Source organism: Trichomycterus rosablanca, chromosome 5 (assembly GCF_030014385.1).
Source record: "Trichomycterus rosablanca isolate fTriRos1 chromosome 5, fTriRos1.hap1, whole genome shotgun sequence".
Classification (NCBI taxonomy): domain Eukaryota; kingdom Metazoa; phylum Chordata; class Actinopteri; order Siluriformes; family Trichomycteridae; genus Trichomycterus; species Trichomycterus rosablanca.
The window spans coordinates 47148194-47220282 of record NC_085992.1 but is presented as its reverse complement, the minus strand read 5'-3'; the positions used below and the strand labels follow the sequence as shown (position 1 = coordinate 47220282).

Genomic DNA, 72089 nt, shown 5'->3' with positions numbered 1-72089 from the left:
CAAACTACCTTTGCGGAGTCACTTTTTCCACCAGCTTTACTGTAAATCACTCAGCTCAGGTGACAACGTTAACCCCTTTTACCACAGAACAAAACAACTCTCAATCTTCCCAGCTTCCAAACATTTATCATTTCTTTCTTTAACTTCTTAACATTACCATAATGAGACTGTGACAAAATGTAGGGTTATTCATGAGGCACATGCTTGTAGGTTACTGTAAACCAGTATAAATACTCAAAAAGAAGTCATGAAGTGGGTCATGTTTTTTTCACTACAGTAGTTTTCTGGTCTATAAGTGATGCAGGCGCATCAAGAATCCCCACCACAAAGCCGCAGCACCAAAACTAAGTACAGACATGAGTGTGAATTCAAAGCTAGCTACTTTGGGAAACATAGCTCATGGTTAGCTTTACTGGGGAAGCACCATGTTGACTTAAATATCATTGGTTAGTTAAATGGGAAAGCACCACTATGGCTTTAGTCTGTACCAATACACGTAATAACATCTCACCACCTTCTACTACATAGCAGTTACTTAATTTAGAGCCCACTATTCCCACTTCTTGACATTAGGATGTGACCCATCATTTTTAACTTAAGATATTCAATATGCACAATTTATTGCACAAGTAGCCTTAGGATTGAATACGGTCATACATAAATTACAATGATAAGTAAGTTTACCAATGAATTTGGTTTTGCATTTTAGACATTTGCAAACTAATCTGTAAATCTGTTACCCTGTAAAAGAGAAAAAATACGAGGTACAGATGAGTGCACACGACCTGGCCGTGGAGACGAGGTGACACACCCGGTCCTGGCTGCCCGGAGAGGAGAGGTTGTGCCAGCACTGCACTCTCAGTAAAGTAGAGACGGAGCTGCACTTCCTCACCCAGTGCACCAAGTAGCACCTCATCCGGGCCCAATTCTTCCCCAAATTCAATAACATCATCCCCAACTTCAACTCCCTCCCAGACCCTGAAAATCTGCCCCACCTACTGGGGGAGCACAGAGAGAGCTGCACACTAGCAGCACTCTATACTCACACCTGCCACCAGGTAAGGGACAGTGGGTGACCATGTCTCACACACACACACACACATACACACACACACACACACACACACATGCACACACACTTTTGTTATTTTACTGCCTAAATTTAGTTCATGCCACTGTTAATTCTGTTTTTTTTCTTATATTGTTATTACCATTTGCACTGTTTTTCTTACATTTTACATGTATATCTGTAATTTTATATATTGTATATTTTCTATTACTACTATTATTATTGTTTTTTTATTTGTTTATTTTATTTTTATTTTATTTTTATTTTACTTTATTGTTTAATTATATTTCCTAAATATGTTACCAAGCTTTGGTAATACTAAAGTCCATATTTTGTCATGCCAATAAAGCTACATTTGAGTTTGAGATTAAGTTAAAAAAAAAATACTAAATGTCATCATTTATCATGTACAGTGTGTATAGATCATTATCTAGCTCTTCTTCTGAGTCACTGTCTGACCGCGGGATGCTATTTTTGGTTGGTGCTGGACCGGCAGTACATGTAATCATACCAGTAAACAAAATCATATCAGTTACTTTTCCCCCTAAGAATGGTTCACCACCCAAAACATTTGCTCAGTGTTAACTCTTCTTTTTCTTTTTTCATTTAGCAGACTCTTTTATCCAAAGCAACTTACAATTATGACTGAACACGATTTTGAGCAGTTGAGGGTTAAGGGCCTTGCTAAGGGGCCCAACAATGGCAACTTGGCAGTGGTGGGGCTTGAACTGGAAACCTTCTGATTACTAGTCTAGTACCTTAACCACTGAGCTAGCACTGCCCTTCTTCTGGCTGTTCTTATTGTGGGGTCACCACAGTGGATTGTTGTTCTCCATCTTGCTCTGTCCTGAACATCCTCCCTCACCGTATCCATAAACCTTTTCTTTGGCCTTCCTCTCCTCCTCCTGCCTGGGGGCCTCATCCTCAGCACCCTTTTTGCCACAGAACTCTTTTCTTCTTTGCACATGGGCAAAGGCCAGCTGTAGCCTAGTGGTTAAGGTTCTAGACTAGTAATCCAAAGGTTGCTGGTTCAAGCCCCGCCACTGCCAGGTTGCCACTGTTGGGTCCCTAAGCAAGGCCTTTAACCCTCAATTGCTTAGACAATATACTGTCACAGTCCTGTAAGTCGCTTTGGATAAAAGCGTCTTCTAAATGCCGAAAATGTAAATGTAATGTAAATGCACATCCGCAAACCATCAACCCTTCTCTTCTCTATTAAATTAGCTCTTTCTCTCTCTTTACCAGTCGTGATGCCCATGTTCAACATTCCAATTCTCACCTCCACCTCTCTACCCTTCCTACTCTCTCTCTCTTCCTTCTTCTCCTACTTGGCCCAGCAGTAGCTTAGTTTCCACCATTATCCTAGTGATCAACAGTACTGGTGGAGAACTCTGTGAACCCGGGCCTTGATAATCCGGTATGTAAATCTGACCACATATTTGATTTTGTACTGTTTTTATGTCGGATGCCCTTCCTGATGGAAGGCTACTGATTTGGGGACAGCGGTAGCCTAGTGGGTAGTGCTTTGTGCTTACCAGTTGGGATATTGCTGGTTCAAATCCAGCCTCTGCTATGCAGCCACTGTTGGGTACTTGAGCAAGGCCCTTAAACCTGTCTGCTCCAGGGGCGCCGTACAATGGCTGAACCTGCGCTCTGACCCCAGCTCCCAAACAAGCTGGAATATGTGGAAAAATAATTTAGTTGCACTGTACATGTGTACTGTATGTGTATATATGATAACTGTACCTATTTTATACATTCACCTGATAACAGATAAACAGCCTTACAAACAATGTGCAGCATGATTTTCTAAATAACAAAAGTACATCACATAGACCTTCAGTACTGAATAAACCAACTGTGTCTGACAGAACATTATGTTCTATAGAGCTTGACACTGAAAACGAACCCACACACATTATCTGTTACCATCTGATTTGGTTTAGAAAGCGTCAGCTGAATTATCAAGTTGTTGTGAAGGTCAGTAGACGTCACCTTCCAGCCACTAACAGCTTATCCAGAATCCAGAATATATAAATCCAGAATATAAAAGCAAATTCCATACATGTAAAAACACAGTAAAATTTACTTGATTTACAGTTGTCGTGTGGCTTTCCACAAAAACCTGCAGAAGGTGGATTGATTAGTAGGTAAGTCAGTACACTGGTTCAAGCCCCCTACTGTCAGGTTGTCACTTGAGCAAGGCCCTTAACCGTCAACTGCTTAGAAAATAAATAAAAAATAGGGGCAGCACGGTAGCTTAGCGGGTAGCACTGTCACCTCACAGCAAGAAGGTCCTGGGTTTGATCCCCAGGTTGGGCGGTCCGGGTCCTTTCTGTGTGGAGTTTCCCCCGTGTCTGCGTGGGTTTCCTCCGGGTGCTCCGGTTTCCTCCCACAGTCCAAAGATGTGCAAGTGAGGTGAATTGGAGGCACTAAATTGTCCATGACTGTGTTCGATATAACCTTGTGAACTGATGAATCTTGTAATGAGTATCTACTGTTCCTGTCATGAATGTAACCAAACCTTGTAAAACACGATGTTAAAATCCTAATAAACAAACAAACAATTAAAAAATAGATAAGGACAATAATAACTACATGTTAGTTCTCGGCTTTTGTGCTTAGTTACAGAGGTGGGTTTTTAATCATGTTTTGAAGACAGTGAGAGACTCAGATGTTTGGACAAACAAGGGAAGTTCGCTCCACCGCTTGGGTGCAAGTTCATGGTAGTGAGTAAATGTAGAGTTAAATAATATGCTACATATTCTGATATACAGCATAAACAGCAGTGTATGGTTTGTGTAGGGATGTGTTAGGGACTGGATGTTGTTTTAATGAAAGTAAACCATCAGTCAGAATGAAACTGGGAACCACACTTTCCTACGTCCTCAGTAATGATTCATCTCTCGTCCACATTCTGGTTAAAGATTTGAAACTCACTGGGTGAGGGTTTGTTTATTAGGTGTTTTTCATCAGGCTTGTTGGAAATGTCAGATTTTTTAATAGTGACAAACTTGTTAATTCAATCAACATTTCTGCTTTATTGAGGGAAGTGATGTAATAAACTGTAGGCTTATAGAGGGTTATTAAGAAACTGGGACATTTTGCATCTTGACCTCATGGCTTATTTTATGAGCAATGAGTCAATTGGAGTTTTAATACGGAATGTACATTCTGATTTACTGAAGGTTTACGATTAAGAGGCTTTATTGTTCATTTGTAAAATTGTCATTTTACAAGTACATACTGAAACGAAACAACGTTCCTCCAGGAACAGGGTGCAACACAGAACACGAGTGCTAACTACAGTATACACATTGCAGGTAAAACATTAAAATAAGTACAAGGACCTACAATAAATACAAGGGGTATTTTAAGAGGACGGGACCAACAGAGTGTGGTGATTGGCCAGTACATAGTAGTGAGTAAATGTAAAGTAAAAGAATATGCTACATATTCTGATATACAGTATAAACAACAGTGCATGGTTTGTGTAGGGTAGGGATGTAACGATGCACCACAAGACAGTAAAAAATCGGTGCACATGTGCCATGATTCGAATTGGTTATTCATTTAGGATTAATCGATATTCACTTAAACAGCAGAGGGCACTGGCACTAATCGCCTCACCTGATTGACAGCACTTCACAAAGTTGCCAGGTAGGGGATTTTCCAGGCAAATTTATTTATGTGAGGATACTTTATTTATTTGTATTATTCATTTATTTATATAATGTTGGATTGTTTTAAAATTTAATTTAAGTTGTTTTTACACTATAAGCATTATTTGGCATAGTTTGTACCTACCTCAGAAATAAAAGGACATTCATTATTTAGATAAATAAAAGATAATCACAAATACAGTATTTGATTTTATTTTTTTAAAGAGAAATAATAAAAGGAAACTTTGTCATAAACTGTCTTGAATTTCATTTTGTTTTAAAAAATCAGGAAAAAATCTGAGACCAAAAAATCGTATCATGAACCCAGTATCGTGAATCGTATTGCGTTGTGGGTAGAATGTATCATTACATCCCTAGTGTAGGGACGTGTTAGGGACCGGATGTTGTTTTAAAGAAAGTAAAGCCAGACTGAACCATCAGTCAGAATGAAACTGGGAACCACACTTTCCTACGTCCTCAGTACTGATTCATCTCTCGTCCACATTCTGGTTACAGATTTGAAACTCACTGGTGGGGGGATGTTTTTCATCAGACTTGTTGGAAATGTCAGATTTTTTTATAGTGACAGACAAACAAGAAAGTGAAAGAGAAATCTCGAATTCAATCAACATTTCTGCTTTATTGAGGGAAGTGATGTAATAAACTGTAGGCTGTGGACGGTGATTGAGAACTCCATGGGAGAGAAAAATTTTGGGTTATTAAGAAAATGGGAAATTTGCATCGTGACATCATGACCCATTTATGTGCAATGAGTTAATTGTAGTTTTATCACATAATGTAAAATATATGAACTGTAAATATTCAGGCCAATTTACTTATCACGCGGTACATGCTAGAGGCATTTGTTAAATTAAAATGCTTGTGGTAAGACCTAGGATGGACTCTGTATATTAGGACACAGTAAAAGGATTTTAAATTAACATAGAATCACATCCTTCAAGAGGACGTCACATCAAAAAGTTTTTAATCATTTATTTAAACCTATTGGTATCATTATGGTGCTGGTCTTTCTTGGACTCCACTTTTCTAAAGTTTTCCAGAAGATTCTGGATCATAATAGAGAATTTCTATTTCTGGTCCATTGATAAAATTCTACTGACTCCATTTAGTAGCTTAATAAGTTGCTTGTCTGATGAGGCTGGTAGATGAAAAAATTATTAAACCACATAGTCTCCACTATTCACTGCAGGTCCAAATGCTTTTGAGAAGGTACAATCAGACCTCAGATGCCCAACAGTGGCAATGTAATAATGATGGGACTTGAACCAGAGATCTTGTGACCAGTTAGCTGCTACCAACCTGACTAGCAAAGGAAATGTAAACAAGCTAGCCTGTTGAAAGACATACTGCCATAGCAGTGTTTGAATTTCAATCATTTATACAACCGACTGAATGATTAAACTACATTTGCATTTGGAAGAGGGAATTGAGATTAAAATCCCACTGATGCTCTCGGATATACAGAATACATAAACGTGTGTATGTTGTGGGAAGAAGATGCTCGGTGATGAACTGCAGCATGAATCAGGCCAGTCTTCACACAAGGAAAGAGGCAGCGCTGCAGTCAGATTAAATATGAAAGCTTCTTCCTCTTCTCCTTCCTCCCTCAGCTATTTATAGCTCACCTGTTTTCTCTTGCTCAGGCCGTAGAGATATCACATGAGAAACTGGGCTGGGTTTTCATGCTGATGCAGGCTGAGAAATCCCTCCTCTTATCTCACACCATCATGATGAAGAACCAATAAGAGAATGAGAAACGCTACGTAAAGATAAAGGACCGGTACGGAGAGCCATGTGATGACTCATTCATGTTTTCCCAGCCGTGTCCCCAACCTGGTTAGTAAAATAGAACTGGTTTACAAAAAAAATCAACTGGGAACTTAGATTTTTGAATTAGACACTGATTTTTCTCATTTGTTTATTTGATTACTGTTTAATCCTGGTCAGGATCACAGTGGATCAGATGCCACCCTGAAACACAGGGCGAAGGACAGGAATGTAGAAGGACAGTACACACTCACACATTCACTCACTTATTTAGAGGCATGTTTTGGGGAAAACATATAATTATCTGTGTGTGAGAAGTGTCAGTTCAAGAGTTAGTTCTCAACATTTCTCAAGGCAAGATTGCAAATCATTTAGATCTTTCTCTATCTACCATAAAAATATTGTATCTCGTCCACATACACACATCCATTTACCTATAGGGCAATTCAGTGTCTCCAATTAACCTGACTGCAGGTCTTTGGACTGTGGGAGGAAACCGGAACTCCCAGAGGAAACCCACACAGACACGGGGAGAACATGCAAACTCCACACAGAAAGAACCCAGACTGCCCCGCCTGGGGATCAAACCCAGGACCTTCTTGCTGTGAGGCGACAGTGCTACCCACCGATCTATCTTTCCATCTATAAATAAATAAAGTATCTATCTGTCTGTCTTTCTATCTATCAATCTATCCATCTATCTAGAATGTAAATAATATAAATACATGACAAATGATGCTTTAACAATCTCATCTGAATTATAATCTGTATGTAACTACAACAGGGGAAAATGTGGCATGGTGACACAAAGGCCAAAAGCCAAACACTCACTGAAACTGGAGTACCCAGAGGAAAACGAAGGTGGCACTGGGGAAATGTGAATCTCATTTGAGACAGGTGACCAGAGACGAGGACTAAACCCAAGCTTCATGTTGCATCTTTATCTATGTGTGATAAAAGTGTCAGTTCAGTTCATTCTTTTGACTGAACTGACAATTTGCTCAGTTTTTTGAATCAAGGCAAGATTGCAAATAATTTAGATCTTTATCTACCATAAAAATATTGTATCTCAGTAATAGTATCTCAGTATCTCAGACAATGTTTGAAACCACAGTTGAATGTGTGTGACATTCAAGTTCCCAGATAAATAAATAAAGCCACATGGACTCAGGAGTACTTATCAGTTATCATGTCCTGCTGTTGCATAAACAAATGCAACCTGAAACACCCTTGCACTCTCTGAGGCCCTGCTTATCTCAGATGCACCAAAAGTGAAAGCCAACATCTATCACTGCATGGGTGTGCATTAGTGCCCACAGCTTGTGTGCCTTGCACATTTGTGAAGGTACAATTGACATGAAGGCATATACTAGAATTCTGCTATTGAGATTATGTCAGTAAAAACAGCGTAGCTTCATAGACACAGAGTGAATGTTCCCTTAATTTTTGGAGCAGTGTATAACAGATGTTATGGAGCCCTACACTACTCATAATGGTATGTAGCCCAAATGTGCACATTAATTAAAAATCACTGCATTAATATTTACATTATTAATATCTATCTATAAATAAGCAGTGTCTGTCTGTCTGTCTGTCTGTCTGTCTGTCTGTCTGTCTGTCTGTCTGTCTGTCTGTCTGTCTGTCTGTCTGTCTGTCTGTCTGTCTGTCTGTCTGTCTGTCTGTCTACCTACCTACCTGCCTGCCTGCCTGCCTGTCTGTCTATCTATCTATAAATAAGCAGTGTCTATCTATCTATCTATCTATCTATCTATCTATCTATCTATCTATCTATCTATCTATAAATAAGCAGTCTATCTATCTACCTATCTATCTTTCTTTCTGTCTGTCTGTCTGTCTGTCTGTCTGTAAATAAGCAGTGTCTATCTATCTATCTATCTATCTATCTATCTATAAATAAGCAGTGTCTATCTATCTACCTATCTATCTTTCTTTCTGTCTGTCTGTCTGTCTGTCTGTAAATAAGCAGTGTCTATCTGTCTATCTATCTATCTATCTATCTATCTATCTATCTATCTATCTATCTATCTATCTATCTGCAGTGTCTATCTATCTAGTATGTAAATAACATAAATACATGACAATGCTTATGATGCTTTTAAACACTCACTATAACGACTGATTGCGACTCTTGTTGTACATTAATGTGGAGCATTAGCGCCCTAGTGTGGATAAAATAAACTCACACAAGAATATAAATAAACAGTCCAGAAAGATGGAGGACTGGAGGTAAATCTCATAATCTGATCCTCATCTGCAACTGAAGCCTAAATCTGTTAAGGAACTGGACTATTTAAAGGAGGCTAAAGGATTTAAGCCCCTGTGCTGCCAAGCTGCCACTGGTGGGTCTTTGGGTTTACCTTTAGGTTTGCTTGAATTGAATCCTGTCTCAGTAAGAAGACACTTTAATGTAAACCATACATGCACCATAAATGTACAGTAACATCAATGTTTTTTTATATATTGCAGTACTTGAAATGTCGTTCCTGGAGCAGCTTAAGTTAAGGGCTCGAAATAGCACTGATATCATCCTAATAAGTGGTCTGTAGCTAACCAAAAATACCCTGGTTAATGAGGAATGGAATGAAACCCAGTGATAAAAGGAAGCATGTCAGCGATGTGCTGTATGGACGGAAAAACTCACCATCATGCCAACCGTTACCAGGAAACAACACAAAACTCCGGGGGGTTCAGAGAGGGTCGATGAGAAGCAGATACGCGATTAAAGTGGTTGAATGTATGAAGCAGATTCCAGTCTGATCCATATCACGCTATGTCATCTTATATACAAACCCAATACAAAACTAATACAAAGACAAGATATTTATTTTGCTCAATCAGCTGCATTGTTTGTAACCATACATTCCTTGCCACTGTCACCCTTGGCTGCTCAACAGGGGTTTTTGTTTTGTGTTGCTTTGAGACAATGTCTATTGTGAAAAGCGCTATACAAATGAATTTGACTTGACACACACAACAAATTTTATTTTACTACTACTTACACATAGTACTATTGTTGTTGTTTTTTTTCCTTATGCATTTTCTCCCCTTTTTCTCCCTTTTAGCGCGTCCAATTGCCTGATTGCATCATGCTTCCTCTTCACCAAAGCCGATCCCTGCTCTGATTGAGGAGAACGAAGCTAACCCATGGCCCCTCCGACACGTGGGCATCAGCCGTATGCATCTTATCACCTACACTTTGACGAGTGCAGTGCAGCTCAGCGTTGTGTACGGAGAGACACACCCTGACAGCACTCTTTTCTCATCTCCAGTGCAGACGCCACTAATCAGCCAGCAGAGGTCGTAATTGCATCAGTCATGAGAGAGGGACCGCATCCGGTTTAGTCCCACCCATCTGAACAACAGGCCAATCGTTGTTCATGTGGCCACTCGGCCTCAGCCGGCAGGCAGAGCTGAATTTTGATACGATGTATTCAAGATCCCAGCTCTGGTTGCAGCGTGTGTTTTTACCGCTGCGCCACCTGAGCGGCTACTATTGTTGTTTTTGAATATCTTAACTTTTGTTCAATATTTTTATAGTTATTATATTATTTATTATTCAGATGTAAAGATGTATCCAAGTCCCTGTCCCAACTTTTCTGAAATGTATAAACTTTTTAAGCTACCTAATAGTCATGCCATGCTGTTTCTGTATGAAACAAGCTAGAATGGGGCTACAATTTGGAATTTTATATACAGTAGTTTCCAATATGGGGTCTGTAAGATTATGTGCTCTGGGAATTATTTATTTATCTTTCATATTTAAACTTCATGTTTTACACTTTGGTTACACATGATTCATCAGTTGAAGTCAGGCGCAATTTTGTATCTCCGTCTTTGGTCTGTGGGAGAAAAACAGAACTCCTGGAGGAAACCCACACAGACATGGGGAGAACATGCAAACTCCATGCAGAAAGGACCTGGACCGCTTCAACTGGGAAATCAAACCCAGGACCTTTTTGTTGTAAGGTGACAGTGCTACCCACCGAGCTACCGTGTCACCCCTCTGGTAACTGGTAAAACACAGCTCAAACACAGATATTTTGGTCATAGTTTCATACAATAAAGAGCCAAGAAACAAAGTTATAGCAACAAACTTAAAACACAGAGTTCCACAGAATTCTTCTTGAAATCTTCATAATGAGGCCAAATACTTTATTCACTAACAAAAACACACAGATCAAGCATAACATTATGACCACTAACTAACTTTCCTAACTAACTGGTCTACGGCTATGCAGCCCCATAAGCAACAAACTGTGCTGCACTGTGTATTCTGACACCTTTCTTTCAGAACCAGCATTAACTTCTTCAGCAATTTGAGCTACAGTAGTACAGCCTTCGCTCCCCACGTGCATCATGACCCTGTCGTCGATTTACCACTGTTCCTTCCTTGGACCACTTTTGATAGATACTGACCACTGCAGACCGGGAACACCCCACAAGAGCTGCAGTTTTGGAGATGCTCTGACCCAGTCATCTAGCCATCACGATTTGGCCCTTGTCAAACTCGCTCAGATCCTCACGCTCGCCCATTTTTCCCGCTTCTAACATCAACTTTGAGGATAAAATGTTCACTTGGTGCCTAATATATCCCCCCCACTAACAGGTACCGCGATGAAGAGATAATCAGTGTTATTCACTTCACCTGTCAGTGGTCATAATGTTATGCCCGGTCAGTGTAAATGCTACATGAATGCTGTTTTTATTTCTGTAACAAAGATGCATTGTACTGTGATGCAAAACAACAGCTGATATTTTAAAACAATAAGGTTTAGTCATCCTGGTTAGCGGAACACATTTTTAATATGCTGATTAAGCGGTTTGGTCATTTCACAAAGCTTGAACAGAACACTTCCTCCAACAGTTTCAAGTCCAAGTAAAGCACTGAGTGTGGAGCAATAAAGACGTTTTCTGGAACTTTGGCTCAGGCATTGAAAGCAGAACTGGTTCATCCAGAAAAAACATACTGTAACTTTATTTACTGAAACGGTTTCTGCATGAAAATCCACCTCATACATAGTTTTTGATTTTCCTTTATAAGCACAGATAACTTTTGTCCATATACATTCGTACATGTATCTGTTTTTTAACATTGGATGCAAAAATACCTCTGTGTACCAGTAGAAAAAAGCAGACACAGCTGTGACCAAATCACTGCAGCTTATGCCAAGTTCCCACTACACAACTTTCCAAGTCGTCAGGTCGCTGTACAGTTCACACTACACCATCTATCACCAAATGGAATCGTAGGCGAGCTTCTCTGGTCCCCCAAACTACATTTTGTCAAGAACACAAACGCGAAAAGTGATGAAGGTTTTAATGATACCATGTCCAATACACGTCAACAAGTAGCGAGTGATCAAAGTTTGTGGGCTGATGTGCAGCGTAAAATCAAAAAGGAAAAATAAATGAATCTGAGTGGATTGGGCTACGTGACCAGCAGGGATTGTAGAGAGTTGGAGGTTATTAAATATTTTTTGCAATGCAGCATTGATGTTATGTTTTAGAGAGAACGATAAGGTCAGAAATACTGTAAAACTTGAGTGTATGCCCATGCCCTGTCCCACTTTAATACAACTCTTCCCCTGCGTTTTCCCTCACCCCGTATCTTGCGTTCTCATTGGCTGTTCGACATAGCACTCATTGCCAGTTGGGCAACTCAGATCCAGATATTTAACAAGCTAGATACTTAACTTCAGTTGCCGAGCGCTCGGCGAGCCGCTCGGATCGAGATGTTGAGCAGTTCACACATAGCAATTGAGAGCTGAGTTTCGATCGCCGAGCGAACGCCGGGTTGCTCCCAAGGCGGCAAATCTAGCACCGACCAGTCAGCAAGCGAAAATCAGGGCAAAAATCGTGTAGTGTAAACTAGGCATTAGGCAAGACAAATACACACAAGAGAGAAAAACAAAAACAGTACCAAATACATTATAGTGTATCAGCAAAAATGCTGAACATAACAGTACCTGCAAACCCAAAATATGAAGCTTGGTGAACACAAGTACAGAATACAAAAGGAAAAAAAGGAAGTAAATTCACAATAATCTACATTTTGCATGTGTAGATGTTACAATCTCAGGTCATTTCTCTTAGATAAATCCCTAATTGGCCCCACAACATACACACAGAGACACACAGAGACACACACACACACACACACACACACACACACACACACACACACACACACCTCATCACAGCCTTAAGAGAATGTTACTGCTGAACCCCTAGCGATTACATAACTTAATCTAAGCCATTGTGTACGTCTGACTCCAAGAACAAATCCGCCAAGCTGCACCCCACCACCTAAATTACATTTACATTTTTAGCATTTAGCAGACGCCTTTATCCAAAGCGACTTACATTACAGTTACAGTATACAGTCTGAGCAATTGAGGGTTAAGGGCCTTGCTCAAGGGCCCAACAGCAGCAACCTGGCAGTGGTGGGGCTTGAATTACTAGTCCAGTACCTTAACCACTAGGCTACAGCTTGCCCTATAAATTACAATACACTGTGAAAATACACTGTGTACATGCATCTGAACTACTGTGCTGTGAATGAAAATAAACACAAAATTACAATATTTGCACCAAAAATAAATCATATAATCATATCGTACCACAATTAAGATGCATTGGAAATAGGATTCATATTAAGATCAAATATGAACACACTAAAGCTGTGTTCACTCTTCAAATTCAAGTTCTCAGTTGTGATTATTTTCTTATGCTGTTCACATTTTATGTAACCTCTATGAGACTCAGACATTAAGTCAGATGAAGTCCATTCACACCAGATATCTGGTATATGAGGATACACTCAAGTTGCTTAGTTGTACCTGCAGTGTGAAGGTAGCCATTGGACTACTGAGCAACATGAAACAGTTTGTACAGCATACAGACTACTTACTTTAGCTACAATTCTGAAAAGTGCATTCATCGGCTATTTTAATATTCAATTTGATCACAAGTATTACTCTGTTTACATTTACAAAGTATGATAACTCTGATCACTGTAATAATTTAATCAACATACACTCAAGTGATTAAAAACCCAGTCTACATGAGTCTGTGATAGGACTGACAGGAGTGAATTTAAATCAAGACCAGGGGTTTAGACACACAGATTTTCTGTCCGGGCTGTTTTTATTTGTTTTGTGCCCTGTATAAAAGTAACGTTGTAGGCTGTGGATTAGTGTTTTAGCTCCCATCAATCCATTTAAAAACATTCTCCATGCTGTCTTTTCTCAGTCTTATTTATTCAATATGCATGTTAAAGGTCATTGAGTCCAATTTAATCATATATCTTTTGGTTTCACAGTGAGTTTCACAAGTAAGCAACTTCCAGACTTTACCAGGGGTTTGATCATGCAGTGTGTGTAGCTCTGCTGTAATACTTTCACACCCGGGTTCCCTTAAGGTCCGCGCTCATATAGGGAGTGGGAGGAAAGAGTTTATGGTGCAATTTGGGACAGGGCGTCTATACAGTACATTGTGTTTATGCCGCAAGACCTAAATGTGCAGCTAACAACTGTGCTATTAATAACTCTAGCCTCACACTTTATCACAAATCATTTTCTTATTACATTTTGAAATGTAAAGTGATGGTGCAGACCTGGAGAGGATTAGGGTTATTTTTTATATTTGTTTATGGTGACAAACTGCTTATTCTAAAATTCTCATAAAAACAAACTACTGAACTACAATTTAGACGTCTAACAGATTTCTTAACATTCAATAACTCCCTCTTGCTTACAGTCTTGCTCAGCTTTCAGATACCAGAATTTGGTCATTACACTAAAAACCCATTAATCAAGAAACTAGTAAAACTGAATAAGGACTGAATTAAAAGTGTACAAACTAAATAAATACATACTAAATAAATCAGGCTGGTGGACTGCGCAAGACAAAATAAATAGCACAAAATAATCATGTTTGGTAAAACATATGACATACAAAATATTCTGAGGGGATAAACACTAGAAAACTTTGGTTTCTGCTATAAAACATCAGGATTAAACATAACTTGTGTAGACTAGACAGTCTGGCATCATCAGATATCGATTACTGGACTGACAGTTTGGTTCTGAATCATTTTTAACCAATGTTGGATGAGTTTTGTACATGGGTCTCTAAAATTGAAATAATTCTCAAAAACACTACGAGGGATCTTCAAAAAGTTTCCACACTTTTCTATTTTGGTTATAAGCAGTGAGGGTGGGAGGAGGAGTAGTAATCAACCTTTCTGAACGCTCAAAGAAGCTTTAAGGAGAAGAACAATTTCATGAGATGATGATGTAAAAGCAGCGCTGCATCAGTGGCTACACGCTCAACCAAAAACATTTTTGCTGATGGCATTATAAAGTTGGTACAATGCTGGAAAATGCATCGTAAGGTGATTATGTAGAAAAGTAATGTCATTTGTTTTTGAAATTCTAAAATTAGGGCTGGCGTCCGATATTGGCCCGAATCACTGGATCGGATATCGGAAGGAAAAAACTTGTAATCCGATCCGATACTGTTGCTTAATGTAAATAACACTTAATGTAAATAACACTTAATGTAAATAACACTTAATGTAAATAAGGCCATTGTTTGTGTGTAAAACAATTAACACACAAAGATACGTTCCAACAGAGTGCCGTTTATTGCCACTCATGATGATGACATCATTAACACTGATCTACAACTCATCCGCAACAGCCATTCAGAAATTAAAACACACTGATCTAATTAAACTTTTAGCATTTTAAAAATCATCTACCACTGCCACATCTAAAAACACTGTTTTACGGCATGTCGTTTAAAGTGTTTACAACTGGAAGATGTGGATGTCAATCAAACACGATGGACCAATTAGAATTTGAGATTTTTTGTTAAAGTTCTGTCACATTTTTAGATTATTAAAAACCAAAGCGCGCGTAATAAAAAACCTGCTGGATTTTGAAGAGGACGTCTGTGACTAAACGGGAAATGGTGTAGTTTGTTTTATTTCATAACACTAATGGATTAAATTTTGTTGAGGATGTGAGAGATCTCCAAGCCGAGACAAGATAGATAAATTTTTTTTATTATTATTTAATTGTTCAATTATTTTGTTTATAAATAATATTTTTCATTATTTATTTTATAATTTTTTTGCTGCCTCTTTAAGGTGTAGACTTGATCTAGAATTTTATATTAAAATTATAATTTATTTGTTAAAGACAGATAAAGTAGCACTTTAAATTTTATTTTAAATGTTTGTACGGTGCTGTTAAACAAGCCAAAATTCTGCTAAATGTTCTGTGTGTAAAAGTGAAAATAAAAACAGCAGTTTTGTATAAGTGTGATGTTGTAGCTTCTGTATTTATTCCTTTAGAATATTTGTTTCACAGTCTGAGCATCGTTATTTATATAGCTACTTTACCCATGGTGCATTATTACTGCTTAGTTGTTTGAGAGGAGAAATGATGGTATCGGATTGGTATCGGTATCGGCAGATACTCAATTTGCAGTATCGGTATCGGACATGAAAAAGTGGTATTGAGCCAGCCCTAGTTCAAATAAATAAAAAGTGCAAAAACTTTTTGAAAAACCCTTGTAGATTCTTTATCTTTTGTTTAAAAGAAATAAAAAACAAACAAAATATTATAATGGGAAAAGCAGTGTTCAAAACATGGCTGCCAATATTTAGCTGCCAAGAAGAACCGGTAAGTCGAGCTCTGTGTACTCATGTTTATTTAAATACAGTAACTTTTATAATGGACTGTTAAGAGTGTGCTTAACGTTTGAGAGATTCTTACAGGTCAAGGGAACCCAAAAAAATGACAGACAAACATTAAAACAAAGGGTTGTGATTAAATACCAGCTAAAACAAGAACATATCCTACATGACCGAAAGTATGTGGACACCCAAATATCACAACTGTGTGTGCTGTTCATTTAGACAGGTAACATTAATATATTATTAATCTTATTCTACACTTTCCACATGTAGATGCTACATCATCAGGTTACTTTCCCTTAGGTGAACCACTTAGTGGCTGCAAACACACACACACACACACACTCACTCACACACACACTCACTCACACACACACTCACTCACACACACACACACACACACACACACACACACACACACACACACACACACACACACACACACACACACACACACACACACACACACACACACACACACACACACACACACACACACACAAATCCTCATTAAAGCCTTAATAGGATTTTACTACTAAAATAGAGACCGTCTGTCAGACTGCTGCCAAGAAACAAGATTTATTTGTGCTTTACTGCTCTAATGTTCAATAACAGTGTGCTTTATACCATTACTGCTCACATCTGCCATTGTGCATGACCATTTTAGGCTTGTGTGCAGGAGCTCAGCCAGTAAAAACAAATAAAAAATTAAACCCCCAATTAAAGGTTTGTGCTTTTAGTAGGATCCGCATCCAGAAACACATTTTTACACACTTTACAGTCCCAGTTTTTGTATTTTTCCCCAATTTTCATCCCAATCGAGTCATATCCAATGACCCGATTGGATTTCGCTTCTTCATTACTGCTGCCTACTTCTACTCCTGACCGAGGAGAGCCGTGTGCAGTAGCCGACTGCATCTTTTCACTGCACGAGGTGAGTTCATATGGGGCTCAGGCTCACACATGGAGAGTCGCACACTGATCTTCATTATTCCTCGTCTCTGTGCAGGTGCCATCGATCATCCAGCAGAGGGTAACTGCATCAGTTATGAGCAATCCTCTCCGGCATTCAACCCGACGGACGAGCCAAATGTTGTCCATATGAGGTCGATATGTCAGCTCTGGTGTGCTAGTGTGTTTTACCGCTGCGCCACCTGAGTGTGTCCTCTAAATGCTTTTTTTTTTTTTTTCTTTCAATGCATTTTCTCCCTTTTTCTCACGATTTTTAGAGCGTCCAATTGCGTAATGCTTCCTCTCTACTGACCCCGACCCTGACCCCTGCCTCTGATTGAGGAGAGCGAACTGACACACATCCCCTCCGACACGCATGCAGTAGCCGACTGCATTTTTCCACTTGCACGAGGCGAGTTCACATGCGAATCAGCCCTGTGCACGGAGACACACACCCTGATCAACGCCATCAATCAGACAGCAGAAGTCGTAATTGCATCAGTTATGAGGTCCCTATCCGGCTCCCTACCCTGTATGAACAACAGCCAATCGTTGTTCATATAGCTGCCCAGCCCAGTCAGATGGCAGAGCTGAGATTCGATACGATGTATGCAAATCCCAGCTCTGGTGTGCGAGTGTGTTTTACTGCTGTGCAACCTGAGTGCGTCCTCTAAAAGCTTTTACTGACTGACTATGAAGTGCAAATGCCTGTTTAACATTAGCCACAACCATTGCTAAAACAAATTTACTAACGAGAAGGGGTGTTCACATACTTTTGGTCATGCAGTGTATCCACACCTATACTCCATGTCTAGTCTTAACTGAAAAGCATACAGACACATAATAAAGAGTTAACTTTGGCTGAAACTATTTCAAGGGGAGGAACATCATTGTGTTTTGTCTAACTGTATATTAACAGTAAACAGTCTGTTCTTTTATTTTCATAGAAAAATAGACGCCAATATCAAAATAAAGTCCTTCTTTAGACTTCAGCTTGTCTGTATGCAGTGCGCAATAAAACTGAACACTTACTTTAGCTCACACTAGATATTCGCTCTGAAATATCACACCACTAACACACGTTTTAAAAAGTAATGCGTTCACATTAATAATTTAAGAATATAATTGGTTGAAAGCCATCAGCCGACCTCTGTAAACAGTAAAGATGATGTTGTGCTTCTCACTTTGGATAAAAAGCTCTTACTAAAACATGCTACATGCTGCCCAGTCTTACTAACGCTCGAGACTTGCTTTTCTTTTATGGCACATCAGGATAAATGCCAGAAAAATAAAGGTTTGTGTTGGTTAGTCTGAAATCGCGAGTAATGCCAAGTTCACACTACACGGCTTTCCAAGTCGTCAGATCGCTGTACAGTTCACACTACATGACTGGATCTCTTGTAATCGGGAATCGTTCAAGTCGGTGTGGCTTTCACACTACACGACTGATCGGCGATAGGGGGTTTTACACTACACCATCTATCACCAACTGGAATCGCAGGCGAGCTTCTCTGATCTCTCGAACTACATTTTGTCACAAAAACACATGGGAGAAGTGACGAGGGGTTTAATGATACCACGTCCAAAAATGCACGTCAACAAGTTTGTGCGCTGATGTGCAGCGTAAAATCAAAGAGAAAAAATTAATTAATCTGAGTGGACTGGACAATGTGGCCAGCAGGGATTGTTTTGTTCTGTAGTGAGTTGGAGGTTAATAAATATTTTTTGCAATGCGACGTTGGTGTTTTGTTTCGATAAGGATAAGGTCAGAAATACTGTAAAACTTGTGTGTGTGTGCCGATGTATTCTGATATAAACTATATTATGCCCCTGTCCCACCTCCCCTGCATTTCCTCTCACACCGTATCTTGCGTTCTCATTGGCTGTTCGACACCGCACTTATTGCTAGTCGGCCGACTAATATCCAGATATTTAGCAAGCTAGATAATTATCTTCAGTCACCGAGCGCTCGACGAGCTGTTCGGATCGAGTTGTTGAACAGTTCACACACAGAGATTGAGAACCGAGTTTAGATCGCCAAGCGAATGCCGAGTTGCTCCCGAGCCGGCAAATCTAGCACCGACCAGTCGGCAAGCAAAAATCGTGTAGTGTGAACTAGGCATAAGCAGGCTGGTTTAGTTTCAGGTCTATTTAGGCTACACATACAAGGACATTTTTAGCATCCATTGAAAACACACTCGATAAAAAAGACATCTGTGCCAACATCTGTTAATGTTTTTAGATGAATATTTAATGGTTAAAAATGTTCACTCAGTTAAATATGCATACAGCAAACCACCAGCACACGTCAGTGTATTTTTAATGGATGCCAAAATACCTTGTGAACTCCTAATTTCACCTGATTTAACTTAGACTTTAGAAAAATTGATGGTTCGATTAGTAACCCGAGCATCTTGGCACAACACTATTGTGCACCATTACATTCATTCATTCATGCTTACTTATGCTAAGTTCACACTACACGACTTTCGAAGCTGTCAGGTCGCTGTACAGTTCACACTACAGTTCACACTACACGACTGGATCTCTTGTAATCGGGAGTCTTTTAAGTCGTTTTGTTTTCACACTACACGACAGATCGGAGATAGGGGGTCAGACACTACACCATCTATCACCAACTGGAATTGCAGGCGAGTCTGTCTGGTCTCCCGAACTACGTTTTGTCACGAAAACACATGGGAGAAGTGACGAGGGGTTTAATGATACCATGTCCAAAAATGCACGTCAACAAATAGCGAGCGATCAAAGTTTGTGCGCTGATGTGCAGTGTAAAAGCAAGTAGGAAAAATAAAAGAATCCCAGTGGATTGGGCTACACGGCCAGCAAGGATTGTCTGTTCTGAAGTGAGTTGGAGGTAAATAAATATTTTTTGCAATGCAGCGTGGGTATTATGGTTTGGCGTAGACAATAAAATCATAAATACTGTAAAACTTGTGTGTGCTGATGTATTCTGATAGAAACTATATTATGCCCCTGTCCCACGTTTTTTACACTCCTCCCTCAGGTTTCCCCTCACTCCGTATCCTACTTCTGAGCTGCCACATCTAGCGGTGACCAGTCGGCGAGCGAAAATCAGGGCAAAGATCGGGTGGTGTGAACTAGGCATAACTGCTTCATTCTGGTTAGAGCTGTAGTGGGCAGAAATACACCCGGGACAGGGTACCAATCCATCACAACAAAATGTCATCATGGTTGGGAGAAGTTTTAAAAAGCCTGAAAAACACATGCATGAACATGCAAAATTCCTCAGACAGAGACTCTAGGTGGGGTTCAAACCCAGAACCCTAAAACCCATGTGGCTTTGTGTCCACTTTATCATCTGTGCCATTGTGCTGCTTTGTGTAACATTACCAATAAACGAAAGAAAAAAAAAAACAAGAGTTGGCATGTTGATGCCAACTAGTCTATGGCTCCGTCCGAAATCACATACACTATATTGCCAAAAGTATTCACTCACCCATCCAAATCATTGAATTCAGGTGTTCCAATCACTTCCATGGCCACAGGTGTATAAAACCAAGCGGCCTCTTAGTTCCAGTGAAAGGAACTCCTAATGCTTCAGCATACCAAGAGATTTTGGACAATTTCATGCTCCCAACTTTGTGGGAACAGTTTGGGGATGGCCCCTTCCTGTTCCAACATGACTGCGCACCAGCGCACAAAGCAAGGTCCATAAAGACGTGGATGAGCCAGTTTGGTGTGGAAGAACTTGACTGGCCTGCACAGAGTCCTGACCTCAACCCGATAGAACACCTTTGGGATGAATTAGAGCGGAGACTGTGAGCCAGGCCTTCTCGTCCAACATCGGTGTCTGACCTCACAAATGCGCTTCTGGAAGAATGGTCAGACATTTCCATAAACACACTCCTAAACCTTGTGGAAAGCCTTCCCAGAAGAGTTGAAGCTGTTATAGCTGCAAAGGGTGGGTCGACATCATATTAAACCCTTTGGATTAAGAATGGGAGTCACTCAAGTTCATATGCGTGTGAAGGCAGACGAGCGAATACTTTTGGCAATATAGTGTACTTCCATACTGAACAGTACGCGAAAGCAGTACGCGAGAGCAGGTAGTGTGTCTGAATACGTAGTAACCATTAAACAGTACGCGAAAGGTTCACCGGATGACCTACTGCACGAGCGGCCACTTTTGAGTATGCAAACACAGCACACTACGGTCCGATAATCTATCCCATAATTCAACTGGAGCTGCAAAGGCGTTCAAAGCAGTAGAAGAAAGACGGAAAGTTGAGAGTTGGCGGTTTACAAGTGTAAGTAAATTTGTCTGATTTTAAAATGTGACGTCATGCATCATGTGACGTTGGTAAGATGGCGTACGTAGTACATCTGAGGTTGTGTGCATAGTGCACACTGGCGTACTGAAAGATCTTACTGCTTTTCCGGCCGAGCAGTGCACACTTCCTCTAATTTAGTACGTACTGTTTAAGTACTATGACTCGCAGACAGACGTCTGTGTGACGTCTCAAAACTACCCAAACCATCACCTTATCTCAAAGCATCTCTTAGTTGTGGGTGTGGTGATTCCTTATGGAATTCCCCAACCACTCCACCAGGCGTTACTATACTGTACGGCGTAGCCACAGTTAAAAGCACGGCAGCATATGCAGCATATGGGCACTGGAGACATCTCAGAGACAAACACCACCACCATATTACAAATGAGAATCTGGAGTTCATCAAGGCTGACTGGACTGTAACATGCTGGTCAGAGTTATACAGATGTGCTTATATAAATCAGATATTTTTCTTAAATTGGCGAGTATATTCGTGTATATTGGCAGTGATCCCGCGAGGAAGAGTCAGAATTTCCAGAGTCCGAGCGGTTGAACTTGACATTTGCTGCACTTTTGCCAGTCAGTGCAAAATGACCAGAGATGACAAGACCAACCTGGTGGAATAATGGTCAGAGAGAAGACCTTTAGTGCTTATGAGATCCTTGACGAGGCTATGAGGGACAAAATATTGTACATGTCCTTTGTTTCCCATCCTGCATCTGTTCCTTACGTGGCTCCACAGGAGCCCCTGCTGTAGCTCAGTCTCTGTAGTAGCAGGTTCTCCTCTCAGGACTTCACCTCCTCTTGCTCTGCTCCAGCAGAAAGTTCGATGTCAGACAGACCCACTTCCACAGGCAGGATGAGTGATGGGTTTGACTCGCTGATTAGAGGTGGTTGGTGCTCACCTGAAGGGGTGAAAAAGAAAAGTTAAACAAAACCACAACAAAGTCAAGAAACAATGGAGTGATTTTATAAAAAGCAGCTGTATGAAGTTCAAATACGGTGACAACACACTGAATTGTGAATAAAATGTATTAATAGACTACAGGGCTTGTTGTCTAAGCTCACAATCTAACAAGCACTGATTAGTTGGGCCTCACAATTCCCAAACTGCTGGTACAGTTGAAAGTACACAGTTTTATAATGCTGTGGCATTAGGGGTTTTGTATTATAATTTTTTACACTTAAATCCTATTTAAATTGATACAAAATAATAAACTTTGTGTGGCCTAAATGGTAGACTAGGTACCTCACAGTAATATGGGTCCTAAGGACCTGGGATTGACCCTTGTCCTCACTGTTTAAGCATTTTTGCACGCTGTCCTCGTGTTCATGTGGGTTTCCTTCATGCCTGGTTCACACTACACCACTTTTGCCCTGATTTTCATTTGCCGACTGGTCAGCGCTAGATTTGCCGGCTCGGGAGCAACTCGGCGTTCGCTCGGCGATCTAAACTCGGCTCTCAATCGCTATGTGTGAACTGCTTAACAACTGGATCAGAGTGAGATTTCTAGCATGTCAGATATCTGGATCTGAGTTGCCCGACTGGAAATGAGTGCTATGTCGAACAGCCAGTGAGAACGCAAGATACGGCACACACACAAGTTTTACAGTATTTCTGACCTTATCGTTCTCTACAAAACATAATACCCATGCTGCATTACAAAAAATATTTATTAACCTCCAACTCACTACAGGACAATCCCTGCTGTTCGCGTAGCCAAATCCACTCAGATTCGTTTATGTTTCCTATTTGTTTTTACGCTGCACACAAACTTTGATCGCTCGCTACTTGTTGACGTTCATTTTTGGACGTGGTATAATTAAACCTCTCGTCACTTCTCGCGTTTGTTTTCATGACAAAACGTAGTTTGGGAGACCAGAGAAGCTCGTCTGCGATTCCAGTTGGTGATAGATGGTGTAGTGTGAAATCCCCCTATCGTTGATCAGTCATGTAATGTGAAATACACACCGACTTGAAAGAGATTACAAGAGATCCAGTCGTGTAGTGTGAACTGTACAGCAACCTGACGACTTGGAAAGTTGTGTAGTGTGAACTTGGCATTAGGTACTCTAGTTTCCTTCTACATTTAGAAACATTCAGAGGCTGGATTAAACACTTTAAATTGCTTCTGTGTTCCTTCCTTTCTCCCAATGTTTTCAGACGTTGGACTCACTCCAGTCCTGACCGGGATAAATTAATCAGTAAAGATAGAAATAAATAACACTGGAGTCATTTGTCTCAGCTACATGTTTACTGTCATTATATTTTGTCTTTGTGTCTGTGTCACATTCACTCCTACACATCCGCTTATTATGTTAGACTAAAGCAAGAGTTCTGTGATGAGATGTTCCAGGCAAAGGGAAAACCAAAGAACAGATGTTTTTGTTAATGTCACGTACAGTAGCACAGTAACAAATATTTACTAAGAACCGAGAGTTATCTGTGATATAATAGGATAACATGGTTGCTAACTCCAGACAACTTGGTATCAGACTAAACAAAACATGGTGACCAATCTAGGCAAGACTGGGTAGAACAAAAAATAAATACATACAGTGCCATCAGAAAGTATTCACACCCCTTCACTTTTTCCACATTTTGTTACGTTACAGACATATTCGAAATCCGATTTGAGTATAGTTTTCTTTTAAAAAATCTACACGAAATAGCCCATAATGACAAAGTGAAAACATGTTTTCAGACATTTTTGTAAATCTTTTAAAAATGTAAACATTTAAACATAATAGGTACATAAGTATTCACACCCTTTGCTATGACGCTCAAAATTGAGCTCAGGTGCATCCAATTTACACTGATCATCCTTGAGATGCTTCTACAACCTGACTGGAGACCACCTGTGGTAAATTCAGTTGATTGAACATAATTTGGAATGGCCCACACCTGTAACCAATTCACCTGCTTATTTCAAAACATTTGAACTTTTATAGAATAATCTACAAACTATAACCTCTTATTTTGCCTGCCCCAGGTTTTTGGAGTGTGTTGCAGGTATCAAATGAAAAAAAAATAGTTTATTTTTACAAATATAAGCTGGACAGTCAAAACAAAAGTCACAAGATGTCAGGTCATGAGTCTTGTTTTTATTTTATTATAATTCATTAAATGCCCCATCTTTATCGGAATTGGGTTTTTATTCTTTTCTCATTTACAAGTATACACTCAAAAGACATAATAGGTGTACGTTTGATGTGGATATGCTGTATATACTGAAAGTACTGTATATTAAACAGCAAAAACAAGTGGTTGAAAAGTGAAGCACCGTTTCAAAGGAAATAATTTTGCTAGTGAAAGAAAATCTTGCAAAACTGCAGCGTTTCATTAAAACAGCTAAACGATCCCAGCTGCCGTCCAGCTGTCGTCCCTCGTCGCTACTTATGAGTCAACAGCAGCTGAATGAAGCTTAATAAAATATAAAAGGCGTGTGAGCACTGAAGTGGTGGATCAATATTACAGCAGCAGGAGCTCAGATCCAAAGATAAAGATGTGAAAGTTTGTTCATGAGCAACCATGGGAACGGCTTTAATGGTCCTGTTTGGATGCTGAAGCCAAAAGATTACACTTCAGCCCAGCATCAGAGGTAAAACTGCACTGGTGTTCCACCTCCAAATCCAAATCTCTCCGCCCCTCTCTCTCACACAAACATACATACACTGTCCAAATACATACATACATACACACACTGAGTCATACAGACACACACACACACACTGTCCAAATACATACATACATACACACACTGAGTCATACAGACACACACACACACACACACACTCCAAATACATACATACATACAGTGTATCACAAAAGTGAGTACACCCCTCACATTTCTGCAGATATTTAAGTATATCTTTTCATGGGACAACACTGACAAAATGACACTTTGACACAATGAAAAGTAGTCTGTGTGCAGCTTATATAACAGTGTAAATTTATTCTTCCCTCAAAATAACTCAATATACAGCCATTAATGTCTAAACCACCGGCAACAAAAGTGAGTACACCCCTAAGAGACTACACCCCTAAATGTCCAAATTGAGCACTGCTTGTCATTTTCCCTCCAAAATGTCATGTGACTCGTTAGTGTTACTAGGTCTCAGGTGTGCATAGGGAGCAGGTGTGTTCAATTTAGTAGTACAGCTCTCACACTCTCTCATACTGGTCACTGAAAGTTCCAACATGGCACCTCATGGCAAAGAACTCTCTGAGGATCTTAAAAGACGAATTGTTGCGCTACATGAAGATGGCCAAGGCTACAAGAAGATTGCCAACACCCTGAAACTGAGCTGCAGCACAGTGGCCAAGATCATCCAGCGTTTTAAAAGAGCAGGGTCCACTCAGAACAGACCTCGCGTTGGTCGTCCAAAGAAGCTGAGTGCACGTGCTCAGCGTCACATCCAACTGCTGTCTTTGAAAGATAGGCGCAGGAGTGCTGTCAGCATTGCTGCAGAGATTGAAAAGGTGGGGGGTCAGCCTGTCAGTGCTCAGACCATACGCCGCACACTACATCAAATTGGTCTGCATGGCTGTCACCCCAGAAGGAAGCCTCTTCTGAAGTCTCTACACAAGAAAGCCCGCAAACAGTTTGCTGAAGACATGTCAACAAAGGACATGGATTACTGGAACCATGTCCTATGGTCTGATGAGACCAAGATTAATTTGTTTGGTTCAGATGGTCTCAAGCATGTGTGGCGGCAATCAGGTGAGGAGTACAAAGATAAGTGTGTCATGCCTACAGTCAAGCATGGTGGTGGGAATGCCATGGTCTGGGGATGCATGAGTGCAGCAGGTGTTGGGGAGTTACATTTCATTGAGGGACACATGAACTCCAATATGTACTGTGAAATACTGAGCAGAGCATGATCCCCTCCCTCCAGAAACTGGGTCGCAGGGCAGTGTTCCAGCATGATAATGACCCCAAACACACCTCTAAGACGACCACTGCTTTATTGAAGAGGCTGAGGGTAAAGGTGATGGACTGGCCAAGCATGTCTCCAGACCTAAACCCAATAGAACATCTTTGGGGCATCCTCAAGCGGAAGGTGGAGGAGCGCAAAGTCTCGAATATCCGCCAGCTCCGTGATGTCGTCATGGAGGAGTGAAAAAGCATTCCAGTGGCAACCTGTGAAGCTCTGGTAAACTCCATGCCCAGGAGAGTTAAGGCAGTTCTGGGAAATAATGGTGGCCACACAAAATATGACACTTCAGGAACTTTCACTAAGGGGTGTACTCACTTTTGTGAGTAATGGCTGTATATTGAGTTATTTTGAGGGAAGAAAAAATTTACACTGTTATATAAGCTGCACACAGACTACTTTTCATTGTGTCAAAGTGTCATTTTGTCAGTGTTGTCCCATGAAAAGATATACTTAAATATCTGCAGAAATGTGAGGGGTGTACTCACTTTTGTGATACACTGTACATACATACATACATACATACATACACATACACAAACACACAATGTCACACACACAGTGTGACACATACACACCCAGTGTTGCACACACACAGTCATTCATACATACATACACACAGTGTTACACATACACACAGTGTTACACACACAGTCACACATACATACACATAGTTACACATACACACACTCATGGTGCTATACACACACACACACAGTCATACATACACATACAGTGTTACACCTACACACACAGTTTTGCACATACACACACAGTCATACATACATTCACACAGTGTTACATACACAGTGTTACACATACAACCCCCCCCCACACACAGTGTCACACATACGTACACACAGTGTTACACATATACATACAAACACACACACACACACACACACACAGTGTTACACATACACATACACATACATACAAACACACACACCTGCTATGAATTAAAACCTGCTAGAACATTTGTCAATGTCCACAGTCAGATGAGCTTTACATCACTGTGGTGGTTCAAGGCTGTTGTGCAATAAAGAAGCCCCTGCTCCAAAACTGTCAATTCAAAGCTTGTCTTAAATTTGCTGCAAAATTATTTCACACAACCTCAAAATAACCAGGAGATTAAATAAAGAACCCAATTACGACTTTGACCAAAAGGGTTTTGAGGGGTGCTTGCTCTGTCTAACTGAGCTCTCAAGTTTGAATTTCAGCGGTGCTACTGGCCCGGCTGTACAGCTTTCTGCGAGAATACACTGCTGACTGGTGTAAAACAGCCGGTCAGAAGAGATGGGTGCTAGTCAATGACAAAGCTGCAAAGGAATTATAACAGGGAAGTGGATATAAAAAAATTGAAAGGAAAACGGAAGGTTTAGTGAAGAGAGAAACAATGTTTTGTAATGGATAAGCCAGTTAAACGTTTAACAGACCAACTGCTATAGATTTTTCAAACCCCTCATCTATTGATGTTAAACATTCATAAGACAAGCAAAACCAAGATCTGCAAACAAGCCAAGTAGATTTACAACTGGATTCATTTTTTTTCTAAGATGTCTGAAAAAGCAGTTTGTCCACAAGGGAAACAGTGCACTCTTAAGCTCTTATGCAAATCTTATGCAAATCTTATTCAAATTTGTAAACACACACACACACACTGCTTCCCGAACAAATTGAAAAACATTAAAAACCGGTTTCATTTCAGAGGTGCTGCCGACCACTCGGGTATCTGCAATGACACGATTGACTAGTGTCCGAAAGCAGAAGGCTATACCAAGCAGGAGGGTTGTGTCAGGAAGGGCATCTGGGGTCAAAACTGTGCCATCCAGCATAAACAGTATGTAGAATAGAAATAGAACACCTTTATTTGTCATATATACATATACACGTGTACGCTTGTTTGGAAGCTGGGGTCAGAGCACGGGGTCAGCCATTGTACAGCGCCCCCGGAGCAGAGAAGGTTTGGGGTCTTGCTCAAGGGCCCAACAGTGGCTGAATTATATTTTAAAAATAAATAAAAAAAGATGACAAACTGAAGAAATGTCAGGAAATTGGAGTGACTAGGAAAAGAATACGCTATTGGCATTTGTGTTAAATAGATAATAAATAACACACTACAGGATTTGCCTACGAAGCTCTAGGAAAGTGGTTTTGAGTAGAGTCCAGGTGTTTGCGATGTTGATTGCTCACACAATCTATATATTTTAACTTGTTATTCATTACACTTAATAAAAATGTATAACTAGGTGCACTGAAGTGTCTTAATGTTCAAAGGCTGCATGACGCAGGCCACAACTGGTTAAGGTATTCCTAAAATTACTCTGGCTTTGAGTCTAAAAGACTTTGAAAGCAGAAATTATGTTAAACGAGGGCCAGGAAACAAAATGTTTTCATAATAGAAAAGAATGTGCTGAAGTTAATAAATTATCAAGTGTGTATGAACTCACTCTTACAAAATCCCAGCTGTGCCCGGTCAGTCAGCCCGGTTTTAACAGGGCCATAAAGGCACCATTCACCCTCTCTGGCACAGTGTGTTCCAGCTCGGAGTGGAACATTGGCATGACTGACAGGAAATGGACCAGCCTAAGGTAAATGCTCAACAAGCATCCCCCTGTACAGGAGCACAGACTGGCTTACTTTGCTTAACATCATGCAAAGTGAAAAATATTTTTCAGAAAGAAAACACATAAGTGGACACTAAAACAAAAACTGTTGTTACTGAGGGTTTGTTCAGACAAATAAAAGCAGAGTGATTTGAAGAGCGAAGGCAGAGGAGCTCACTAGAGCAGTGCTTGATCAGACGAGGCAACCGACTCAATGTAGAAAACTTTATATGACGGATCTTCAAAAAGTTTCCACACTTTTATATTTTAGTTGGAAACGGTGAGGGTGGGAGGAGCAGTAATCGGTCGTGTCTGAGAGACTGAGAGACGCTTATAGTCCGGATTTAGCTCCATCTGATTACCACCTTATTGGACGCTCAATGAAGCTTTAAGGGGAAGAAGATTTTCATGTGATGATGTGAAAGCAGCGCTGCATCAGTGGCTACACACTCAACCAAAAACATTTCTTGCTGATGGCATTAAAAAGTTGTACGACGCTGAGAAAATGCATCAGATAGTGATTATGTAGAAAAGTGAAGAACCCTCGTATATGCAGAGTACTCGATTTGGTTGCCTGAATTTAGTTTGGGATTAGAAATGGCCTTTCTAAGCTTTGGGGAAAAAATTAAACCTGTTGACGTCAATCCATCATGGGACCTTGGCCACTTCAACATTCTACTACTCCACCCTTGATGTGTTAACTGGGAAAACTTATTTTATTTAATTTGAATTAGATTTGTATTGGTCTCAATCATCAATCAAGCCTTATTTATTTAGATATACAGTCAGTTGAAAAAGGGTGCACGGTGGCTCAGTGGGTAGCACTGCTACCTCACAGCAAGAAGGTCCTGGGTTCGATCCCCAGGCGGGGCGGTCCGGGTCCTTTCTGTCTGGAGTTTGCATGTTCTCCCCGTGTCTGCGTGGGTTTCCTCCGGGAGCTCCGGTTTCCTCCCACAGTCCAAAAACATGCAGTCAGGCTAATCGGAGACACTGAATTGCTCTATAGGTGAATGGGTGTGACACCGTCCAGGGTGTTACTGTGTGCCTTGAGCCCATTGAAAAGCTGGGATAGGCTCCAGCACCCCCCCGTGACCCTAATTGGATAAGCGGTTAAGATAGTGAGTGAGTGAGTAAGTCAGTTGAAAAATTACATTTTTAAATAAAAACTTAGGCATAAAACCTAAAATGCTAAGTCATGGCTAAACGGCTACCATAAATACAAATGTGCTCAGTGGCAAATCCTCCGTACAGGATGGGTGTATACAAATGTAGGTGACCGTTAACCAGTATATCCGGATGATGAGAGTTGACAGTGCTGGATTATGTGGTATGTGGTACTCACTGATGGACATGTGATGGCCCTCTTCAAGCTGTGTGAGAGATTCTGGCTCGTGGTAAAGCTGTGGTAGGCCATCCAGCGCCATGGAGCTCTCACTCACAGTTACTTCACTGGCCCCCGTCACAGCATTGGTGGGAGGGCTGGCCAGGGACAGCTCGTAGTCAGGGGGGACATCATCAGAGCAGTCTGCGTTTGGCTGCAAAAGCATAACCAACAAAAGTGGTAAATCAATCGTGTTGTAAAATACAAATTCCTCATTCATTCATTTAAAGTAACCACTTCATTCTGTAAGGGCGCATTCACATAAGAAACGTTTTGCAGTTGAGTGGTGCAGTAAAACGTCATCAAAGTGCGAATATGAGACAAATCTGCATTTGTGTGGAATAACCATCAAATCCAGTCTGAAAGCTCCACATGTATCTGTGTTTATCTGGAGTATATCCTCCTGTTTCACTTTTAAACTTGTGTTACAGCTCAGGGTTCTCAGAATCAGCTTTTCTGAGAAAGTCTAAAACACTTATCGTTAAAAAAGGCTTAATGTGGTTTCATGTACAGTCCCTGACAGAAGTTCTGTCGCTTATCCATGTTGTGGAAACAAAAGCTTATAACCTGACTTTAAATTCATCCATTGGTTTTAGAAATGACTCATATGAAAGCTGAAACCCTCCCAAATGAGGTTTAATTTACGAAAATAAATTTGCTTCACTGCAGAAATATTGATCATTTAATGAACACAGAAAGGTCAGATTTTGGCAAGACAAAAGTTTTGTCGCCTTGTCATATAATGCACCCAATCCTAGTTTACAGCCTCACCTGTGCTCACTAATTGATCGGTTAATTAGTGGGTGTGTATAAACAGAACCCCAGCACCCCAGACCTTCACTTGAACTGCAACTTCACCTCTGACAACATGCCAAAAATCCACCCTGCGACCAAAGCCTTGATTATCAAGAGGCTGAAGACCAGATCCACTGCAGAGGTGGCTGGCACCTTTAATGTGTCTCAGTGTCAAGTACAAAGAATTAAAAAAAGATTTGAAGAGACTGGAGATGTTTTTGACAAGCCCAGGTCCGGCAGACCCCGCAAGACAACTGCTAAGGAGGAACGTTTGTTGGTTAGAAAATCCAAAGCCAGCCTCTCTTCCACTGCAGCAGAGCTCCACCAGGCCTGGTCACCTCAAGTCCCTGTGTCAACTAGAACAGTTTGTAGGATTCTGTCTCGAAATGGCCTCCATGGTCGAATCAGTGCCCAGAAGCCAGCACTAAACAAAAGGCAATTAAAAAACATGTGGCATTTGCCAAGGCAAAATGGATGCTAAACGGATGGACCCTGGAAAAGTGGCAGAAGGTGGATTTCTCAGATGAATCTTCAGTTGAATTACACCACAGCCGCCGCAAATACTGCAGGAGACCTACTGGAGCCCGTATGGATCCAAGATTCACCCAGAAAACTGTTAAGTTTGGTGGTGGAAAGATCATGGTCTGGGGTTACATTCAGTATGGGGGTGTGCGAAACATTTGCAAGGTGGAAGGCAATATCAATAGCCTAAATATCAAGAAGTATTAGCTACCTCTTACATTCCCAATCATAAAAGGGGTCAAATTTTGCAGCAGGATGATGCTCCATCTCATACAGTGTATCACAAAAGTGAGTACACCCCTCACATTTCTGCAAATATTTCATTATATCTTTTCATGGGACAACACTATAGACATGAAACTTGGATATAACTTAGAGTAGTCAGTGTACAGCTTGTATAGCAGTGTAGATTTACTGTCTTCTGAAAATAACTCAACACACAGCCATTAATGTCTAAATAGCTGGCAACATAAGTGAGTACACCCCACAGTGAACATGTCCAAATTGTGCCCAAATGTGTCGTTGTCCCTCCCTGGTGTCATGTGTCAAGGTCCCAGGTGTAAATGGGGAGCAGGGCTGTTAAATTTGGTGTTTTGGGTACAATTTTCTCATACTGGCCACTGGATATTCAACATGGCACCTCATGGCAAAGAACTCTCTGAGGATGTGAGAAATAGAATTGTTGCTCTCCACAAAGATGGCCTGGGCTATAAGAAGATTGCTAACACCCTGAAACTGAGCTACAGCATGGTGGCCAAGGTCATACAGCGGTTTTCCAGGACAGGTTCCACTCGGAACAGGCTTCGCCAGGGTCGACCAAAGAAGTCGAGTCCACGTGTTCGGCGTCATATCCAGAGGTTGGCTTTAAAAAATAGACACATGAGTGCTGCCAGCATTGCTGCAGAGGTTGAAGACGTGGGAGGTCAGCCTGTCAGTGCTCAGACCATACGCCGCACACTGCATCAACTCGGTCTGCATGGTCGTCATCCCAGAAGGAAGCTGACGCACAAGAAAGCCAGCAAACAGTTTGCTGAAGACAAGCAGTCCAAGAACATGGATTACTGGAATGCCCTGTGGTCTGACGAGACCAAGATAAACTTGTTTGGCTCAGATGGTGTCCAGCATGTGTGGCGGCGCCCTGGTGAGAAGTACCAAGACAACTGTATCTTGCCTACAGTCAAGCATGGTGGTGGTAGCATCATGGTCTTGGGCTGCATGAGTGTTGCTGGCACTGGGGAGCTGCAGTTCACTGAGGGAAACATGAATTCCAACATGTACTGTGACATTCTGAAACAGAGCATGATCCCCTCCCTTCGAAAACTGGGCCTCATGGCAGTTTTCCAACAGGATAACGACCCCAAATACAACCTCCAAGATGACAACTGCCTTGCTGAGGAAGCTGAAGGTAAAGGTGATGGACTAAACCCAATTGAGCACCTGTGGCGCATCCTCAAGTGGAAGGTGGAGGAGTTCAAGGTGTCTAACATCCACCAGCTCCGTGATGTCATCATGGAGGAGTGGAAGAGGATTCCAGTAGCAACCTGTGCAGCTCTGGTGAATTCCATGCCCAGGAGGGTTAAGGCAGTGCTGGATAATAATGGTGGTCACACAAAATATTGACACTTTGGGCACAATTTGGACATGTTCACTGTGGGGTGTACTCACTTATGTTGCCAGCCATTTAGACATTAATGGCTGTGTGTTGAGTTATTTTCAGAAGACAGTAAATCTACACTGCTATACAAGTTGTACACTGACTACTCTAAGTTATATCCAAGTTTCATGTCTATAGTGTTGTCCCATGAAAAGATATAATGAAATATTTGCAGAAATGTGAGGGGTGTACTCACTTTTGTGATACACTGTACATCCATCTCTACATCAAAGTTCCTCAAGGCGAAGAAGATCAAGGTGCTCCAGGACTGGCCAGCCCAGTCACCAGACATGAACATCATTGAGCATGTTTGGGGTAGGATGAAAGAGGAAGCTTGGAAGAAAAAACCAAAGAATCTTGATGAACTCTAGGAGGGATGTAAGACTGCATTCTTTGCTATTCCTGATGACTTCATCAATAAATTGTATGAATCATTGTCGAACCGCATGGATGCAGTCCTTAAAGCTCATGGAAGTCACACAAAATATTAAATATGGCTCTAATAGCACCACAACTTCATTCACCAATGTTATGAAACATATCTTTGTATTTGAAGTAAATTATTTGTTTGATTTTCACATTACTTTCTGTGGGCGACAAAACTTTTGTCTTGCCAAAATCTGACCTTTCTGTGTTCATTAAATGATCAATATTTCTGCAGTGAAGCAAATTTATTTTCGTAAATTAAACCTCATTTGGGAGGGTTTCAGCTTTCATATGAGTCATTTCTAAAACCAATGGATGAATTTAAAGTCAGGTTATAAGCTTTTGTTTCCACAACATGGATAAGCGACAGAACTTCTGTCAGGGACTGTATTAAAGGAATGACACAGGAGCACTAAACTTCCGTTAATTATTACTGCTCATAAGTTCTTTCCACTATTAAAATGACTTGCTTGTTGTTTTAATACAATAAGTCACGTTAAGCTTTGTTCATGTTCACCACTAAGCTGTAAATGCGGTCTTACCGGGATGCCGAGCGCTTTAAGGATGTTCATCTTGCACATGGGACAGGTTCTGTGGTCCTGCAGCCACGGATCCACGCAGATTTTATGAAACACATGCCTAAAAAATACAAAAGAATTATTTGCTTGTCTGGAATAAACGTCAAATCCACTCTACTAGGCAGTTATTACCAAGAAAAAAATGTGTGTGATCCCACAGGTCTCCCCACCACACAACAAGATGCCGAGTCAGAGACTTTATTTACCCCAAAACACAGGATTATCAAAAATCACCCTCCACCAATCGTGTCTGTATGTACTTGACAGGCCATTAGCACCACTGGGGATTTGAACCAGGGAATCCCAGCAGTAGTGGTCTAGCATAATTCACTGCTACACCACCCAAGCACCATTAATATAATGAATCATTTTTAAACTAATCGTATTTACTTATTTACATTGTTTTTATTTTGTTACTAGATCTTATGCATCTGTGTGCGTACTTGTTTAGATAAATACTAAAATTAATATACTGTATAGTAATACTTTTAACTGATCTACATTCTACTACTTCCTCCTCATTGTGCTAACTGGGAAAACTTATTTTATTTTTATTTGAATTAGATTTGCACTTGCCTCAGTCAGCTTTACTTTGTTTAAATACAGCCAGTTGAAGATAGGTTTCAGATTTGTGGATTTGGTGTTTCATCAATAATTGAATGGGAATTTTACGGAGATCTGTGGCATAATGTGTGAAATCTTAGGTGATGCATATTAGTTAAGAACTTAAGTTGTTAGTTAGTAATTTATTCTGTAACGTTTTGAAATATTGGTAATAAAGCACTGGAGGCCTAAAGGTGCCCCGGTTTTTCGAGGATATTGGGTGTGTTCGAAAAGCTAGTGTGCTGTCTACATAGGCAGCGTTTTACGTCATCCTGTGTGCGCTCCCGAGAAGGAGGCTGTTCGAAATCCTAGATGCCTTAAAATCCACACTTCTGAGGCATCTTATTATTTCAATGTTATTTTGGCTCAAGAACGAGTGAGCATCCGACGCTGCCTTAGTGATCAAGACAATCCCAGCATTCATGGCTGACGGGGCGGAGAAACGAATGGAGTTATTTTCAAACGTAAATAAAATATTACTGATTTTTAACTTGTATAAACTTGTATCGAGTGTTTTTATTTGCAAGTTCGGGCTTGTCAGGAAATTTAACCGTTATCGGTACATGAAGGGAGATGTTATTGATGTTAGCGTGCTGTGCTACCTCAATTTATTGGTTTTAATGGCGAGATGCTAAATGCTAAACGCGAAATGCTAAACCCGATGGAATCGCTGTCTAAGTAGTGCGTTCGAATAACCTGCCTTTTAAGTCACTAACTTATTAGAATCCTCTCTACTAAGTCAGCTGCCTATGTAGACATTAAGACAGCAAGGCAGCTCCCTAGGTTTTCGAACACACCCATTGAGTCTGTATGCATTACAGCCTTCTAATCTGATTAAGCTATTGATACAGGATTTGTTTTCTTTTTAAGACTGTCATTTAGTACAGGTAGTAGTAGTTTTGTTTAGAAGCCAAGCATTTTGAGTGATATTCTTTAACAATACATGCCTATATAAGCATGGACTTATATCCTTTGGTAGAAGTTTAGGTCAGTCAGATGATTTCATGTCAAACTGAGTATATGTTCTCATGATTACTGTGTGTTTGGTTTTCATGGTGGAATTAGAGAGAAGCCTTCAAATAAACCAGTAAGAAGAAAACCACTTGTGTCTGCCTGTGCTTTGAGGGAATTACACTATACACAAAGCTGTTCATTATGTCAGAGAATATGAACCAGCTGTATAAGACATGGTGAGTTGTTTAAAACATGGTTGTTCATGCTTACCGACATGGCAGTACCCTCACGACGTCATTGGCCTTGTATCCTTCAATGCACACGGCACAGTTGTCAAACTCTGACTCCGTTTCCTAGAAACAAGGGCCATGGAGGCAATAATGAGAATATGTGTGTGTGTGTGTGTGTGTGTGTGTGTGTGTGTGTGTGTGTGTGTGTGTGTGTGTGTGTGTGTGTATCTGTTTGTTTTGGCTAATGGAGATTTCCCAGAAATTGAGAAGGACAGGACAGAGGTGCAATAAAAAAGGCATGAACCATGACTAATGAGAATAAATGCCACCCAGGCGGTAGCTGCAGCTCTTTTGACAGGAAGAATAGAGTGCAAGAATGACTGCAGTACAACATTAGCTAGAATAAACTCTGGTACAAAACTCAATTACTACATTTATTATAATCAAATTATCTGATTTATGTTCAAGTTGATGTATAAAATTTATATTTTTTTATTCAAAGATTTTGCAATGCATTCTATCATTCAATTATATAAAAATTACATGTGGATCAGCCTCAGTCAGTCATCAACAATCCAAATAAGGTTTATACACTGATCAGCCATAACATTAAAACCACCTCCTTGTTTCTACACTCACTGTCCATTTTATCAGCTCCACTTACCATATAGAAGCACTTTGTAGATCTACAATTACTGACTGTAATCCATCAGTTTCTCTACATACTTTTTAGCCTGCTTTCATGCTGTTCTTCAATGGTCAGGACCCCACAGGACCACCACAGAGCAGGTATTATTTAGGTGGTGGATCATTCTCAGCACTGCAGTGACACTGACATGGTGGTGGTGTGTTAGTGTGTGTTGTGCTGGTATGAGTGGATATGACACAGCAGCACTGATGGAGTTTTTAAACACCTCACTGTCCCTGCTGGACTGAGAATAGTCCACCAACCAAAAATATCCAGCCAACAGCGCCCCGTGGGCAGCGTCCTGTGACCACTGATTAATCTAGAAGATGACCAACTCAAACAGCAGCAATAGATGAGCGATCGTCTCTGACTTTACAGCTACAAGGTGGACCAACTAGGTAGGAGTGTCTAATAGAGTGGACACGGTATTTAAAAACTCCAGCAGCGCTGCTGTGTCTGATCCACTCATACCAGCACAACACACACTAACACACCACCACCATGTCAGTGTCACTGAGAATCATCCACCACCTAAATAATACCTATTCTGTGGGGGTCCTGACCATTGAAGAACAGAGTAAAAGTAGGTTAAAAATGTATGTAGAGAAACAGATGGACTACAGTCAGTAATTGTAGAACTACAAAGTGCTTCTATATGGTAAGTGGAGCTAATAAAATGGACAGTGTGTGTAGAAACCAGGAGGTGGTTTTAATGTTTAATGTACACTGATAAGCCAAAAGCACATGCCTAAGATGCTGATGCTGTAAAAGCAGCTCTGATTCACTGATACATGAATGCACTAGGGTATTACCGGTAGGTCCTAAAACTTCAGTACATGTTACAGTCAGTGATGGCATAGTTACCTTTAAAAAGTAACTTAGTTACTTTATTGATTACTTGATTTTAAAAGTAACTAAGTTAGATTACAAGTTACTTTATTAGTTACATTCAGCAGCTGCCGTAACGCAACTGGAGCTGCGTAGGCGATTGAAGCGGAATAAGAAACAAGAAAGACGCGGAAAAGAGTCCTCTGTTCACAAGTAAGATAAATAAAATAACATTTTTAGAGACAAATAAATAACAAAAAGACGATAAATATCCAAAATTTTGGCGAGTGGGGTTTGTAATGAGTCTGTAACTATGGTGATATTACGTCATCACGTCCCCACGTGTAGTACGTAGCGGTGTTGTGTGCATACTGCATACTTCTGTACTGAAAGTATGTACTTCTTTACCGGCCGAGTAGTGCATACTTCCTCCAATCTAGTGCATACTCTGTAAGTATGCGATTTCGGATTACTAGATTGGAAATAGTAACTCGTTAGATTACTTGTTACTGAAAAATGTGGTCAGATTAGAGTAACGCGTTACTGACATCAGTGGTTACAGTACATCTTCTCCAGCAAGATTGTGTACGTTTGTGCTTTTATTGTTCACAGGGGTCATAAGCTTAGTTTGTTTACTGCATTTATTAGGCTTGCAAAACCAGAAGAATAAGCAAGGTTAGGTAAAGCTGAAAACTGTTTACCCTCTCAAGGTTAAAGACTGCAAGTCAAGACTGCAGTGCCAACAATGCTGCTCCTACTAGATGGGATGGAAACCTGGCATGTTTGCACCAAAAATGTCCAGAACTTACAATAGACTTTATCACAGACTGGACTGAACAATGAAGAACTCCAATCATTTAATTATTATTTTTTTGCTAGTTATAACTTTCAGTTCAATTTAATTTTGTGTTTGTATGATCTGTTTAAATCCTATTTATTTAAAGTATCCTCCAGGCCACCCAAGAAGGATGGGGGTCCCTGCTGAGTCTGGTTCCTCTCAAGGTTTCTTCCTGTAATTTTAAGGGAGTTTTTCCTTGCCACTGTCGCCCTCGGCTTGCTCAATAGGGGTTTTTGGTCTGTTGGTCCTGGATTCTGTAAAGGTGCTTTGAGACAATGTTCATAGTAAATAAATTTGACCTGGCTTGACATGCCAATAAACAGCTACATCGCTAATTGAACCACAATATCCATTTCTAACTGAGCTTTTCTAATCCTAACCTGACCACGCCCACTTTGTAAACTGACACAGGTGGCAAGTTTCTGGTCTAATCAGGTCTTAAAGGTAGGAAACTGTACCACTGGATTGTCCACTTTACTGCATCATAGATTTGCATATAATTAACTAAGTAAATATTAACTTGAATAGCATGCTGCTTGATGCACTCATCAAAATGACCTGATAGAAATGAATGGCCGTCAGCCACGTTGTACCTTTCTGCTGTGACAGCAGGGTAAAGGCTAGAACCAATGGAAAGATTAGAAAATATAATCAGTTCATGGATAAAAAACAGGTCACCTTGTCCCCCTTCCGGATGGTGCGCACTTGTAGCTTGCTAATGGCCTTCTTTGCAGCATCTCCCAGACGTTTCTGTAAACAACAGAAGAGACCTTCAGGTGCTGCAATACTGCTGATGGAGCCTGAGCTATAATTATCAAGTCTTAGCATTTTATTTCACAGAATCAAAACTGTTAAGTGGGTCAGACGTACCTAACAGAGATAATTATCACATTCAGAGCATGCAAATTCTAAAATGTGCAAATCACTAAACCTCCCAGACCAGAATCTGTCTCGCTTGATCTCTGAGTCAACAAAATTAAATAAACAAATGAATCCTTGATCAAATTAAACCTAACGTCTTACTCGAAACCCAGATAACCAAACCGAAGATCTCACACTATCAGAAGAGCCAATTCATAAGAAAAGACAAGATAGGTAGGTAGGTAGGTAGGTAGGTAGGTAGATAGATAGATAGATAGATAGATAGATAGATAGATAGATAGATAGATAGATAGATAGATAGATAGATAGATAGATAGATAGATAGATAGATACTTTATTGATCCCGAAGGAAATTAGAGAAATATGCTTGGAAGAGTTAAAAGTAAAGGAGAAAGAGGATGGCCAGCAACAAAATGTATACAGTAATAGAAAAAATGCCCTTAAGAAACCTGAAGACCCAAACGGAAGAATCCAGAGAAAGACTATCCAGGAGTCAGAATCAACCAGACAGCACTTTATATTTATAAAAATTATATATATATATATATATATATATATATACAGTGTATCACAAAAGTGAGTACACCCCTCACATTTCTGCAGATATTTAAGTATATCTTTTCATGGGACAACACTGACAAAATGACACTTTCCCACAATGAAAAGTAGTCTGTGTGCAGCTTATATAACAGTGTAAATTTATTCTTCCCTCAAAATAACTCAATATACAGCCATTAATGTCTAAACCACCGGCAACAAAAGTGAGTACACCCCTAAGAGACTACACCCCTAAATGTCCAAATTGAGCACTGCTTGTCATTTTCCCTCCAAAATGTCATGTGATTTGTTAGTGTTACTAGGTCTCAGGTGTGCATAGGGAGCAGGTGTGTTCAATTTTGTAGTACAGCTCTCACACTCTCTCATACTGGTAACTGAAAGTTCCAATATGGCACCTCATGGCAAAGAACTCTCTGAGGATCTTAAAAGACGAATTGTTGCGCTACATGAAGATGGCCAAGGCTACAAGAAGATTGCCAACACCCTGAAACTGAGCTGCAGCACAGTGGCCAAGATCATCCAGCGTTTTAAAAGAGCAGGGTCCACTCAGAACAGACCTCGCGTTGGTCGTCCAAAGAAGCTGAGTGCACGTGCTCAGCGTCACATCCAACTGCTGTCTTTGAAAGATAGGCGCAGGAGTGCTGTCAGCATTGCTGCAGAGATTGAAAAGGTGGGGGGTCAGCCTGTCAGTGCTCAGACCATACGCCGCACACTACATCAAATTGGTCTGCATGGCTGTCACCCCAGAAGGAAGCCTCTTCTGAAGTCTCTACACAAGAAAGCCCGCAAACAGTTTGCTGAAGACATGTCAACAAAGGACATGGATTACTGGAACCATGTCCTATGGTCTGATGAGACCAAGATTAATTTGTTTGGTTCAGATGGTCTCAAGCATGTGTGGCGGCAATCAGGTGAGGAGTACAAAGATAAGTGTGTCATGCCTACAGTCAAGCATGGTGGTGGGAATGCCATGGTCTGGGGCTGCATGAGTGCAGCAGGTGTTGGGGAGTTACATTTCATTGAGGGACACATGAACTCCAATATGTACTGTGAAATACTGAAGCAGAGCATGATCCCCTCCCTCCGGAAACTGGGTCGCAGGGCAGTGTTCCAGCATGATAATGACCCCAAACACACCTCTAAGACGACCACTGCTTTAATGAAGAGGCTGAACGTAAAGGTGATGGACTGGCCAAGCATGTCTCCAGACCTAAACCCAATAGAACATCTTTGGGGCATCCTCAAGCGGAAGGTGGAGGAGCGCAAAGTCTCGAATATCCGCCAGCTCCGTGATGTCGTCATGGAGGAGTGGAAAAGCATTCCAGTGGCAACCTGTGAAGCTCTGGTAAACTCCATGCCCAGGAGAGTTAAGGCAGTTCTGGGAAATAATGGTGGCCACACAAAATATTGACACTTCAGGAACTTTCACTAAGGGGTGTACTCACTTTTGTTGCCGGTGGTTTAGACATTAATGGCTGTATATTGAGTTATTTTGAGAGAGGAATAAATTTACACTGTTATATAAGCTGCACACAGACTACTTTTCATTGTGTCAAAGTGTCATTTTGTCAGTGTTGTCCCATGAAAAGATATACTTCAATATCTGCAGAAATGTGAGGGGTGTACTCACTTTTGTGATACACTGTATATATATATATATATATATTTACATTTAACATTTATATATATATATATATATATATATACAGTGTATCACAAAAGTGAGTACACCCCTCACATTTCTGCAGATATTTAAGTATATCTTTTCATGGGACAACACTGACAAAATGACACTTTGACACAATGAAAAGTAATCTGTGTGCAGCTTATATAACAGTGTAAATTTATTCTTCCCTCAAAATAACTCAATATACAGCCATTAATGTCTAAACCACCGGCAACAAAAGTGAGTACACCCCTTAGTGAAAGTTCCTGAAGTGTCAATATTTTGTGTGGCCACCATTATTTCCCAGAACTTCCTTAACTCTCCTGGGCATGGAGTTTACCAGAGCTTCACAGGTTGCCACTGGAATGCTTTTCCACTCCTCCATGACGACATCACGGAGCTGGCGGATATTCGAGACTTTGCGCTCCTCCACCTTCCGCTTGAGGATGCCCCAAAGATGTTCTATTGGGTTTAGGTCTGGAGACATGCTTGGCCAGTCCATCACCTTTACCCTCAGCCTCTTCAATAAAGCAGTGGTCGTCTTAGAGGTGTGTTTGGGGTCATTATCATGCTGGAACACTGCCCTGCGACCCAGTTTCCGGAGGGAGGGGATCATGCTCTGCTTCAGTATTTCACAGTACATATTGGAGTTCATGTGTCCCTCAATGAAATGTAACTCCCCAACACCTGCTGCACTCATGCAGCCCCAGACCATGGCATTCCCACCACCATGCTTGACTGTAGGCATGACACACTTATCTTTGTACTCCTCACCTGATTGCTGCCACACATGCTTGAGACCATCTGAACCAAACAAATTAATCTTGGTCTCATCAGACCATAGGACATGGTTCCAGTAATCCATGTCCTTTGTTGACATGTCTTCAGCAAACTGTTTGCAGGCTTTCTTGTGTAGAGACTTCAGAAGAGGCTTCCTTCTGGGGTGACAGCCATGCAGACCAATTTGATGTAGTGTGCGGCGTATGGTCTGAGCACTGACAGGCTGACCCCCCACCTTTTCAATCTCTGCAGCAATGCTGACAGCACTCCTGCGCCTATCTTTCAAAGACAGCAGTTGGATGTGATGCTGAGCACGTGCACTCAGCTTCTTTTGACGACCAACGCGAGGTCTGTTCTGAGTGGACCCTGCTCTTTTAAAACGCTGGATGATCTTGGCCACTGTGCTGCAGCTCAGTTTTAGGGTGTTGGCAATCTTCTTGTAGCCTTGGCCATCTTCATGTAGCGCAACAATTCGTCTTTTAAGATCCTCAGAGAGTTCTTTGCCATGAGGTGCCATGTTGGAACTTTCAGTGACCAGTATGAGAGAGTGTGAGAGCTGTACTACTAAATTGAACACACCTGCTCCCTATGCACACCTGAGACCTAGTAACACTAACAAATCACATGACATTTTGGAGGGAAAATGACAAGCAGTGCTCAATTTGGACATTTAGGGGTGTAGTCTCTTAGGGGTGTACTCACTTTTGTTGCCGGTGGTTTAGACATTAATGGCTGTATATTGAGTTATTTTGAGGGAAGAATAAATTTACACTGTTATATAAGCTGCACACAGACTACTTTTCATTGTGTCAAAGTGTCATTTTGTCAGTGTTGTCCCATGAAAAGATATACTTAAATATCTGCAGAAATGTGAGGGGTGTACTCACTTTTGTGATACACTGTATATATATATATATATATATATATATATATATATATAATTTTTATACTATATTACACCAGGATCAAACCAAGGTCCTCAAGGCTCAAGTAACTGTATAACACTTTTGTTAAACTTAAGCTGCTACTGTTTATATGCACTACACTCATATCAACAGTTCAGCGCACAGTGTATATAAAACAAAAAGGACGCTGTTATTCTTGCAGTGTTTTATTTTCATTCGAGCACATGCATACATATTATTGTTACTGTATGTATATAGACGTAATACCATGTATGTAAATAGTTAGTATAAGTATTATATCAGACAGAGACACACAGAGAAAGACAGACAGACAGAGAGAAACAGAGTGACAGGGGGAGAGACAGAAAAGAAACAGACCAACAGCCAGAGAGACAGACAGAAAAAAAAACAGACAGGCAGGCAGAGACAGACAGGAAGGCAGACAGTCAGAGAGAGAGACAGACATATTGAGAGACATACTGATACAGACTGAGAGACAGAAAAAGAAACAGACAGAGACTGAAAGACACAGCATACATGCATCAAATGAATGTATGCAACACACACACACACACACACACACACACTAAAGCTGACCCTCATGTGCTGTATAGGCGAGCATGAATATCTATCGATCATATCTATCTGTCTGTCTGTCTGTATGTATGTGGGATCTTCAAAAAGTTTGTGCACTTTCTGTGTCTGAGAGACGCCTATAGTCCGGATTTATCTCTATCTGATTTCCACCTTTTTGGACGCTAAATTAAACTTTAAGGGGAAGAAGATTTTCATGTGATGATGATGTGAAAGCAGCGCTGCATCAGTGGCTTCGAGCTCAACCGAAACATTTTTTGCTGAAGTTGGTGCGAAAATTGAAATTCTTAATAAATACAGTTTTAAAAAGTGCGGAAACTTTTTGAAGAATCCTCGAATCTATTTTTTGTCTGTCTGTAAGCATTACACTGATTGGGAGTGTGTTTAGGTACCTGGTTGCGGTCGCGTGCGTTGGCGTAGCGGAAGCGCTGGATGTAGTAGAAGACGAGCCAGGCCAGGGAGATGATCATGAGGACGATGAAGGAGATGGAGACGAAGACGACAGAGGTGCGGCTCACGTACTTCTGCAGGTTGCGTGTGCCGACGGTGATGTGCATCATCACGCTCACGTTCTTCTCCAGCAGCGCAGAGATCTCACGACCCTTCAGCTCGGGGATCATAATGGCCACCACATCTTCTGATCCTGAAACCATGAGTTTACAAAAGTCACAGATCTTCACAGCATCAAATCTGCCTGTGGATCAGATCTGAAAATATGATGAATCCGATATTTAAAGGTTTGTTATTTAATGATGTGTTTGTCATTTACCAGTAGAACTTACAAAACATTTATTTATTTATTAGGACTGTGGTTACATTCATGACAGGACAGGTAGTTACTCATTACACAAGATCCATCAGTTCAAGTTTTAAGGTCAAACACAGTCATGGACAATTTTGTATCTCCAGTTCACCTCACTTAAATGTTTTGGACTGTCTGAGGAAACTGGAGCTCCTGGAGAAAACCCACACAGGCACTGGGAGAACATGCAAACTCCACAAAGAAAGTACCTGGACCACTCCACCTGGGAACTGAACACAGCTGCTTGCTGTGAGGTGACAGTGACACTTATTAAAAAAAAAAAAAAAAAAGCATTAGTGCATGTGACATGTTGAAGGGTAGGGCTGATTGAATTCATTTCTTAGGTGATTTAATTGATTTTAGAAGCTTTAATAAAACTGTAGTAAGTACAAAATTACAATGTGAATAAAACTGGAAACCTGTTTAAACTTCTGGTGCACATTATGGCGCTCAAGAACCTGGAACAGAACACGCAGAACATGTGTTTTCAGCAGGATTAAACCATGAGATGAGTTTGGGATAAGTGAGTAGGATGGGGTTATATGAGCACTAGGGCTGGCTCAATACCACTTTTTTATGTCTGATACCGATACCTTAAATTGAGTATCTGCCGATACCGATACCAATCCGATACCGTCATTTCTCCTCTCAAACAACTAAACAGTAATAATACATGTCTCAATGCACCATGGGTAAACTAGCTATCTAAATAACAGCGCTCAGACTGTGAAACAAATATTCTAAAGGAATAAATACAGAAGCTACAACATCACACTTATACAAAACTGCTGTTTTTATTTTCACTTTTACACACAGAACATTTAGCAGCATTTTTTAACAAAAGTGTCTACACTATTGGAAAACACTTCTATTGGAAGATGTGGATGTCAATCAAACGAGATGGACCAATTAGAATTGACGACCAATTAGAGTTGAGATTTTCCGTTCTGTCACATTTTTAGATTATCAAAAACCAAAGCGCACTTATTAAAAACCCTGCTGGATTTTGAAGAGGACGTCTGTGACTAAACAGGAAACGGTGTCGTTTGTTTTATTTCACAACACTAATAGATTATTCATTGAGGATGTGAGAGATCTCCAAGCCGGGGATAGATTTTCTTTATCTCAGGTGAGCGATTTATCATTTATAAAGTGATTTTTATTGTGTTTAAACAATGTTTTACATTTTCGGCATTTAGCAGACGCTTTTATCCAAAGCGACTTACAGTATTGTGACAGACTGAGCAATTGAGGGTTAAGAGCCTTGCTCAAGGGCCCAGCAGCAGCAACCTGGCAGTAGTGGGTCTTAAACCGGCAACCTTCTGATTACTAGTCCAGTACCTTAACCACTAGGCTACAACTGCCCTAGATGTACAACTGTTTTAGATGTGGCAGTAGTAGATGATTTTTTAAAAATGCTAAAGGTTGAAGTAGATCAGTGTGTTTTAATTTCTGAATGGCTGTTGTGGGTGAGCTGGCAATAAACAACACTCTGTTGGAACGTATCTTCGTGTGTTATTTGCTTTACACAAAAACAATGGCCTTATTTACATTAAGTGTTACTTACATTAAGTAACAGTATCGGATCAGATTACACGGATTGGGCCAATATCGGACCAGAGTATCGGATCGGTGCCAGCCCTAACGAGCACCACTGAAAAGACATCATGAGTGACCACCTTTGGCTCCCTGGCAGCTAAAAATAGCCAGTCTTTTTCTGGTAAATATTATGTCTCATGGACAGTGAGCAGTTCTGTCTGCCTTTACACATTAATCAGTGGTCTCCCTTCAGACTCTTCAGCCTCTGCAGCAAATCTAAACCACTTCCATCTCAACGCCAGACAGTGAGAAGTCCCTACAGAGACATATAAGCAGTTCCTACAGCCTTCCATGAGCAGAATATTAGATTGCAGGAAACTTACTTGGCCTACTTAAGAAGAAATCAACAGCACAGTATTAAGAAAGGTGGAAAAAGGACAGACTGATCTCTGCAGGAAATATAAGAATCCCTATTTTAAATCCATAGGCATTGAATTACTTGTAATTACTTTATGCTTTAATGCTTAAGTGCTTTAATATGTAAAAGAATAGCTAGAATTGATATAAATGACATTGCTAATGCCACTGCCATATTGACTTGGTACTTGCACTTTGCACAGGACATCTTACATGGAATCGGAGTCTCCACTTCCGGACCATCTATTACTTCCTCTATGCACAACCTATTTACTACCTCTGTGTGTAAAATGCAGCACTGCACACTTCCCCACTGGACTGGTTGTATATACTACTACACAACTTTTTAACTACTTTTATGTTTGTGTATTGTCCCTTCTCCTTTAGATACTTTTTATATTTTATTTTATTTCCTATGTAGAGCACACTGAATCTCATTGTACTTGTGCAATGACAACAAAGGTATTCGTATTCGCAAGAATTATAAAAATGAAACTTCCATTAATGCCTGAGGTAAGACACTTGTATGCCATAGTTCCAGTTCTGGATGTGAAACACAAACTCCCAGAGTAACTGTAGCTAAGATAGCAGACTCGCCTTCTCTTCTGAACAATTGCTCGTTGGCTTTCTATTCTAAAGAACAGTCTAAAAATAGCAGCGTGCACAGTCGACACTGAGACCAGTCAGTCTGTGTAGTGCTGAGTTGAGGATTCAGCTGGCTTTGGGGTGCCGCTGAGAGCAGGATTATCTGGAGAGCGCATCGATCACTGTGAAAAACGACCCTGTACTAGAGCCTTCATGAGCCTTTTAATTAGGAACCTGTTGCTACTTTAGTGTGGAGGTGACCGTCTGTCTGTGGGGTTTCTCTGGGTCTGTTTTCCCTTCAGGATTTACTGAAATCAGGAGATTATCCACTCCAAGAGTATCTGTACAAGGGCAGAAATTGACCTAAAACGCAAAATTACCAACAAAATGGATGGATTTTAATTAAATTGCACTATGAACACCTTTGACGTTGGCTAACATGTAATAGTCACAAAAAAATGGTGGTATCTGACTAGAACTTGTCGATGTAGATCTTTAAAAAAATTAAAACATTGAATTATTTAAGAACATCTGATTTAAGTAGGCAGGTGCAGGGATGGGGCAGCTGTTAAATTGCGCTAGCCAACTATTGCTTGGATCTAAGGTTCAAACCCCCAGCGGTGCTATCAACCAGTCGAGCATCTACATACAGACATGACTGGCTTTGTCTGCTTAAGGGGGGATAGTTCAGGCCCTGCAAAGGATTGGCGTCCTGTATGCTGTGTGTGACATATTGAAGGGCTGCACTGAATTTATTCCTTACCTCAAGTACTGCCTGATATTGTCCCAAAACATTATGACTACATGCCTAATATGCTGTTATCAATAATGGCTCTAATCTGTAAAAGCATGGACTCTACATGTCCTTAAAGTCTTGGTATCTGGTATCTGGGCTGGTCTGCACCCATGCTGCTCTATGGATTTTGATGCACTGTGCACTTTGATGCACATTGTAAGACATTCCCCTGCATACAGTATTAACAATATCTGTAATTAAAGGCCATACCAGGCCCGACAGCTGTTCTTTGATTTCTTGGCTGCCCAACACCTTAAACCAAACACATTTAAAAACAAGACATTCTGCTCCTTTTTTTATTTATAATTAGTGGTGCTGGTCAAGAAAGCCTTAAATGATATTCCATGGAGCTGAGGTAAGGGCTCTGTGCAGGCCTCTGGAGTTTCTTTAAACCAACCAACCAACAAACCAACCAACCAACCATGTCTTTATAGAGCCTGATGTGGGCACAGGGGTTATCTGTGTTAAAATGTGACACAATGCAGTGCGTTACAGCATTAAGCCCAGTGATCCTGGGGAAATTGGGCCCAACGTAACCCTGATTACCAGAATAAAGTGGTAATAATTATTTATTTATTAGGATTTTACCCTCACAGGACAGGTAATTACTGGTCTTTAACGTCAAACACAGTCATGTACAATTCTGTATCTCCAATTCATCTCACTTGTATGTCTTTGTACTGAGGGAGGAAACTGGAGCTTCCGGATGAAAACCCACACAGACACAGGGAGAACATGCAAACTCCACACATAAAGGACCTGGACCGCTTGCTGTGAGGCGACAGTGCTACCCACTGAGCCACCCCGATAAAGCACTAATAAAAAATAATAAAAGTCCCAGGCTGAGCTCACAAATACAGAAGGCACGTGGTGTAACGTGTACCTAGCTAAAAGTGGTGGTCCCAAGCCTGGATAAATAAGAGGACAGTGTCAAGAAGGGCATGCAGTGTAAAGACTGAGTCTATTTAAACATGCAGATCAGAAAATGGTCCGTAATGGCAAACCCTATGGCAGCACAAAACTGAAACAAAAAATGAGAATGATACAGCTATTAGTAAGAATGTTAGAAACTATTAATACTTTAGTAAGTAATGCACTAAGTGAATTTTAACCTGCAAATCATTAAATGTAAATCTGTCAAATTATATATACGTATAATTAGATATAAGTATAATTTAAAGACTTGTGTATGAGCCTTAGGTCTAATACAATGTTAAGCACACTGGATAGTCAAACAAAGAGTTAAATTAAACCTCAGCCCTCCAGCTGAAACCGTGTTCTCTGTGTGCTGCCTGTACACGCCTATACATTCACTTCGGCTGCTTTTTCCTCTAAGCTCTTTCCCATTACATTGGCTTCACTGGCGGCTTCTAACTGCTGAGCTTGCAACTAGTCATTGGGTGATGCACACCACATCTGTGAAGAAATCAGGCTGCCGAGTGGTACACACACCTCGAGGTCTGCAAAAACTAGACGCTGATCCTGACGAAACTTGGGTGCCTTCCTATTTTAAATCTGCTACTAGAAGATCTGGCTGAAATTTGTGTCATGTTCATTAAGCTTCAGTGAAGCCCACTGTCCAAGTGTATTTAACATACCAGGTCTGTCAGAGCGTTCTCCGTCCTCACCTAGTCATAACAGACCCAGCAGTCCCTCCCCCAATAGGAATCAAAACACACAAGACCTGTAGTGTCACACTTTTTAACACTGGAGTCTTTATGCTCACTATAGGTTTGGTACACTTGACTCGAAAAGGTTTATACATTAGAGTTTCAGAAGGGAGGGTTTGGTGGAGGTATCGGGTGGGTGTGTAACAAGCCACTACTGCTGCAGTCCAGAAAATGCTTGTATACTAAATATATAATTCAGTAAGTGGACAAAATAATGAAAACAGGTTACAAAATATTTGTTTTGAGCATCTTAAACTGAGACCCCCAGCTGTCAGAATAAAAATAGAACGCCTTTATTTGTCATATATACATATAGTACATGTGTACACTACAACAACATTTTTTTTCAGTATATTCCAGCTTGTAGCTTGGAAGCTAGGGTCAGAGCGCAGGGTCAGCCATTGCTCAGCGTCCCTGGAACAGACAGTGTCAGCATGGCAGAGCCAGGATTCAAACTCTCAGCCTTTTGACTGATGGCCCAAAGCTCTACTCACTAGGCTACCACTGTCCCAAACAGCTAAGCAACAGATAACTGTTAGTCAACAAGCTTGCTTTCATGGCCCCCAACAACCAAGAATCAAGAACAATCAAGTAAAAGAGCTGTAATAATACTCTAACTGCTATTATAAATATTATAAAATGTAAATGGATAATAATGTAAATGTAAATTATACAAGCACATGGTAGTTTGTGGTGGATTTATTTGTTTGTTTGGCTTTTAAAGCTTTGTTTGCCCTAATAAGTTACTTTCAAGACAGGAAACATAGAGTTATGGGATCTTTGTATTAGCTCAATAATTCTTGCGAGTCCTCAGGTTTATATTTGTGAGAAAGTTGAGTATCATCCTTTTTTTGTTCCCGATCCGATACCGAGTCTCAAACCGATACTTGTATTTTCTAGATATTGTCTAGATAAGAACTAGATAATACTGTTCACACAGTGCACACTTCAAGTACATAACAGTTATTCAAATTAATCCAGTGTATATGTTTAACAACTGAATAGCTCTGCGGTGATGTAGGAAAAAAATTGCCTGCATCCAAGCTATTGCTTAATGTTCTTTTACTTTTACAAAATAAAAGTAAACAAACTTAGTGCAGCGTTGTAGTAGTAAAACGAGAACACTCAAAATGAAGTGAAGGTTCTTTCTGAGGAAAATCAGCGTCTCTGCCGTGTTAGCGGACAGCCGGTTCCTCTTCTCATCATATAATAATAAACTCGCTGTATTCGACTGAGTGTTTATTTTTTAGGTGCCGTATCAAATTGGTAGATCGTTTAGTTAAATGATATCTGGTTTGTTTATGAGCCACCGTACTTGTAGGCGTGTTGTAACTAAGCCAATCAGAGTGCTTGATACTGAGATGTCGTTCAGTCTTGTAACTCGTGCTGTATGTTATGGTTCTTTCATACTCGGATTAAAAGTTATTGTTTTGTAAAGCGGAGTGATCCTTGACTCACACACCATATAAACAGTAAAATTCTACTGTAATGAACGCAGCTCTGCTCCCACCGCCTTGTGAAACGCTCACATTGCAGACGTTACACTTCACTGTTGGACTCTCCGTTTACGACACCTGCTTGACCGCTGACATAAAACGAAGGATCGGGCTTAGGATCGGGCTTAGTAAAGCCGATACCCATCAGTTAAAAAATTCCTTGATCTCAAAGATTGGATCGGGACATCCCTAATCATTTTTGCATTGTTCTGACTGAGAATGTCTCTCATTTAATTGGTCACAGTTAGTTGCTGTCTTTCCCTTTTGCATTTAGGACATTCCGTCAGATTTTGTGTAAGATGATTTAAGTTCGACAGCCAGGTATGAATAAGTCGAGTAGCTTGTGGGGAAAATTTTTTACAAATTTAAACCTGGTTATTGGGGGCTATGAAAGCGAGCTTGTTGACTAACAGTTAACTGTCGGTTAGCTGTCTGGGAAATTTGCATCCATGACTTAAGGTTTCAGCATGAGTTAATCTTGTTAATTTAAAAGACTTAAGAACACATCCCTGGCTAAATATTGTACTACCATGTCACAACTATTTAACCCCTATATAGTATTACTATTCCTAAAACCTACAGGATCAACAAAGTACCTATCTATCTATCTGTCTGTCTGTCTGTCTGTCTGTCTATCTATCTGTCTGCTTATCTATCTGTCTGTCAGTCTGTCTGTCTGTTTTAGTCAACATGAATGAATAAATAGATTGAATAGAATCTTTATTGTCACTATACACAAATACAATACAATTTTGGATGGCATCTCTCCAATAGAGGCAGCAGCAGCAGTATAGAAAAAATAGTAGCAGTAAAAAAAAAAATCACACGTGTATTTATAAATATTAAATACTGTATGTGTGCAAATGCTGCATAGTCCGCATGTGAACCATAGTGAGTGTGTGTGTGTGTGTGTGTGTGTGAACACATGACCTAAAGTTGGGTTCCAACATGATTAAACTACAGGTGAGGGAGAGTCTTAAATAAAGTCTGAAGTCTTATGCAAATTCGCTCTTAGTTCAAATCAGGCGTCAGCTATTTGGAACTTTTTTGTAAATTTCCAGTTATTTATTGACCTCCTTGGAACAAACTCAAATGTGTAAAAGCAAAAAAATGTGTATTCTAATATATCATTATATTTTCGTTATCTGCTTTATCCCTGTAAAGGCTGTGATGGGTCTTTTTCACCTGGAAACACTAGACAGGTTACCAATTCCATTACAGGGCTTGTGCCCCCCCCCATGACCAGACACAGCTAATCATGTCTGTGTAGACGCCTGGCCAGCCAATAGCACTGCTGCTTTTTTTGCGATATGTAAAGATTTGCGATATGTTATGAACACCATTGCAATAAATTAAGGAAAAAATGCTAAATTACAGCATTTTATAACAGGTCTTAGAGCTGGTGTACACTGACCATGTCCCTTGGTATAAATATGTACATGTTTGACATAAGCCAACTGAACAGGCATCAGCAAGAAGGTCCTGGGTTCGATTCCCAGGTGGAGCGGTCCGGGACATTTCTGTGTCAAGTTTGCATGTTCTCCCTAGGTCTGTGTAGGTTTCCTCCCACAGTACAAAGACAGTTCATTGGAGTGAGTGTGCCCTGTGATGGACTGGCGACCAGTCCAGGGTGTTTCCTACCTTTCGCCCAGTGAATCGGACCCACCGGTGGGCGGCACGGTGGCTCAGTGGGTAACACAGTCACCTCACAGCAAGAAGGTCCTGGGTTTGATTCCCAGGTGGGGGGACTGGGACCTTTCTGTGTGGAGTTTGCATGTTCTCCCTAGGTCTGTGTGGGTTTCCTCCATGTGCTCTGGTTTCCTCCCACAGTACAAAGACATGCAGTCAGGTTCACTGGAGTGTGCCCTGTGATGAACTGGCGACCAGTCCAGGGTGTTTCCTACCTTTCACCCGGCCCACCGGTGGGCGGCACGGTGGCTCAGTGGGTAACACAGTCGCCTCACAGTAAGAAGGACCTGGGTTTGACTCCCAGGTGGAGCGGACTGGGACCTTTCTGTGTGGAGTTTGCATGTTCTCCCCAGGTCTTTGGGGGTTTTCCTCCACGAGCTCCGGTTTCCTCCCACAAGTCCAAAGACATGCAATCATGTTAATTGGAGTGTGTGTGCCCTGTGATGGACCTGCGACCTGTCCAGGGTGTTTCCTACCTTTCGCCCAGTGAATTGGACCCACCAAGTGAATAAATGGATAATTTTTAGTAGTGTAGGTATCACTACTATGACCTTTCTGTGTGGAGTTTGCATGTTCTCCCCGTGTCTGTGGGAGTTTTCCTCCGGTACCCTGTGATGGACCTGCGACCTGTCCAGGGTGTTTCCTACCTTTCGCCCAGTGAATTGGACCCACCGGTGGGCGGCACGGTGGCTCCGTGGGAAACACTGTCACCTCATAGCAAGAAGGTCCCGGGTTTGATTCACAGGTGAAGCGGTCCGGGGCATTTCTGTGTGGAGTTTGTATGTTCTCCCAAGGTCTGTGTTTTCCTCCGGGAGCTCCGGTACCCTGTGATGGACCTGTGACCTGTCCAGGGTGTTTCCTACCTTTCGCACAGTGAATAAATGAACACTTTTCAGTAGTGTAGGTATCAGGACTTACCTGAATAAGACATGGTGATGGTATCATTCGAGTTGCTCGTTCCTACATTATAAATAACCACTGCGGTCGCACCGAGACTGGCTGCCAGCCGGATCTTCTCCCTGTATGTACAGTTTCCTCTGGCTATCAGAGCGACCCAGGAGCCGTTAGGAGGCTGAGCAGCGGGGAATCTGGTCTGGCTATCGCAGACCTGTCGGTCGTGTCCGGGCAGCGGGATTAACACCGGGCCCCGGGCCTCTCTTTTCGGGGAGTGCTCTCCGTACCGGCCGCTCTCCGTCTTCTCGGTTCTGGGTTCAGATGTGACAGGGTCGGTGTAGGTGATGTTCACGAAGGCGGTGTACCACTCCTCCTTCTCTGCCACGGTGAAGTCCAGACACAGTAAATGCACGAAGCAGAAGGACAGGAGCCAGGTGGACAGAGCCAGACTCCGGCAGGCTTTACTCACCGAACCCGACATGGTTCAAACCGTCACCACAACATTCACCGACGCTAACCGGCTAGCACCGCGACCTAGATAAGCTAACCACAGACCATAAATGACACTTTCTTCTTACTAAAAGTTTGACATTATTAAACTTCTCATTCGCCTTAAAATTAATTTGACACTAAACAAGTCTAACCGAACACCTGTAGCACAAACTGCCCCGAACTGTTTCTAACGGTCACCGCTCCACGCTCAGCCCTCTCACTATTGTTATGACTGAACCAGTGCTGCATGTTGCCAGATATTACACAAACTCCCACTGCCAGTTTAACAACGTTGAAAACAAAACGTTCACACCAAACCTTATATGTATGTAATACAAACCCCTTAGTCCTGGTCAGGGTCACGGTGGAACTGGTCTTTCCACATCATTAATAACTGCATTGTAGTCATGCAATATATGTAAAGTATATGTAGGTCATTCTATAATTTGGGGTACATTTCACATCACCAAAAAGTACAAAAACAATGTTCTTTCTCAATAGAACAATCAGTGGTTCAAGTTAATATATTCCTTTAGTGTAACATATCCACTAGTTGCAAAGCTTAAACATTATTATTATTATTATTTTTATTTTATTTTAAAGGGACAGTAGATGTAGACTACTAGGTAACTTAGTTGACAGGTAACATACTTGACAATTTCCCTATTTTGACCCATAACTTCAGTGGTAGACCTTGCCTGGCTGACCACATGTCATTTCTTGAACAGAGTAATGTCTAATTTGAACATACATTTGAATGAAAATTATACAAAAAATTGTAACCATAACAACGTATGTAACATAGTTGACGGTCAATTAATATACTCATTGACAATGTTCTATTATAGATAAAATATTTTTAAAAATAAGAGAACATTCACCACAGTTTGTTCAATATGCCCTCCACAGAGATAAATGATATCATGTAATGCTGGTCACATAGTTTTAGAACAAACCATTTTTGAGTTGCTGAGTGGAGTTCTGTTAGTGACACAGTTGACAGAACTTTTGCGGACAATAATAAATAAATATATTTAAATTATTTAAAAGAGAAACTCAATTTAAAAAATATTATTTTTCTTTAGTATTTAAACTATTGAAATAAATAAAAAAAATAGATGTTGTTGCCCTTAATAATTTTATTCATTATTTTAAAACCAAGGCACCCTCAACTTAAAAAATGGACACAGCAAAAACTGTTCATTTAGGAACATCATGACAAATCTCAAGCTAAATGAAGCATAGGATGCACATAATGTTTTTGTGATATTACAACATGTTTTCCATTAATAGGTAAAATATGACATTTTTAAAGAAAATAGTTAGAATAAATATAATTATTATCATTGGACATGGAATGTACCCCAAATTATAGAATGACTCACAACTCAGGTTACTTTCAATCTTGGTCGTTATGTTTGTGCTGTTTTTATTATTGTTGAATTTTTATAGTGTGTCATTAATGTATAATGCTGCTGGGACTTTAATTTCCTTCAGGATCAATAAAGTATCTGTCTGTCTGTCTGTCTGTCTGTCTGTCTGTCTGTCTGTCTGTCCGTCCGTCCGTCCATCCATCTATCTACTATCTATCTGTCTGTCTGTCCGTCCGTCCGTCCGTCCGTCTACTATCTATCTGTCTGTCTGTCTGTCTGTCTGTCTCTTTATGTCTGTCTGTCTATATATCTGTCTGTCTGTCTCTGTCTGTGTGCCTGCCTGTTTGTCTATCCGTCCATCCGTCCGTCCATCCATCCATCCATCCATCCATCCATCCATCCATCCATCCATCCATCCATCTATCTATCTATCTATCTATCTATCCATCTATCACACACACACATGATCACTTACTTAGCATAGTAGCAGTAGCGGCTAATCCAACTTCTGCGTGTTTTGGGCTGTACCCAGCAGACACAACTATGTGATATTGTGATATCGACGTTGTTACAATATCTAGGGATAATAACTGACATTTTCAGTGTTGTAGTTAAAAACCTGAAAAGAAAAACTTTTAGGAGTTATGTAATGTTGGTGCCAACTTATTTACAATGTAAATGCAACACTGTGTTGAGGTTTTGTGTTAGCTGGGTGAGAGCAAACTGGAAGGGATCCACACAGACACAGGTTAAAGGCAAACCCTGGTCCTCAGGATCTATGTGGTACCTGTCCCAGGTGTATTCTTACTTTGTTGTCAGTGTTTCAGGGTGGTACCAGAACCACCATTACTTCATTAGAATAAAGTAGTTATAAAAGTTAGTTCTTAAATGGAAAATAAGGTTTGTTACATCCTGGGATTTATACCAATTTTAATTAAAACTTGGGGCAAAATGGATGATGCAACGGAACAGGAATGTTGGTTTTCTTCGAGAACTCTGAAGGTGGATTGGCTGCATTTACATTGTGCCAAGGTGTGAGTCAGTGAATGTTTGTGTGTGGATCCCTGCAAGAGATCAGTTCACAGTAAAGTGTATTCCTGCTGAAATGTCAGCGAATTATGAGTATTTATCCACCATTGTTTTAATCTGATTAAGTCACCTTGGTAACTATTACATTTAGTAATCTTTTTTAAATAATTGTAATTAACTTTCCACAGTGTGATGGCACAATGTTTGATTCTTTCACTCACTCACACTCACTTTCTTAACCGCTTATCCAATTAGGGTCACGGGGGAGCCTATCCCAGCTTTTCAATGGGCACAAGGCACACAGTAACACCCTGGGCGGGGCACCAGTCCATTGCAGGGCAGACACACATACACACACATACACCCATTCACCCAAAGGGCAATTCAGTGTCTCCAATTAACCTGACTGCATGTTTTCGGACTGTGGGAGGGAACCGGAGCTCCCGGAGGAAACCCACGCAGACACAGGGAGAACATGCAAACTCTGCACAGGAAGGACCCGGACCGCCCTGCCTAGGGATCGAACCCAGGACCTTCTTGCTGTGAGGAGGCAGTGCTATCCACCGAGCCACCGTGCCGCCCTGTTTGGTTCTTTTATTTTATAAAATTCATTATGTTCTGCAGGGTTAATTAAGGTATGGTATTTAACAATACCAGGGTTTTACAGTTGAGTTAACTTCAGAATCCTGACTGGTAATTTTAAAGCAATTAAATTGCAATCACTTAAATAGTGTATTGTAGAATGGTTGATATATGTTATACAGTATATGTTTTATTAAATTAGTTCAATGGAAAATAATATAATTGAACAAAAACAGGGAACGACACCAGTTTTATATTACAGCATAACTCAATGAAAATCAAATGGGGAGTTTATTGAGATATGGCAACCCGTGTAGCTCACAGCTCGTCTGTATGCTTTCCCTCTACTGGAGTGGAGAAAGACCTCAGTGATAGATTGATACATAAAACCATAACAAAAATATATCTAAATTTGCATAGTTTTGTAAAATACAAACATTTATGCTATTACTGGACACTTTATTTGAAAATCACTATGCTAATACTGCTTAGCAACCACTCAACTACTCATAGAACAGCCTCAATTCCTTCTGGAAAAATGTTTAAACTTTATACTCATGTTAATGTTATTGCAGTATGTAATTCCTGCTGCAAGTCATGTTACTGGGAAGGCCACTGAAAAACAATAAACATACTGTTATTTACATGTGTGTAGTATCATGCTGGAAAAAAACAATTCCACGATGGGTAAATGAAATGATGGCTGTAAAGAAATACACATTGTCAGGAACTATGTTGAGATGTTGTGGCATTTAAATGATGCTATAATTGATATTAGGTAGGCCAACAAAACATTAATCACTCCATTACACCGCCTGAACTGTTAACACAAGTCAGGTTGGGCCCAGAGATTTATGCTGTTTGCTCTAAATTCTGCCCCTTCTACTGTAGTGTTAGATTTCTCAGTTACTAACAGCAGATGTGGTCCTCTGGTGAATTAGATTATTACACAAATGCAGGTGTACAAGTGTTTTAAGTGTCTGCTGAGTATAAGAAAAATTCATTTATGTGCCTAAATGTGTTTATTTTGCTGTAGTTTTTTTCCCATATAAGTTAAATATGGGGCTCATCTATTTATAGATGTATGCATCCCATCCCTCCAGTCACTCATTGGTATTTTTTTATTCATACATTCATCTGCTAATAAAATAATTCACAGGCGCCTTACAGCAAGAAGATCCTGGGTTTGATCCCCAGGCGGGGCGGTCCAGGGCCTTTCTGTGTGGAGTTTGTATGTTCTTCCCGTGTCTGTGTGGGTTTCCTCCCACAGTCCAAAGATGTGCAAGTGAGGTGAACTGGAGATACAAAATTGTCTGTGACTGTTTGACATTAAACTTGTGAAGTGATGAACCTTGTGTAATGAGTAACTACCGTTTCTGTCATAAATGTAACCAAAGTGTAAAACATGTCATTAAAATCCTAATAAATAAATAAATTAATTAATTAATTTACATATTTATTAGTTAATTCATTTATTTATTATTCATTTTATGTAATCATTTATTCCATATTCATTGATTTGTTTATTTATTGATGTAATCACACTTATTTGTTCACCAACTTTTCATTAATTCATTGATTAATATACTATTTTACTCATGTATAAATAAATGAATCTTAGTTTACTAATCCAATAGATAGATGATAGACAGACAGACAGACAGACAGACAGACAGACAGACAGACAGACAGACAGACAGACAGACAGACAGACAGATAGATAGATAGATAGATAGATAGATAGATAGATAGATAGATAGATAGATAGATAGATAGATAGATAGATTAACAGTACAGTACAAAACAAAGCAAACAGAAAAACTAGAACTGAGTAGTTCTTGTATTTTACATAAAATAGATAACTGGTAACTGTAATGACTATGCACGAGGTTTAGTTTCAGTATAAAGTTAGAGTGAATAGTAAATAAATCATTAAATAGTTAAAAAGTTAAAAAGTGACATTTATTAATTTGTGACACTTACTAAACACTTAAGCTGACTTGTACCTATTTACTAACATTTTTTTTCCATTTCCAAAAAAAAAAAAAAAACACTGGTTCTAACAGGTTTCAGCAGATTTGTGTTCTTCGACTGTTGTTTACTAAAACTTGAGAAATGAAATGTTTACTATGGAAGCACTTCTGTAAGTCGTTCTGGATAAGAGCGTCTGCTAAATGCAGAAAATGTAAATGTAAATGTAATTAATTAATATACACACATTAGTTATCTAATTTATTTATTATAGTATTATTTATTATTTTAATAATGCATGAACATAGTTAAAAAGCAGTATTGTGTTAATTATAATGTTTTAAATGAATGATGTAGATGATTTAATAATCGAGCTAATATTTTTAGATTGCATAAATCAGGCTAATAAACAGTAATGATATCATTTAAAATAATCAATGTGTTGTGTTTATTATAGGGTTGTAATGATGCACCACAAGACTGTTAAAAATCGGTTCACATGTGTAACGATTCAAATCGGTTTACATGTACGTATAATGAATTGATATTCACTTTAAACAGTAGAGGGCGCTGGCGCTATTTACCTCGCCTGGTTGACGTCACTTTACAAAGTTGCCAGGTTCGGAATTGTCCAGTTACATTTATTTATGTGAGGATACTTTCTTTATTTGTATTATTCATGTATTTATTTCATGTGGGATTTGTTTTAAAATTTAATTTCAGTTTGAACTGTACAGCTGACAAGTTGGAAAGTCGTGTAGCGTGAATTTGGCATAACTGGTAATCAGGGTCTTATATTGTTAGAGCTGGTGTTTCTAAATGATGCTCATTTGTGTCCAGAGGTGTGCAGCATTGTTTTGCATGGTTTGTACCTACCTCAGAAATAAAAGGACATTCATTGTTCAGATAAATAAAAGAGAAGCACAAATACAGTATTTTAGTTTCTTTTTTTAAAGAGAAATAATAAATGGAAACTGTCATAATTTGTCTTCAGTTGCATTTTGTTTAAAAAATCGGGGAAAAATCGTATCGTGAACCCAGTATCGTGAATCGTATCGCATCGTGGGTAGTGTATCGTTACATCCCTAGTTTATTATGATACTCAGTTATATGTTTCCTCGGGAACTATTGTTGCTAACGCTGAGTTTCTGTACGGTCCGGTGAGCGGGTCGGACTTGAGGATCCTTGTTGGCTGAGTCAGGTGGGACGTGAATCCGGTTTTAATCTGGTAAGTAAATAATAATCATAATAAATGTTGTATTTTATTGTATAATAAAACATGTTAGAGGTGTACATGTTAGTGCTGAACAGATGTGACTGAACTGAAACGCAGGTTGTGTTAATCTTACAGTGGGGTGAGTGTTTACAGAACAACACACTGCAGTTATATTAGTAAGGTCACAGTGTTCCGTACAGTATCGGTTCATCTGTTAGTTTTATATAATTTGGAGAACAAACGTGTCCCGTTATTTTTGAAAAGCACTAAAAAGCAAAAACAGCTTGCAACAGTTTGTATTACTATGCGTTATTGACCTGGAACGAAGTAGGTATTAAGTGTTCTTTCTACCACTGAGATAAACTGGAATGCCGACTGTGAAACACATGTTGAATATTAAAGTAACTTCACCGCAGTTCAGTGTTCAAACACTTTACTGAGTATGCTGATGTGGTTGCTTTATTACTAAAATAGCTGAATTATAGACATAAATGAAGTTAAAAGTAAACTTTTGTTCATTTTGGAGTTCCTGGTTGATTTATGGTTATACAAATATACACAAAACACATTAGATTATTAAATAGGAGTTGTAGAAAGTTTTATAATGTTAAGTTGCTTTGTGGCATGGCCTGATAAGTCATTCCTAGGGATGTAACGATACACTCTACCCATGATGCAATTCACGATACTGGGTTCACGATACGATTTGAAGACAAATTATGAAAAAGTTTCCTTTTATTATCTCTCTTTAAAAAAAACAAAATACTGTATTTGTTATTATCTTTTATTTATCTAAATAATGAATGCCCTTTTATTTCTGAGGTAGGTACAAACTATGCAAAACAATTATGAATTAAGCCCAATTTGGCAGAAAACCCCCGAATCTGGCAACCAGGTGAACAGCGCAAGTGACATCAACCAGGCGAGGTGTATAGCGCCAGTGCCCTCTGCTGTTTAAAGTAAATATCGATTCATCTGACATGTCAAATGGATTTGAATCGTGGAATTTTTGAGTCGGTTATTAACTGACTTGTGGTGCATCGTTAGTTATTGTGACTTACTTCAGCTAGTTATTATCCATACATCTAAATATGACTAGTTTCACTGCACCCACAAAAAGTACATCGAATGGTGATCTTTGCTGAGGTCAGGACGAAAACCTGGACTATCATTTTATGTCAACACTCCAAGAGACCATATCAAGTCAGGTCAAATTTATTTATATAGCACTTTTTAGAATGGACATTGTCTCAAAGCAACTTTACAGAATCCAGGACCAACAGACCAAAAAAAACCTATTGAGCAAGCCGAGGGCGACAATGGCAAGGAAAAACTCGCTTAAAATTACTGGAAGAAACCTTGAGAGGAACCAGACTCAGCAGATCCTCCTTGGGTGGCCTAAAGGATAATTTGAATAAATAGGATTTACAGAAATCATACAATCACAAAATTCATCTAGCAAAAAATAATAATGTTTGTATATGGTAGATACATCATGTGGCCTGAAGTACATGAGCAAAGTAATTTATTGAGCTGTCACAGTCATTCCTACTGTTTACAGATGCAGAAATTAATAATTTTAAATCAATAATTTGGCTGTAAAATTGCTTGTATTTAGCGTAGTTTTTTATATAGTGCCACTTTTTTAACAAGTCTGTTTATTGTCATCAACATAATATTACTAAGCATGTGCTGTTTCTGGTATTTTGTCCACCCAGTGTACATGTGACTACTGACTTAAACCTTTAGCAGGCTCCTCTTTTACATTTGTTCTCTGTATCTGTAGCTGCATACGAGGGCTTAGCTGCGTTTACAAGATGCCGAAGAAGAAGACCGGCGCGCGCAAGAAGGCGGAAAGTCGCAAAGAACGAGAGAAACAAAGCCGTGCAAACAGAGAGCAGATTGATGTTGCCAAACACCCGTGCAACTCCTCCATGGTAGGAGCATGGACAGCATGTTGAATGTGTTCATAATAAACACTGTTGTTTATGTGCTGCTGTGTGGCTCTCTGGGGCTGGAAATCTTTAGGTGGTAATAATAATAAACACAGTATATGGTACACTGTAGAGTAGGGGTGGAAATTTTTAGGCACCCCACAACTGTTATAAATGTTATTAACAATCATTTTGAATGTATATCAAGTCTATAGATTTTCTATATACACTTATGCCAAGTTCACACTACACGACTTTCCAAGTCGTCAGGTCGCTGTACAGTTCACACTACACAACTGGATCTCTTGTAATCGGGAGTCTTTCAAGTCGGTGTGGCTTTCACACTACATGACTGATCGGCGATAGGGGGATTTCACACTACACCATCTATCACCAACTGGAATCACAGGCGAGCTTCTCTGATCTCTCGAACTACGTTTTGTCATGAAAACAAATGCGAGAAGTGACGAGAGGTTTAATTATACCACGTCCAAAAATGCACGTCAACAAGTAGCGAGCGATCAAAGTTTGTGATCTGATGTGCAGCGTAAAATCAAGGAGAAAAAAAATAAATGAATCTGAGTGGATTTGGCTACACAAACAGCTTGGATTGTTCTATAGTGATTTGGAGGTTAATAAATATTGTTTGCAATGCAGCGTTGGTGTTTTGTAGAGAACGATCAGGTCAGAAACACTGTTAAACACTGTGTGTATGCCGATGTATTCTGATATAAACTATATTACGCCCCTGTCCCACCTTTTTACACTCCTCCCCTGCATTTCCCCTCACACCGTATCTTGCGTTTTCATTGGCTGTTCGACATAGCGCTCATTGCCAGTCACTGCATTCAGATATTTGACATGCTAGAAATCTCTCTTCAGTCGCCGAGTGCTCGGCGAGCCGCTCGGATTGAGTTGTTGAGTAGTTCACACAGCGGTTGAGAGCCGAGTTGCTCCCAAGCCGGCAAATCTAGCGAAGACCATTCGGCGAGACATCAATTCTTCACAGCTGGAACAATGAAAGACATTTTTTACCTTGGAAAAACCAGAAAAACTTTTGAATTTTATTACAATTACTGAATTAGGAATATTCATGTAATATCAGAGACTACCTAATGGATACAAAAGAACCCACGTAAACCTTTCCTGCCATTAATGTAACTCACAAGAGTAAACATGGCGTTAAAAGATAGTAGATGGATGGATGGATGGATGGATGGATGGATGGATAGATAGATGGATAGATGGATGGATGGATGGATGGATAGATAGTAGATAGATAGTAGATAGATGGATGGATGGATGATGGATGGATGGATGGATGGATAGTGGGTGGATGGATGGATAGATAGATAGTAGATGGATGGATGGATGGATGGATAGATAGTAGATAGATGGATGGATGGATGGATGGATAGATAGTAGATGGATGGATGGATGGATGGATGGATGGATGGTTAGATGGATGGATGGATAGTGGATGGATGGATAGATAGTAGATAGATAGTAGATAGATAGATGGATGGATGGATGGATGGATGGATAGTGGATGGATGGATAGATAGTAGATAGATAGTAGATAGATAGATGGATGGATGGATGGATAGTGGATGGATGGATAGATAGTAGATAAATAGTAGATAGATAGATGGATGGATGGATGGATGGATGGATGGATAGGCCAGCAGTTCTGAGATCTGGTTGCTATCAGCTGGCCGGGCATCTAAAAAGACTACATTGGCTCTGTCTGGGAGGGGTGGGGGTGTTGGTTGTGGTCAAAGCCCTGCGAAGGATTGGCACTTTGTCCAGGGTACTTCTGCCTTTTGGTCAGAGTTTTTTTTTTTCGAGCAACCAGACCCACCGTGACCCTGTCCAGGATAAAACGCAGATTCTTTATTTGTGTGCATGTCTCAGCACAAACTCCAGTACATGTTCTAATTAAGCTCTGTCATTGTTCTTTTCAGGAATGTGACAAGTGTGAACGGTAAGATTTTTTATCCAGCACACACAACTTTCTTCTGCTGTTTACTGTTTCTATTTTGTCTGACATTTAATTTTTCTTATCATGTTAGACGACAGAAAAATCGAGCCTTCTGTTACTTCTGCTCTTCAGTGCAGAAACTTCCGATGTGCGCCCAGTGTGGTAAGTTTTGATTGGATCGTTGTTTTTACACCTGAATTTAGTGAGGTTTTTAAACAGTTTTGTAGTTACAACATGCCAGTATTTTAAAAGACAGATTTTCTTTAGTATGTGTGCTTTCTATTTCTTGTCAAATATGAATGAAAGTTTAGAAAGGGCAAGCCATTTGATACAGTACTACACAGGTTCTAATGTATGCTGTGGATTTGTTAATGAGGCAGACAAAAACAATTTCATCATGTTATCTATTCAGTAGCTGAATTCTTGTGTCCTAATGGGTGGTGTGATGGGATTTGTTGTTTTTAAAGGTAAAACGAAGTGCATGAAATCCTCGGACTGTGTCATAAAACATCCTGGTGTTCACAGCACTGGAATGGGCATGGTGGTAAGTAATATACCATTCTTAAAACAAACTTTTTTCTCATACACAGATCAGGACATATATACATCAATCAGTTATAATATTAGAACCACCTCCTTGTTTCTACACTCACTGTCCATTTTATCAGCTCCACTTACCATATAGAAGCACTTTGTAGTTCTACAATTACTGACTGTAGTCCATCGGTTTCTCTACATGCTTTGTTAGCTCCCTTTCATGCTGTTATTTAATGGTCAGGACCACCACAGAGCAGGTATTTGGGTGGTGGATCATTCTCAGCACTGCAGTGACACTGACATGGTGGTGGTGTGTTAGTGTGTGTTGTGTTGGTATGAGTAGATCAGACACAGCAGCGCTGCTGGAGTTTTTAAACACCTCACTGTCACTGCTGGACTAAGAATAGTCCACCAACCAAAAATATCCAGCCAACAGCGTCCTGTGACCACTGATGAAGGTTTAGAAGATGACCAACTCAAACAGCAGCAATAGATGAGCGATCGTCTCTGACTTTACATCTACAAGGTGGACCAACTAGGTAGGAGTGTCTAATAGAGTGGACAGTGAGTGGACACGGTATTTAAAAACTCCAGCAGCGCTGCTGTGTCTGATCCACTCATACCAGCACAACACACACTAACACACCACCACCATGTCAGTGTCACTGCAGTGCTGAGAATGATCCACCACCTAAATAATACCTGTGGGGGTCCTGACCATTGAAGAACAGAGTAAAAGGTGGTTAATAAAAGTATGTCAGTAATTGTAGAACTACAAAGTGCTCCTATATGGTAAGTGGAGCTGAAAAAATGGACAGTGAGTGTAGAAACAAGGAGGCAGTTTTAATGTTATGGATGATCACTATATATAGTGTGGGAGGTTTCATGGCTAAATTGGACCAGTCTGGTGGCCAATCTTCATTAATTGCACATTGCACCAGTAAGAGCAGAGTGTGAAGGTTCAATTAGCAGGGTAAGAGCACAGTTTTGCTCAAAATATTGCAATGCACACAACATTATGGGTGACATACCAGAGTTCAAAAGAGGAAAAATTGTTGGTGCACGTCTTGCTGGCGCATCTGTGACCAAGACAGCAAGTCTTTGTGATGTATCAAGAGCCACGGTATCCAGGGTAATGTCAGCATACCACCAAGAAGGACAAACCAGATCCAACAGGATTAACTGTGGACGCAAGAGGAAGCTGTCTGAAAGGGATGTTCGGGTGCTAACCCGGATTGTATCCAAAAAACATAAAACCACGGCTGCCCAAATCACGGCAGAATTAAATGTGCCCTCAACTCTCCTGTTTCCACCAGAACTGTCCGTCGGGAGCTCCACAGGGTCAATATACACGGCCGGGCTGCTATAGCCAAACCTTTGGTCACTCGTGCCAATGCCAAACGTCGGTTTCAATGGTGCAAGGAGCGCAAATCTTGGGCTGTGGACAATGTGAAACATGTATTGTTCTCTGATGAGTCCACCTTTACTGTTTTCCCCACATCCGGGAGAGTTACGGTGTGGAGAAGCCCCAAAGAAGCGTACCACCCAGACTGTTGCATGCCCAGAGTGAAGCATGGGGGTGGATCAGTGATGGTTTGGGCTGCCATATCATGGCATTCCCTTGGCCCAATACTTGTGCTAGATGGGCGCGTCACTGCCAAGGACTACCGAACCATTCTGGAGGACCATGTGCATCCAATGGCGGTGCCGTGTATCAGGATGACAATGCACCAATACACACAGCAAGACTGGTGAAAGATTGGTTTGATGAACATGAAAGTGAAGTTGAACATCTCCCATGGCCTGCACAGTCACCAGATCTAAATATTATTGAGCCACTTTGGGGTGTTTTGGAGAAGCGAGTCAGGAAACGTTTTCCTCCACCAGCATCACGTAGTGACCTGGCCACTATCCTGCAAGAAGAATGGCTTAAAATCCCTCTGACCACTGTGCAGGACTTGTATATGTCATTTCCAAGACGAATTGACGCTGTATTGGCCGCAAAAGGAGGCCCTACACCATACTAATAAATTATTGTGGTCTAAAACCAGGTGTTTCAGTTATTTTGTCCAACCCCTGTATATATATATACAGTGTATCACAAAAGTGAGTACACCCCTCACATTTCTGCAAATATTTCATTATATCTTTTTATGGAACAACACTATAGACATGAAACTTGGATATAACTTAGAGTAGTCAGTGTACAGCTTGTATAGCAGTGTAGATTTACTGTCTTCTGAAAATAACTCAACACACAGCCATTAATGTCTAAATAGCTGGCAACATAAGTGAGTACACCCCACAGTGAACATGTCCAAATTGTGCCCAAATGTGTCGTTGTCCCTCCCTGGTGTCATGTGTCAAGGTCCCAGGTGTAAATGGGGAGCAGGGCTGTTAAATTTGGTGTTTTGGGTACAATTCTCTCATACTGGCCACTGGATATTAAACATGGCACCTCATGGCAAAGAACTCTCTGAGGATGTGAGAAATAGAATTGTTGCTCTGCACAAAGATGGCCTGGGCTATAAGAAGATTGCTAACACCCTGAAACTGAGCTACAGCATGGTGGCCAAGGTCATACAGCGGTTTTCCAGGACAGGTTCCACTCGGAACAGGCTTCGCCAGGGTCGACCAAAGAAGTTGAGTCCACGTGTTCGGCGTCATATCCAGAGGTTGGCTTTAAAAAATAGACACATGAGTGCTGCCAGCATTGCTGCAGAGGTTGAAGACGTGGGAGGTCAGCCTGTCAGTGCTCAGACCATACGCCGCACACTGCATCAACTCGGTCTGCATGGTCGTCATCCCAGAAGGAAGCTGACGCACAAGAAAGCCCGCAAACAGTTTGCTGAAGACAAGCAGTCCAAGAACATGGATTACTGGAATGCCCTGTGGTGTGACGAGACCAAGATAAACTTGTTTGGCTCAGATGGTGTCCAGCATGTGTGGCGGCGCCCTGGTGAGAAGTACCAAGACAACTGTATCTTGCCTACAGTCAAGCATGGTGGTGGTAGCATCATGGTCTTGGGCTGCATGAGTGTTGCTGGCACTGGGGAGCTGCAGTTCATTGAGGGAAACATGAATTCCAACATGTACTGTGACATTCTGAAACAGAGCATGATCCCCTCCCTTCGAAAACTGGGCCTCATGGCAGTTTTCCAACAGGATAACGACCCCAAACACAACCTCCAAGATGACAACTGCCTTGCTGAGGAAGCTGAAGGTAAAGGTGATGGACTAAACCCAATTGAGCACCTGTGGAAAGTGGAGGAGTTCAAGGTGTCTAACATCCACCAGCTCCGTGATGTCATCATGGAGGAGTGGAAGAGGATTCCAGTAGCAACCTGTGCAGCTCTGGTGAATTCCATGCCCAGGAGGGTTAAGGCAGTGCTGGATAATAATGGTGGTCACACAAAATATTGACACTTTGGGCACAATTTGGACATGTTCACTGTGGGGTGTACTCACTTATGTTGCAGCTATTTAGACATTAATGGCTGTGTGTTGAGTTATTTTCAGAAGACAGTAAATCTACACTGCTATACAAGCTGTACACTGACTACTCTAAGTTATATCCAAGTTTTATTTCTATAGTGTTGTCCCATGAAAATATTTGCAGAAATGTGAGGGGTGTACTCATTTTTGTGATACACTGTATATATATACAGGGGTTGGACAAAATAACTGAAACGCCTGTCATTTTAGTGTGGGAGGTTTCATGGCTAAATTGGACCAGTCTGGTGGCCAATCTTCATTAATTGCACATTGCACCAGTAAGAGCAGAGTGTGAAGGTTCAATTAGCAGGGTAAGAGCACAGTTTTGCTCAAAATATTGCAATGCACACAACATTATGGGTGACATACCAGAGTTCAAAAGAGGAAAAATTGTTGGTGCACGTCTTGCTGGCGCATCTGTGACCAAGACAGCAAGTCTTTGTGATGTATCAAGAGCCATGGTATCCAGGGTAATGTCAGCATACCACCAAGAAGGACAAACCACATCCAACAGGATTAACTGTGGACGCAAGAGGAAGCTGTCTGAAAGGGATGTTCGGGTGCTAACCCGGATTGTATCCAAAAAACATAAAACCACGGCTGCCCAAATCACAGCAGAATTAAATGTGCCCTCAACTCTCCTGTTTCCACCAGAACTGTCCGTCGGGAGCTCCACAGGGTCAATATACACGGCCGGGCTGCTATAGCCAAACCTTTGGTCACTCGTGCCAATGCCAAACGTCGGTTTCAATGGTGCAAGGAGCGCAAATCTTGGGCTGTGAACAATGTGAAACATGTATTGTTCTCTGATGAGTCCACCTTTACTGTTTTCCCCACATCCGGGAGAGTTACGGTGTGGAGAAGCCCCAAAGAAGCGTACCACCCAGACTGTTGCATGCCCAGAGTGAAGCATGGGGGTGGATCAGTGATGGTTTGGGCTGCCATATCATGGCATTCCCTTGGCCCAATACTTGTGCTAGATGGGCGCGTCACTGCCAAGGACTACCGAACCATTCTGGAGGACCATGTGCATCCAATGGCGGTGCCGTGTATCAGGATGACAATGCACCAATACACACAGCAAGACTGGTGAAAGTCTGGTTTGATGAACATGAAAGTGAAGTTGAACATCTCCCATGGCCTGCACAGTCACCAGATCTAAATATTATTGAGCCACTTTGGGGTGTTTTGGAGAAGCGAGTCAGGAAACGTTTTCCTCCACCAGCATCACGTAGTGACCTGGCCACTATCCTGCAAGAAGAATGGCTTAAAATCCCTCTGACCACTGTGCAGGACTTGTATATGTCATTTCCAAGACGAATTGACGCTGTATTGGCCGCAAAAGGAGGCCCTACACCATACTAATAAATTATTGTGGTCTAAAACCAGGTGTTTCAGTTATTTTGTCCAAACCCTGTATATATATATATATATATATACAGTGTATCACAAAAGTGAGTACACCCCTCACATTTCTGCAGATATTTAAGTATATCTTTTCATGGGACAACACTGACAAAATGACACTTTGACACAATGAAAAGTAGTCTGTGTGCAGCTTATATAACAGTGTAAATTTATTCTTCCCTCAAAATAACTCAATATACAGCCATTAATGTCTAAACCACCGGCAACAAAAGTGAGTACACCCCTTAGTGAAAGTTCCTGAAATGTCAATATTTTGTGTGGCCACCATTATTTCCCAGAACTGCCTTAACTCTCCTGGGCATGGAGTTTACCAGAGCTTCACAGGTTGCCACTGGAATGCTTTTCCACTCCTCCATGACGACATCACAGAGCTGGCGGATATTCGAGACTTTGCGCTCCTCCACCTTCCGCTTGAGGATGCCCCAAAGATGTTCTATTGGGTTTAGGTCTGGAGACATGCTTGGCCAGTCCATCACCTTTACCCTCAGCCTCTTCAATAAAGCAGTGGTCGTCTTAGAGGTGTGTTTGGGGTCATTATCATGCTGGAACACTGCCCTGCGACCCAGTTTCCGGAGGGAGGGGATCATGCTCTGCTCAGTATTTCACAGTACATATTGGAGTTCATGTGTCCCTCAATGAAATGTAACTCCCCAACACCTGCTGCACTCATGCAGCCCCAGACCATGGCATTCCCACCACCATGCTTGACTGTAGGCATGACACACTTATCTTTGTACTCCTCACCTGATTGCCGCCACACATGCTTGAGACCATCTGAACCAAACAAATTAATCTTGGTCTCATCAGACCATAGGACATGGTTCCAGTAATCCATGTCCTTTGTTGACATGTCTTCAGCAAACTGTTTGCGGGCTTTCTTGTGTAGAGACTTCAGAAGAGGCTTCCTTCTGGGGTGATGGCCATGCAGACCAATTTGATGTAGTGTGCGGCGTATGGTCTGAGCACTGACAGGCTGACCCCCCACCTTTTCAATCTCTGCAGCAATGCTGACAGCACTCCTGCGCCTATCTTTCAAAGACAGCAGTTGGATGTGACGCTGAGCACGTGCACTCAGCTTCTTTGGACGACCAACGCGAGGTCTGTTCTGAGTGGACCCTGCTCTTTTAAAACGCTGGATGATCTTGGCCACTGTGCTGCAGCTCAGTTTCAGGGTGTTGGCAATCTTCTTGTAGCCTTGGCCATCTTCATGTAGCGCAACAATTCGTCTTTTAAGATCCTCAGAGAGTTCTTTGCCATGAGGTGCCATGTTGGAACTTTCAGTGACCAGTATGAGAGAGTGTGAGAGCTGTACTACTAAATTGAACACACCTGCTCCCTATGCACACCTGAGACCTAGTAACACTAACAAATCACATGACATTTTGGAGGGAAAATGACAAGCAGTGCTCAATTTGGACATTTAGGGGTGTAGTCTCTTAGGGGTGTACTCACTTTTGTTGCCGGTGGTTTAGACATTAATGGCTGTATATTGAGTTATTTTGAGGGAAGAATAAATTTACACTGTTATATAAGCTGCACACAGACTACTTTTCATTGTGTCAAAGTGTCATTTTGTCAGTGTTGTCCCATGAAAAGATATACTTAAATATCTGCAGAAATGTGAGGGGTGTACTCACTTTTGTGATACACTGTATATATATATATATATATATATATATATATATATATATATACATATATATACTGTATATATATTTAATACAAGACCAATAAAACTTGCATACACAGATTTCTGCCATAAATATTTTCCAGATCATCTTGTATACCACCAGTTTTTTTTTTTTATTATTATTATTGTCATAGTTTGTGTCCTCTAAATGCAGCTAGAGAATTAATACACCCTTAAGTGTGGAGGAATTAGATTTATTTCCAGAGAGCATTCTGGGACTACTTTATTAACAAAGCATGTTTCTTTCTCATTGTGATCACTAGGGTGCAATATGTGACTTCTGTGAAGCCTGGGTGTGCCATGGGAGAAAGTGTTTGAGTACACATGCCTGCTCCTGTCCTCTGACGGATGCAGACTGCATTGAATGTGAACGTAGTGTTTGGGAGCACGGTAAAAGTTTACTTTATAAATATTTATTGCAGTGGTACAATATAAATGCAAATTAGGACTATATTAATTTTGAGTCCCCTTAAAAATACATCAGGTCTCATGTCTTACTTGTTTTGTTAAAGTTAAATAATTCTGACTTACAGAAAT

At 40.7% G+C, this 72089-nt stretch overlaps 2 protein-coding genes across 2 annotated transcripts in view; one reads left to right on the top strand and one right to left on the bottom strand.

The window, feature by feature from the left end:
- Nucleotides 1-22001: 22001 nt before the first annotated feature.
- On the bottom strand, nt 22002-54523 carry rnf150a (ring finger protein 150a). The gene is made up of 7 exons (XM_062996235.1): nt 53849-54523; nt 44329-44579; nt 39230-39301; nt 36238-36320; nt 34375-34471; nt 30397-30589; nt 22002-22415 (listed from the first exon to the last, which is right to left on the bottom strand). The coding sequence occupies exons 1-7, from the start codon at nt 54303-54305 to the stop codon at nt 22297-22299; spliced, it is 1272 nt and encodes a 423-aa protein (XP_062852305.1). The 5' UTR covers nt 54306-54523; the 3' UTR covers nt 22002-22296.
- A 5908-nt stretch (nt 54524-60431) lies between these two features.
- znf330 (zinc finger protein 330) overlaps nt 60432-72089 on the top strand; it is a 29249-nt gene continuing 17591 nt past the window's right edge. Inside the window, exons 1-6 of the mRNA XM_062996236.1 lie at nt 60432-60499; nt 62274-62424; nt 64386-64405; nt 64494-64564; nt 64870-64946; nt 71816-71942. Of these exons, the coding sequence (XP_062852306.1) occupies nt 62305-62424; nt 64386-64405; nt 64494-64564; nt 64870-64946; nt 71816-71942 (415 nt within the window). The 5' untranslated portion in view covers nt 60432-60499; nt 62274-62304. The remainder of the gene's footprint in view (nt 60500-62273; nt 62425-64385; nt 64406-64493; nt 64565-64869; nt 64947-71815; nt 71943-72089) is intronic.

What these genes read in the sequence shown, in the direction of transcription:
- rnf150a (XM_062996235.1), bottom strand. Translation starts at nt 54,305, where the DNA reads ATGTCGGGTTCGGTGAGTAAAGCCTGCCGGAGTCTGGCTCTGTCCACC. An exon ending in CATCACCATGTCTTATTCAG is followed by an intron (nt 44,580 to 53,848) that starts GTAAGTCCTGAT and finishes TCATGGTTTCAG; the next exon opens with GATCAGAAGATGTGGTGGCC. An exon ending in TTAAAGCGCTCGGCATCCCG is followed by an intron (nt 30,590 to 34,374) that starts GTAAGACCGCAT and finishes ATGCTTTTGCAG; the next exon opens with CCAAACGCAGACTGCTCTGA.